General features: G+C 36.8%; 1 protein-coding gene across 1 annotated transcript; it reads left to right on the top strand.

The window, feature by feature from the left end:
- Positions 1-13,548: 13,548 nt before the first annotated feature.
- Positions 13,549-66,021, top strand: NME8 (NME/NM23 family member 8). The gene is made up of 18 exons (XM_003268948.2): positions 13,549-13,680; positions 13,776-14,006; positions 15,256-15,295; positions 15,374-15,431; positions 15,631-15,737; positions 22,410-22,481; positions 27,156-27,272; positions 28,489-28,555; positions 29,442-29,515; positions 30,619-30,711; positions 32,792-32,988; positions 41,885-42,060; positions 49,941-50,085; positions 50,782-50,889; positions 53,901-54,052; positions 60,071-60,215; positions 62,519-62,756; positions 65,862-66,021. The coding sequence occupies exons 3-17, from the start codon at positions 15,263-15,265 to the stop codon at positions 62,739-62,741; spliced, it is 1,767 nt and encodes a 588-aa protein (XP_003268996.1). The 5' UTR covers positions 13,549-13,680; positions 13,776-14,006; positions 15,256-15,262; the 3' UTR covers positions 62,742-62,756; positions 65,862-66,021.
- The last annotated feature ends 6,068 nt before the right edge of the window (positions 66,022-72,089 follow it).

Raw genomic sequence — 72,089 nt, 5'->3', positions numbered from 1 at the left:
CATGAGGACTTCAGGCAGAATATATTCAAATGAAGAGTTGATTTCGATTTCACTGATGAAATTAAATCACAGGATCAAGATGAAATTCTCAGCTATTTTAGCATTTTAGTGTTTTTCTGCTACTGAGTTGTAGGAGTTCCTTGTATGTTTTGGCTTGTCATAAATATGGATGACAAATATTTTTTCTGATTTTATAAGTTTCTTCACTCTGTTGATTATTTCCTTGGTTGTACAGAAACTTTTTAATTTTATGTGGTCCCACTTGTCTATTTTTTACTTTTGTTGCCTGTGCTTTTGGTGTTGTACTCAAGAAATCACTGCCAAGATCATTATCATGAAGCTTTCTCCCTATGATTTCTTCTAGAAGTTTTATAGTTGGGGTATTACATTTATTTATTTATTTAAAAACAAGATATTGTTCTGTCACTCAGCTGCAGTGCAGCGGCACAATCAAAGCTCACTGCAGCCCCAACCTCCTGGACTCAAGTGATCCTCCCATCTCAGCCTCCCAAGTAACTGCAGGTAGCTACAAGTGTGCACTACCACACCAGGCTATTTTTTTATGGAGAAAGGGTTTCTCTGTGTTTCCTGGGCTGATTTTGAACTCTTGAACTCAAGTGATCCTTCCACCTTGCCCTCCTAAAGTGCTGGGATTACAGGTGTGAGACTCCAACCCTGGCCAGGTCTTACATTTAAGTCCTTAATCTATTTTGAGTTGATTGTTGTGTGTGGTGTAATATACACATGTGAATATCTAGTTTTCCTAACATTTGTTGAAGAAACAACTGTGTATTCTTAGCATCTTTGTCAAAGATCAATTAATCATGTGTGTGTGTTTATTTCTGCACTCTATTCTATTCCATTGATTTATGTGTTTATCTTTAAGCCAATACAATATAGTTTTAATTGCAGTAGCTTTGTAATATATTTTGAATTCAAGAACTATGATGCCTCCAGCTTTCTTTTTTTTTTTTCTAGAGATTGTTTTGGTTCTTCTGGATCTTTTATAGTTTAATATGAATCTTAGGATTGTTTTTACTATGTCTGTAAAAAAATGTCATTGGGATTTTGATAGAAATTGCATTTAAACTGCAGATCACTTTGAAAAGTATGATTATTTCAACAATATTAAGTCTTCCAATCCATGAACATGGGATTTTGTGAATATTTTTGTATGGTTTTAGCCTAATAGAATGTTTCTAATGTTTTAATTTTACATACAATGTTAGCTGTAAGTTTCAGACAGAATTATTTCTCAACTCTAAGTTTGTTCAGAGCTTTCTAAAATTATTATTAATGAAAGTTAATCATTTTTGGCATAGACTTGGTTTTTAACTTTGGTTAAGTCCAATTATTACTTTTAAAATTTTATGATGACTCTTTGTGTTCTAAGAAATATTTGATTACCATCCCAAGATTGTAAAAATATTCTATACTTTTGGAAAACCTTTATAGTTGTAAACTTTTATGTGTAAGTCTGTGATCCATCTTGAACTACATTGCATATTTTATGAAGAGGAGGTGAAGGTTCATTATTTTACATCTGGAGTTTAAATTTTTCCAGCATCGTTTATTTGAAAATTTCCTTTCCCTGTTGAACTACCTTGATGTCTTTGGAGAAAATAAATTGACGGTATGTGTGGGACTCTTTCTGAACTCTGTATTTTTTTCATTGATCTATACATGGCATTGCCACACCATTTTAATTGCTGTAGTTTAATAATAAAGTGCACGTTTTCTACCTTTTTTCTTTCTGACTCTTCTGGGTACTTGACATTTCCAAATCAATTTTAGAATCAGATTGTCAAGTACAACAAAAAATGGTTGGGATTTTTATTATTATTGCATTGAATCTATAGAATAATTTCGGTTAAAAGTGACATCTTGGGCCGGGTGCAGTGGCTCGCACCTGTAATCCCAGCACTTTGGGAGGCCAAGGTGGGCAGATCACGAAGTCAAGGGTTCAAGACCAGCCTGGCCAACATAGTGAAACCCCGCCTTTGCTAAAAATACAAAAAAAAAAAAAAAATTAGCCGGGCATGGTGGCAGGTGCCTGTAGTCCCAGTACATGGAAGGCTGAGGCAGGAGATTCGTTTGAACCCGAGAGGTGGAGGTTGCAGTGAGCCAAGATCACATCACGCCACTGCACTGCAGCCTGGGTGACACAGCGAGACTCTGTCTCAAATAAACCAAAAAAAGTGACATCTTAGCAATTAGTCTTCTAATTAATGAATATGATACACTTTTTAAAAATTTGTTTCTTTGATTTTTTTCAGCAATACTTTGTTGTTTTCAGAAATAAGATATATTTCTCTTTTTAAATTTATGACATATTTTATTTCTTTGATGGTATTGTAAATTTTAAAGTTAATTTTATTTTCCAAACCTTCGATGCTAGTTTATGGTATACAATTAATTTTTTATATTTACCTTGTATTTTGCAACTTTGATTAATCATCTATTAGTTCTAGTAGGTCGATTTTTCCCCAAGATTCCTTAGGATACAAAATCGTGCCTTTGCCTATATATATACTTTCTTCAATCTTTACACCTATTATTTATATTCCCCTTGTATTGCACTAGCTAGCACTTCAATATAACATTTAGTAGAAGTGGGGGAAGCAGACATTCTTGACTTGTTAACGGTCTTATGGGAAAGTGTTTAGTAATTGACCATTACATATAATGTTAGCCGAAGGTGTTTTATAGATACACTATATCAGACTGGAGCAGTTTGCTAAGAGATTGTGTGTGTGCGTTTATCATGAATGAATATAAAGCTTATCACATTACTTTCTTTATTTATTTATGTCATGATATAGTTTTTCTCTTGTATTATGCTAATATGGTGAATAAATGCTTCATTTTCAAGCTTGCATTGATGGATAAACCTCATTTGTTCATGACACATGATCTTTTTCATGTATTATTAGAATCGATCTGTTAATATGTTACATATATTTACATCTATGTTCATGAGGTATATTGGTCAATAAGGGTTATGCTGGCCTAGAAGCAGACACATGTCAGGATATATTCCTCTTTCTCTATTTTGTAAAATAGTTCGTATAGTATTAAATTATTTTTCTTATTTGGGCATAAAATTTGCTTTATAAAAATATTTTAATTATATACCCAATTTAAGTAACAGATACATGGTAATTCAGTTTCTTGTGACCCTTTGCTAAATTGTATTTTTCAGGTAAGTTTTATTTCATCTAAGTTTTAAAAGCTTATGGCATATAGTTGTTGTAATATTCCATCACTGATGGAATCCATAACTTCATTGCTATGAGGTCTTTAGTGATATGCCCTCTTTCATTTACAATACTGAAAATTTGTATATAGCCTATTTTTCTTATGTAGTCTAGCTTTGGGTTTGTCTTTTCTTATCTTTATAAAAAAAACCTTGATGTTTGTCAGCTTCCATTTGTTTGTTTTCTATTTAATTAATTTTCTAACTTTTGTTAGTTTCTTCTCTCAATTCACTTTGAAAAATAAGTCATTTATTTCAGCTCATAAGTTGTAACTTACATCCTTATTTTGAACATGTTGTATTCTCTAATATAAGCATTTATAGTTTCCCACTAAGAACTGCATTAGCAACATCCAACAAACTTTGATATGGTATGTTTTAATTATCATTCAATTTAAAATATTTTCTAGGCCAGCCTTGGTGGCTCATCCCTGTAATTCCAGCACTTTAGGAGGCTGAGGCGGTGGATCATTTTGAGCTCAGGAGTTTGAGACCAGCCTGGGCACCATGGCAAAATCGTGTCTCTACAAAAAAATACAAAATTAGTTTGGTCTTAGTGGCTCAAGCCTGTAATTCCAGCTATATGGGAAGCTGAGGCACAAGAATCGCTTGAATCTGGGAGAGAGAGGTTGCAGTGAGCAGAGGGAACACCACTGCAGTCCAACGTAAGCAACAGAATGGGATCCTGTCTCAAAAATCAATCAATCAATCAATCAATCAATCAATAAAATATGTTCTAATTTCCCTTTTGATTTCTTGTTTAACTCATGGATTATTTGGTAGTATATTGTTAACTTTCAGTATTTCAGACTTTACCATTATTGTATTGTTCTTAATTTCTAACTTATTTCTATTGTGATCAGAGACAATATAGTGAAAGATGTAAATATTTGAAGTTTATTGTGATTTTATTATCTGGCTTATGATTCATTAAATATTCAATGTGCATTTCAAAAGAAAGTATATTCTGCAGTTATTCAGTAAGTGTCAATTAGGTCCAGATGATTGACAGGGTTGTTCAGATCTTCAATAATCTTACTGATTTTATATATTTATATCAATTATTGAGATGTAATGAGTTATCTATTTTTTATTTAATTCAGGAAATTTTTGTTTCATATATTTTGAATCTGTTCTTAAATATACACACATTTAAAATACTTATGCCTAATGAACCCTTTTATCATCAGGAAATATTTATTATCTGTGAAAATACTCCTTATACTGAAATCTACTTTGTCTGATATTAACATGGTCATGTCAGCATTCTTACTTTTTACATTATATTTTTTCCATTTTTGACTTTCAACTCATATATATCTTTAATTGAAAAAGCATGTTCTTTTACCAGATGCTATATATCATGGGTATTCTAATTTTGCATTTTGAGTATACAAATGTATGTCAATTGCCTACTAGAATAATAAAATAGAAACGTTTAAAATAACACAACAGAACTCTACATTGTTACAAGGCTGGCTTTATTATCTACAATGTCCAGTTTTATTACTAAAATTTACCAGATATGTAAAAGCATGGAAAAGTATGACCTATGCTCAAAAAAGGGCAGTCAATAGAAATTGACTGAATGGGCCCAAATGTTATAATTAGTAGACACAGATTTCAAAGCAGTTGTTAAAAATATGTTGAATAAATTCAAAAAAGTTCAATAATTAAAATATAATGTTAATTAATAGACTAGACAGAAAATCTCAATAGAGAAATGCAAACTACGCAAAATGTAAATTCTAAAGGTAGAAAGTACAATAACTGAAATAAAAAAGATTCACTAGATGAGCTCAACAAATAATAAATGGCAAAAAAATGTATAAACTTGAAAAGAAATCAACATATGTTATCTGCACCCAAAGAATGAATTAAAAGAATAAAACTAAACAGAGTTACAGAGACCTGTGGGGCAACATCACACTCTCACATACATGTAATTGGAATACGAGATTGAGAATAGAGAAAGAAGGCAAGAAAATGTTAGAAGGAATATGATCAAAAACTTGAAATTCGATGGAAAATATTAACGAAGGAGTCTGACAAACTCACAAAACACATGCAGAATAAATGCAAAGAAAACCACCACTAGGCATATCATAGTCATTTTGTTGAAAGCCAAATTAAGGAGAAAATCTTGATAGGCAAAGAATAACGACATATTGCATACAGCAGAACAATGATAATGTTAAAGACTGATGTCTCATCAGAAACTACGGAAGCCATCATACTTTAGAAAGATACATTCAAAGTGCTGAAGAGAGGGAATAAAAAACATGTCAAGCAAGAACTCTGTATCCACAAAACATTTTTAAAAATGAAGGAAAAATTAATACATTTTCAGATAAACAGAACTGAGAGCATTTGTCACTAGGAGACTTACATTACAAGTAATCCTATGGTGTTCTCCAGACTGAAGAGCAATGAAATGAGATGGCAATTCTGAGGCATTGAAGAAATGAAGACAACCAAAAATGATGTGAAGTATGTGAGTTAGTAAGTTAAGAACTCTTCTCTCTCTCTCTCCCCTCACCACGTATGTGTGTATCTGTATTTTCTAAAAAACATGACATTTTAAAACAAAAATTATCGCACTTTATTGATGAGTTTACAAGATATATAAATATAATGCCTAAGATGATAATAACATTAAGGATGGGGGAGAGATGACTAGAAATATACTATTGCAAGTTTTCTGTATTTTACCTAAAAAAAAATCAATACTAATTCCAAGTAGGTATGGGTAAGTTGTAGGTGTATATTTTACACTCTAAAGCAATGAGTTAAAAATAATTTCAAAACATATAGTTAGAAAACTAAAAAAGGCATTAAAGTGGAATGCTTAAAAATATTCAATTAAAATAAGGCATCTAAGGAACAAAAGACAAAAACAAGACAGACAAATAGAAAAATGGGACACCTCAGAACAACCATATCAGTAATTACATTAAATGTATATGGACTAGATACTCCAATAAAAAGACAGCAATCAAGATTTTTCAAACTGTGTAAAAAAGTAAGAACCATCAATATGCCGTCCACAAAATAATGCACTTTAAAATATAAAAACACAAATAAATTGAAAATAAAAGGATGGAAAACAGTAAACATAATAAAGTGGAGTAACTATACTAATATCAGCCAACATGAAATTTAAGACAAAGATACTTACTAGAGACGGAGGGACATTTTGTAATGATAAAGAGACAGTTCAAAAGAAGACATAACAACTGCAAACATATGAGCCTAATAAATTAACTTCGAAATATATACAGGAAACTGACAGAACTAAAGGAAGTCATGCACAATTCTCACAGTCATAGTTGGAGACTCTATCAGACTTTGTTTTGCCATTTAGATTTTCCAAATGTTCATATTCTTTTTATTTATCAGGTTTTATAAAGGAATAAAACATTACAAATACAGCTGATGTCCCGCCTTTCTATCACATTCTCCTCCCTCTTTCTTTGGGCATTGGTAAGCTAATAATAATTCAGGATGTAAATCTCTGGAGTGTGTGTTCTTGGAGTGCAGCACTATATTTTATTAATTTTGAATTTTTAGCTAATAGCAGTGCCTGACTCTAGAAGAGATAAATAAATATTCAAACAATTAAATAATAAATAAATGAAAGGGATTGTTTTTATAATAATAATAATTTTTATCTTTGCCATAGGTAATAGGGGCTCTGTAAATGTTTGAGGAGTTTGGGAATTAATAAAATAGTTTTGATTTCTTACTGAGAATAATTGCCCCTAGCTCTTTTTTTTTTTATACTTTAAGTTCTAGGGTACATGTGCAGAACGTGCAGGTTTGTTACATAGTTATACATGTGCCAAGTTGGTTTGCTGCACCCATTAACTTGTCATTTACATTAGGTATTTCTCCTAATGCTATCCCTCCCCCACACTCCCACCCCAGGACAGGCTCTAGTGTGTGATGTTCCCCACTTTGTGTCCAAGTGTTCTCATTGTTCAATTCCCACCAGTGAGTGAGAACATGCGATAGTTCTTGTGACAGTTTGCTCAGAATGATGGTTTCCAGCTTCATCCATGTCCCTGCAAAGGACATGAACTCATCATTTTTTATGGATGCATAGTATTCCATGGTGTATATGTGCCACATTTTCTTAAGCCAGTCTGTCATTGATGGACATTTGGGTTGGTTTCAAGTCTTTGCTATTGTGAATAGTGCTGCAATAAACATACGTGTGCATGTGTCTTTATAGCAGCATGATTTACAATCCTTTGGGTATATACCCAGTAATGGGATCGCTGGGTCAAACTGTATTTCTAGTTCTAGATCCTTGACGAATCGCCACACTGTCTTCCACAATGGTTGAACTAGTTTACACTCCCACTAACAGTGTAAAAGTGTACCTATTTCTCCACATCCTCTCCAGCATCTGTTGTTTCCTGACTTTTTAATGATGGCCATTCTAACTGGTGTGAGATGGTATCTCATTGTGGTCTATCAGACTTTTTAAGTAATTGTTGGAACAACTACACCAAAGAAAGGTCCTTAAGAATCTGAATGACAATGTCAGTGGCTTTAACTCAAATGAGATTTGTAGAACACTGCCTCCAACAACTCCATAATACACATTATTTTCTTTTTTTTTCTTTTCTTTTTTTTTCTTTTCTTTTTTTTTTGAGATGGAGTTTCGCTCTGTCACCAGGCTGGAGTGCAGTGGCACAATCTCAGCTCACTGCACCCTCTACCTCCCAGGTTCAAGCAATTCTCCTGCCTCAGCCTCCCAAGTAGCTGGGATTACAGGCACGCACCACCACACCCAGCTAATTTTTGTATTTTTAGTAGAGACGGAGTTTCACCATGTTGGCCAGGATGGTGTGGATCTCTTGACATCGTTATCTGCCCGCCTCAGCCTCCCAAAGTGCTGGGATTACAGGCGTGTGCCACAGCACCCAGCCTATTTTCAAATGCATATGTAAGGCTTAACAGGCTAGACTATAAGCTGGGCCATTAAACAAATCTTAGCAGATTTCAAAAGACTGAAATCTTACAGAATATGTTCTCTGACCACAACAGAATTAAGGAAATCAGCAATGATAAAACACCTAGAAAAGTCCTATCTGGAAATCAGACAACTAATATGTAAATAACCAACCCATAGGTAAAAGAAAAAAAAAGTAAATTGGAAAATATTTATAAATGAATGGTGATTTTAAAAACACAATGTGCCGAAATTTATAGGATGCAATTAATAAGGCAGTTCTTCAAACTTTATACCTTAAACATTTTACATTAGTAAAGAAGAACCCTTTAATTTTGAAGATTATGTTAACTAATTTTTAGTATTTTGTTCATAAGCCTCATGTTGCTTTGTTGTTGTTGCTGTTATTAATGTTTTCATTGAAATATATATCTTCACTCATATAAATATCTGTCATATGCCTGATAACAAGGTGCCAGGTTTTCTTGGTTTTACTCACCTACACATAGTTGTTGATTGAATGCAATTTGAAAACTAGATCTAATGAAATGGCACATTTGGTGCTGCTCTTCTTATCAGAAGTCAGATCGTCTCCTCTTCTCTAATATTCTGAATGCATATACTGTACTTATCCTACATTTCCACTCCTTTTCCAATCTCTGTCCCCGTGTAAGACATCATTTAAAATTATTATCCAGCGGAGCCTTGGAACCACCTTATACTAGTTAATGGAACAAATTGTTAGGTTTCAGGGATTATGTGAGATGAGGGTTAATCACAGCCATTACAAAAAATATATAAAGTAACAAATTATTTATATTTAAAACATAAGTAATAAATTTCTCAAACTCATCACTTCCTTATCACTTTGTCACATTTTACTATTTTCTGTGCTCTTAAAATTACTTATACATATTGTATCTCTAGGTAAAACACCAACCATATAATGAAGTGTTAGTGCATATCTTTTGTGTCCCATGACATCATGCTGGTAACTTGAAACTGAACATGGTGGGAATATTTACACCATGGAAATCTGCAAATGCTACAAATTAGCACTTTATTGATTTGTTGATCATTAATGCAGATTAAAAGTTAAAGTATGTTGCATCTGTAGTTGTTACATTCTAAAAAGCACCCAATATTTGAGAAATAATCTTCCAGTATTTGCAAACTATTACCATATTCCGCAAGAAGTCGTTTATGTCATTGATGAATGGGTGAAATTCTAACTTATAGCTTCATTGTTTCACTTTGTTGAACTCATTAATGTATATTGAAATGTTGACCAACATTCTTACTGGACCTGCACACGTTCATTGATGACATGAATAATTTCTTTGCTGTATCATATAGTAAACAAGCATTTATTCATCTTCTGAACAAATTGCAACCATGAATTAGCTATGGAAACACGAGTTTGGCAAAAATTAAAGAAAAACACTTTTGTAAAAATCAATTGACTATGTGGGATTTGCAATAAAGCGTACTGTATATTTTATAATATATATTAAAAATGTGAAACATCATTTTAACAATTAAATTCATTATACTTTGTTATATACATTTTTTCCAAGAGAACTGGTTATTAACATTTACCAGCATATCACCGATTATGACTCCCAGGATGTCACAAGTTAATTCTTCCATTTTCTCACCCTTGCTTTTCTTATTTAGAAAGAATTGTGATCTTCCATAAACACAGCAAAAAAGGTAGTAAAAGGTAGAAAGTAGTACATAAATTGTATTACGAATCAGTGCCTGGACTGCAGAGGGATGGCTACTGTTTTGGTTTGTTGCAACTCTCTGAGTCTCTGAGACAGAAAGCAGATGGGGAGGTCCAAAGACTCTTTCTGATTAGTTTCAGGCTGGTAGATTTGCTCGGATATAGAAACTGCACAAAATTTTTATCTCAATCCAAACTCATCAATCTTGCAGTTCCCAATAGGTTGCAGTTGTAATAGGTTCACTCATTCTGTTTTATTATTATGAGTTTTTATTATTCTCAGTGCCTTAATTTCATATACAATGGGAAAAGAGAATATCTAATTTAGTATTATTATGCAGGTGACTTTTAAAATTGGAATTCAGAATCTGTGATTTTGATCTAGTGGAGATAGGAGAAATTTTTTAAAAGTTATATAAAGTTCTCCTGGATAGATGACTAGCTTACTTCTATCTCTAGCTGAAGTTATAAAATTAAAGTAAATCCCTATACCATTTATTTTCTTTATAGTCTACTTAATTACCTGGACCAGATTTCTTCTTTTTTTAAGCATTGTGTCTTTATTTTATTAAACTTTAAAAATATTTGAACTTTTATTTTAGAAATGAGGGGTACATGTGCAGATTTATTGCATGGGAATATTGCATGATGCTGAGGTTTGGGGTGCAAATCCCATCACTCAGGTAATGAGCATACTACCTGATAAGTAGCTTTTCAACCCACATCTCCCTCCCTGTCTGCCACTTATAGTAATCTGCAGTGTCTATTGTTCCAATATTTATGTCCATGTGTGCTCAGTGTTTAGCTTCCACTTACAAGGGACAACATGCAGTATTTGGCTTTCTGTTTCCACATTAATTCATTTAGGATTATAACCTCCAATTGCATCCATGTTGCTGCAAAGGACATGATTTCATTCTTTTTAATGGCTGTGTAGTATTCCATGGTGCATATGCTTATATACACATTTTCTTTATCCAGTGTACCATTGATGAGCACCTGGATTGATTCCATGTCTTTGCTATTGTGAATAGCTCAGTGATGAACATATGAATGCATTGTCTTTTTGGTAGAATAATTTACTTTCCTTTGGGTGTATATCCAATAAGATTGCTGGGTCAAATTGTAGCTCTCTCTGTTTTAAGTTCTTTGAGAAATCATCAGACAGATTTCTTGAATTCAAAAATTAAGAATTTTGTTTATCGTCATTAAAGAGTACATAAATGTGTCAAGAATATCTGCTATTTCCAAATGCACTAGCCTGCTATCTAATTTTAAAGTGTTTATGCACAAATGGTGATGCTAGGTGCCAGAGAGGATTTCAAGAGGAAGAGAGCAAAGCGAAGACAATTCTGCAATCCAGTTCTTCTTTTCTGGGTCTTCGTATATATTTAGAAGTCATGAGAACACATAAATGAAATAATTAGGCACTAATAAACTTGTGCCCCAAGGAAAGCAAATTGAGCACTCTACATAGTGCTGTGTGAGGGTAAGAAAAGGCAGGTCAATGTAAGAGAGTACCTTTAATGAATATTGAAAGATAAAGTCAAATATATGCAAGGAGCAAAACAAACTATTAGGTCCCTTCAGAAGTAAAATCTCTCATAGGCTTCTTGGCATTTATAGCTTACACTCTCCCTAATAAAATATACATTGTCTTGTAACCAACATTTTCAGAGAATTTGCCCTTAAAGTCAATTCTGGGCAGACCCAAGTCAAAGGCTTTTCAGGTTTATGTTTTAAAGCCTCAACATTCAAAGTTTTTGCGATTAGTAGTAATGATGTAAAAAAAAAAAAAAAAAAAACCTAATTACACCTTCCTTCCATGTATTGGTCACTGATAAATGTTTGTTCTAATTTGAGAATACGTTGAAACTTCTTGTATCAAAGTGTTATATGAAGAATTTGCCTGAAATATTTGCATGAACATTTCACCATGTGAACTATTGTGTTGAAGCAAAGAAGAATCAAAAGTCAATTTACTAACAATCTGACTCTGGTGAAATAGCAATTATAGGAAATACATAAAACTTATTTGAAAATAGCAGATGGTTTTAGATCCTTGAGGAATCATCACACTGTCTTCCACAACGGTTGAAATACTTACACTCCCACCAACAGTGTAAAAGCGTTCCTATTTCTCCACATCCTCTCCAGCATCTGTTGTTTCCTGACTTCTTGTAATGATTGCCATTCTAACTGGTGTGAGATGGTATCTCATTGTGGTTTCGATTTGCATTTCTCTAATGACCAGTGATGAAAAGCTTTTGTTCATATGTTTGTTGGCCTCACAAATGTCTTCTTTTGAGAAGTGTGTGTTCATATCCTTTGCCCACTTTTTGATGGGGTTGTTTTTTTCTCGTAAATTTGTTTAAGTTCCTTCTAGATTCTGGATATTAGCCCTTTGTCAGAAAGATAGATTGCAAAAATTTTCCCTCATTCTCTAGGTTGCCTGTTCACTCTGATGATAGTTTCTTTTGCTGTGCAGAGGCTCTTTAGTTTAATTAGATCCCATTTGTCAATTTTGGCTTTTGTTACCATTTGACCCAGCAATACCCAAAGGATTACAAATCATTCTATTATAAAGACACATGAACATGTATGTTTATTGCAGCACTATTCACAATAGCAAAGAGTTGGAACCAACCCAAATGTCCATCAGTGATAGACTGGATAAAGAAAATGTGGCACATATACACCATGGAATACTATGCAGCCATAAAAAAACGATAAGTTCATGTTTTTTGCAGGGACGTGGATGAAGCTGGAAACCATCATTCTCAGCAAACTAACACAAGAACAGAAAACCAAACACCGCATGTTCTCACTCATAAGTGGGAGTTGAACAATGAGAACACATGGACACAGGGAGGGGAATATCACACACTGGGGCCTGTCAGGGGGTGGGGGGCTAGGGGAGGGATAGCATTAGGGGAAATACCTAATATAGATGACAGGTTGATGGGTGCAGCAAACCACCATGGCATGTGTATATCTATGTAACAAACCTGCACTTTCTGCACATGTATCACAGAACTTAAAGTATAATAAAAAAAAAAAAGGAAAGAAAATTGCAGATGGTGAAGTGAAGGAGTACTACATGTCGTGTCTTGATAGGATATAATCCTGGTCAAAAATCCTTCTGTAGGTAGCCCTGCTCATCTATTTGGTCCACTCCAGGGATGAGGATCCCTACAAAGGTTCATTTTGTCCCTCTACTCTACAGTTGCTTTCTGTGTCTCGGCCTGCGGATTAATCAGAAACTATTGTTAAAAATTATTTCCAGATGCTGTAAGTGAGAAGGCAGAAGGAAAGTAAAGAGAAAAAAAAGAGAAAAAGAAAGAAAGAGAAAGAAAGAAAAAAGAAGAAGAAGAAAAAAAAATGAACCAGGGTAGATGAAGACAAAGTTAAAAAGAAAGAAAAGGCTGGTGCTGGCAGAGAGCCTTCTGCTCCGATTTGTGGTGTATGCATTTTATGCTGTAAAGCATGGCCAGTCACAGGAGGATTCAAAGCCAAGGGGAGATATGATCAAATCTGCACTTCGGACAGCGCACCTCGGTGCGCATCTGGGGATAGGGGAATGTAGGGATGGGAAGATGGGGGATGGGAGTTTGGGGATGAGGCAGCTGAAGAACAGAGTCTTGTGATGGTGGAACCAGGACTTCGTTGTTCCTTCATTGTGTGGGCAGAAGAGGTGGAGGATTTTAGGCGCCACCTGGTCTTGTCCCCACTGCTCAGGTATAGCTGCTGGCTGGAGCAGGGGCCTCGAGACGCCGCTCAAGTCTCACGGGCAGATGGGTTGGACAAAACGTTGCCCCCCTTCTTCTTCCCAGACAGGCAGGGAATCCCTCTTCTTCCTTTTGCTGAATCAGCTGGAGAAGAAAGCCCAGCAGGAGGCCTGCCAGCCTCAGCCCCAGGCCCTACCAGGGTCCCAGGTACTGGAATGGAACTTCGCCGAGGTCACTGCTCAAACGGCCACAACGAGGGAGCTGATTTAGATCCTCTGGGCCTGTTTCTTCCTTTTCTTTAAACGTCCCAGTCTAGCTTAGAGGAGGACATTTTGTGTAAGGCTTGCCGGAGCAACCAGCACCTTTCCTGGGATACAGCCTTGCTTGTGGCTTTTCCTTTGTTGTACGCTAGTGTCCACTACCGCCCACACGCTGACTGACCCCTGTTCTACACCGCCCCTCATACCACTGAATAGGGAGTTTGGGAAGTTTATCTTGTGCCCCAGAAAACACTAGTGGCCTTGTTCTCAAGATTAAATATCCTTAGAGCAGCCAGATCTGAAGAGGGACCCCAGAAAGATCCACGGGCATGTTCATAGACAGTATGTTTGCAATTGATAATATAGGAAACACTTTCTAATATTTCAGGAAAACAAAACCTTTAAAAAAAACCAGACTACGTGTAACACCTAACATTCTTACCTTGCTTCAGGACTGTTGGGAGGATAAGATAGTGTGGCAGCTATAAGCATTTAGCATAGAGCCTAGCATACAATAGTGCTTCCATGACATTAGCTTCTCTCTCCCCAGCAAAGATGACACTGCATAATCCAATGTACAGTGGGGAAATTTTTCACTAGTACATTAAGATGTTATCTGCAGTTACAAACAATGAATACTATAATCCCAGCACTCTGGGAGGCTGAAGTGGGAGGATCACGGGTCAGGAGGTTGAGACCATCTTGGTTAACACGGTGAAACTCTGTATCTACTAAAAATACAAAAAAAAATTAGCCGGGCGTGGTGGCAGGCGCCTGTAGTCGCAGGTACTCAGGAGGCTGAGGCAGAAGAACCGCTTGAACCCCGGAGACAGAGGTTGCAGTGAGCCCAGATTGTGCCACTGCACTCCAGTCTGGGCAACAGAGTGAGACTATGTCTCAAAACAAAAAAAATTAAAAAAAAAAAGCAATGAATAAAACCTAGTATTTGCTAGCATAAACAGGTGACTGCAGTCAAAAAATCTAAATTGTACATTTTAAAATAACTAAAAGAGTTATTTTTGTAACACAAAGGATAAATTGTTTGTAACAATTTGTTTGTTTTTAACACAAAGGATAAATGCTTGAGGTGGTGGATATCCCATTTACCCTGACGTGATTATAATGCATTGCATGCCTGTATCAAAATATCTCAGATTTAAATACATAAATATTTAAGTACATAAATAGAGAGATACATAAATATATGCACCTATTATGTACCCACAAAAATTAAAAATTGTTTTAAAAGATATTATTTGCATGCACAAAGAAGATATTATTTGAATTTCCTACTTAAAAATTTTTCTTTCTTTTTCCTATGATAGTAGATAAATGGCAAGCAAAAAACAAGAAGTCCAGTTACAGGTGGGTCTGACATATCAACAGTTCTTTATCTGGTGCACTGGTGCTTGAATACCTTTTACAGTGCCTTCCACTTTGCAGACAGTCATCAATAATCAAAGCCTGTGGGATGAGATGTTGCAGAACAAAGGCTTAACAGGTACAAGGACTCCCCGGCTGTCTGGCCACCTGGGGTTTGATCTAGGGTACCTCCTGACACCCTGTCCCTCTAGAGTGCCACTCCCCACTTTGACCAAGAAATCCTGCAGTGCCTTTGCCCTGGCCATGGCTCCAGATTGGGATAACTGCTATCCTAGTTTGGTAGACTTAGTTATTTCATAAATATCATCATCTTCTAGTGATCGATGTTTACCAAGCCTGGTGTGGACCTTGCAAAGCAATGCAACCTTTATTCAGAAAATTGAAAAACGAACTGAACAAAGATGAAATTCTACATTTTGCTGTTGTAAGAATTTTGTTTTCATTAAACCACTGTTTTCACTTCATATTAAGTGTTTAAGTATCCTCTAATACTTTAAGTATTGTCTTAATTTAAACAACCTGTCAGTTCTTCAAAATAGTCTTTACTTGGCAGTTTTACTATATATTTAATTCTACTAGATCTGAGAATGAACATGATTTTTATCCCATTCTTATAATGTCGAGGCTATTTATCATGACTGTGAAAGTTAGAAAAGTGTAATAATGGATACGTCTACTGTTCTGTTTCCTTTCACCTGACCACCTGTTCAGTGTGTGTCCTTTAGAATAAGGGCTGCAAAAGCTGTTTACTGGGTATCATTGAGTAGTGCCCTGGCATTAACCCAGTTACCTTATCTTCCAGTGGCAACGATTTTTTCCTCATTTATTTGCTACCTACTTGCAATAAGGGATTAAAATATTGTAGCCAAACACATTTTACTTAATTGTACTGTTTATTTAATCTATTCACATAAAATGATCAACTAATTAGAATTTTGTTATCCAACATGGTAGCTACTACGCATAAGTGACTATGGAGCTCTTGAAATGTAGCTGGTCCAACTGAGGAACTGAATTTTTAATTTTAATGAATTTAAATCTGAATTTTAAAACTGATACTCAATTGAGTTACTGTAAAACTTTTAAAATCTGGGATAACTTGAGTATGTGAATCTACTATTTAATTGTAAATTTTGTTAAAGCTAATTAAGGATTAATTATTTCTGATTAACATTTAGCATACAAATTAAGATGTACTCTTTTTTATTTTATTTTATTTGATGATTATTATTATACTTTAAGTTTTAGGGTACATGTGCACAACATGCAGGTTTGTTACGTATGTATCCATGTGCCAAGTTGGTGTGCTGCACCCATTAAAGGTGTACTCTTAAGTGTAAGAGACACATTAGATTTTAAAGATTTAATATGGAAGAAGAAAGTGAACTATGCCATCAATAATTTTATACATTGATTACATGTTGAACTGATAATATTTTGGATGTATCAGGTTAAGTAAAATTTATTATCACAGTATTTTCACCTTTTTTGTTTTTAAATGTCCCTACTGGAGAATTTATATGTGCGGCTTATATAATGTATTTATATTATATAGAAAAGCACCCAAACCAACTAGACTTATGATACAGGAGCAGAAAACAGATGATAACAGATCTTTACTCCTTATCTCTGAAATACATAGTTCCTAAGGCAGACATGCAACCACAACCCACTCATGTTCTCCCAGTTACAGGTCTTTCGTGGCCCCTTTCAACCCAAACATTGGAATGGGTTTGCTTGCTGGCCTTGTATTTCACTATCCATCCCCTTCTTTAAATGCATTTTCTATAGGACTAATTTTCCTTAGTTCAAGATGATGAATAAGCAGTTTAAAGCCTAGACACTCACCTCTTATTATTTTTCTATTCAAGAGAGTAAGTGGCTGTCTACAGTACTCAAATCCTGTTGTCCTGGTGAAGGAATTGACATCTTTTTTTGTCTTCTGAAATAAGGACTTTGTAAGGTTTTCATTCCTTTAATTTAAAAAAAAAGTCTTTATATAGATGTTATTTTTAGAGCAGTTTTAGGCTCATAGCAAAATTTACTAGAAAGTAAAGAGTTCTCATATATCCCCTAACCCCACACTCTCACAGCCTTTTCCACCATCAAAATCCCACATCAGAGTGGTATATTGTTACAACGGATGAGCCTACACTGGCACATCATTATTTACCAAAATCCATAGTTCACATTAAAGTTCATTCTCAGAGTTGTACATTTTAGGGACTTTAACAAATGTGTAATGACACGTATTTATTATATTATGGCATTAAATAGTATAGTTGCATTCCCTGCAAAACCCTCTGTAATCTGTTCATCTCTCCCTACCCCGTAACCTCTGGCAACCACCAATCTTTTGACTACCTCCATAGTTTTGCCTTTTCCAGAATGTCATATACTTAGCATCACATAGTGTAGAGCCTTTTCACATTGACTTCTTTTACTTAGTGATATGCCCCATGTCTTTTAATGATTTGACAGCTCATTTCTTTTTAGTGTCAAATAATACTTCATTATCTCGATGTACCATGGTTTATTTATCCATTCACCTGCTGAAGAACATCTTGGTTGCTTCCAACTTTTAGCAGTTAGGAAAAGGCTGCTGTAAATATCCATGCTTAGGTTTTTGTATGAACATACATTTTCAACTCATCTGGGTAAATACCAAGGAGCAACATTGCTGGATCATGTGGTAATGATATGTTTTATTTTGTAAGAAGCCATCAAATCATCTTCCTAAGCAGCTGTACCATTTTGCATTCTTACCAACAATGAATGAGAGTTTCTGTTGCTCCACATCCTCACCAGCATCCGTTGCCTGGATTTTGGTCATCCTAATAGATGTGTAGTGGAATCACATTGTAGTTTTAGTTTGCGTTTCCTGAGATTATGTGATGTGGAGCACCTTTATATATACTTTACTGCCATCTGTATATCTTCTTTGAGGAGGTATCTGCTAAGGATTTTGGCTTATTTTTTAATTGGGTTGTTTGTTCTCTTATTGTTGAGTTTCAAGCATTCTGTTTATTTTGAATAACAGTCCTTTATCAGGTATTACTTTTGCAAATAGTTTATCCCAGTCTGTGGCTTGTTTTTTCATTCTCTTATCATTGTAGTTTTTATAAGACAAGATTCTATAACAACCTGTTTCACTCTGGAGAATCAGAACCACCAGAAAGGAGCTAGGAAATTATTCTAGACTTGATTCTTCACAGGGAAGAAAAATCAAGTTAGAAGAGCAGAGAATAGGGCCTAAAGGAGATTGCCACATGCAGTTGGAAAGGGGTTGATGGAAGTTAAAAGACAGTATCACAAGTGTCTAACAGCTAACAGATGGATCACAGGGAGTTGAGGATCAGGAAATTCTTGTGAATCCTGGCAGTTGGCATTAGGAAAGTTTGTTCAAAAGACATAGACTAGGGGTTCTGGATTCTGGTGACGTGCCCATAAAGGTGAAAGAAAATTATATCTCCAAACCTCCATTGTGAGCAGCAGTGGAGGGATGCCCTCTGCCGGACATATTGTTTTCTGCTGTTAATCAAGGAAGAGAGACACTCTGAACTTGAACATGTAGGTCCAAAATTAAAATGTATGAGGTTATTACCTATTAAAATCACCCTGAGCTGAATGGTCAGTATACAATTTTTTTCTGCTGTGTGCCTTTTTAAAAGAGGAACATTAAATATTTCATATATATATATAGACATATAAAAATTTAGTAAATGTTGTTTATTACAGTTACTATTATATTATTATTACATTATTTAATACTTAATAATTTATGTATTATAATATAAACATTGTAATTATAATACCTGAATTACTTCTAAATAGAATTGACCCTTAGCAATGCTGGAGTTAGGAGTGCTAACCCCCCTATGCAGTAAAAAATTCATGTATGACTTTTGACTCCACCAAAACTTAACTACTAATAACTTATTGTTGACTGGAAACCTTATGGGTAACATAAACAGTTGATTAGCACATATTCTATATGTTATGTGTATTATATACTATATTATTGCAATAAAATAAGCTAGAGAAGAGAAAACAGTATTAAGAAAATTATAAAGAAAACAAAATATATTTACTATGCATTAAGTGCAAGGGGATTACCATAAAATTCTTCATCCTCATCATCTTAACATTGAGTAGGTTGAGGAGGAGAAGAAGGAAGAGGAGTTGGTATTGATATCTCAGGGGTGGCAGAAGCAAAAGAGGTGGAGGAAGTGAAGGGGAGGCAGGAGAAGCAGGCATAGTGGATGTAATTTTATGGAAATACATGGTAATTTCTGTCTGACGTTTTTGCTTTTTCATTTCTCTAAAAATGTTTCTATGTGGTACCAATCCTTCTTCCACCATTTGCTTTGGTTTCAATGCCCATATCATAGAAGGGTCCATGTCATAAATGAAGTCAAAATCAGTCTTCAATAACTGGAATTCTTCTGCCAGATGTTCTAATGTCAATTTGTTTTCTGGCACTGGCTCTTCTACATCTTCTCCCTCATCGTCTGGCACTGCTTTAGAGGCACTCATCTCTATCAATTTGTCTTCTGTTAATTCCTCTGGTGTGGTGTCTCTCAGCTCTTGGATTTCTCCAACATCCATATCTTGAAACCTTTCACCCCCCACCTTTTTGCCTTATACACAATCTCTTTTATGACTTCCTTAATTGGCTCTGTCATAAATCCCATGAAGTCATGCACAACATCTGGACACAATTTTCTCCAGCAGGAATTTATTAATTTGTGCTTGATAGCTTTTGCAGCTTTTTCTATAACAATGATGGCATCTTCAATGGTGCAATTCTTCCAGACTTTAATGATGTTCTATCAGGGTTCTCTTCCATAGCACTGACATTTTCTCCATAGAGTACCAGGTGTAATGAGCCTTCCAAATCCTTATGACCCCCGATCTAGAGGCTGAATTATAGATGTTGTGTTTGGGGACAAGTAGATCATTTTGACACCTTTGGTGTTGACCTCATGGGATTCTCGGTGAACAGGGGCATTGTCCAATATCAAAGAACTTTAAAAATGGTCTCTCACTGGCAAGGTACTTCCTGACAGCAGGGACAAAGTATTGATGGAACCAATCCAGAATAAAAGGTTCTCATTGTCCAGGATTTCTTGTTGTATAACTAAAAGACTGGCAGCTGGTGTTATCTTTTCCCTTCAAGAATTGGGGGTTAGCAGTTTTATTGAGAAAGACAGCCCTGATTATAAACCCGACTGTAATGCATAAAAGGGTTGAGTTAGCCTATCTCTTCTTCCTTAAGTCTTGGTGCTCACTTCTCTCCCTTACTAAATAACGACCTTTGTGGCATTCCTCTCCTCCCAGCAATAACCCAAGTTTAGGGCACTTTCATCTGCATTAAAAACCTGTTCAGGTAGACATCTTTTCTCCTTAATTATTTCCTTAAAGGCATCTGGAAACTTTTCTGCTGTCTCTTGGTCAGTAGCAGCTGCTTCTCCTGATATGTTAATATTTTTTAACCTTTTCAAAAATTATCAAACCATCCTTTGCAGGTATTAAATTCTCCAGCTTTAGATCCTTCACTTCCTTTTGCTTTAAGTTGTCATATGATGACTTTGCTTTTTTGGAATCATATTAGAGTCCTATAGGCATGCCTTTCTTATAGTAATCCTGCACCCGCATAAAAGCTGCATTTTCAATGTGAGATAAAAAGGTATTTCAAAAAAAAATGCAAGATTTATATGTCTGCTGGCACAGCTGCAGCAATGGCTTCATGAACTTCCTTTAAAAAAAAAACCCCAATTACTCTTAGACTGGATTCTTTTATCTTGAAATGGTGGGCAACTACAGCTGCAGACTTCAATCTAGGGTACCTATCAGGCAAGTCAGCTCTTTCTTGTAATGGCATGATTTTTCTCAGCTTTTTAGGAACCCTTCCAACATCCCTAGTAGCACTTTGTCTGGATCCCAAGGTGTTAGTCAAGGTTTATGGTATTGCACTAAACACAATGAAAATCCCACTTTGAAAAGCATTGCCTTATGTTACAAAAACCAACTGCTATAAACTGAATGTTTGCCATCAAATTTCATACATTAAAATCCTAATCCCCAATGTGATGACATTTGGAGATGGAGACTTTAGAAGGTAATTAGAATAAAATCAAAGCCTTTAAATAAAGGAAGAGACATGTGATTTCTTCCAAGTGAGGATATTAATGGAGAAGAGGGCCTTCACTTCTGGCACCCAGACTGTGCTGGCACCCTAATCTGAGACTTCCAGCCTCCAGAACTATGATAAATAAATGTTTGTTGTTCAGCCACCCAGTCAATAGCAATTTGCTATTGCAGCCCAAACTGACTAAGACACCAACTCTTACAGAAGGGCCTACCAAACGATCTCATTCTGGCAACTGGACCAATGGATACTATGTTAATATGGAAGAAGACACTATTATTGAATGTATAGTTGTTCATAATTGATTTGGAACAACTTGAAATTTATGAGAAAATATTAAGAAAATTACAGACATAAAATTCAAAATCTTTAAAAGTTGACTACTAATTTATTCAAGGAGTGTTTAGTAAGGCTCTTTTAATGTATGGCCCTATGACTGACAGAGGGAGATGAGATACAAATGTGGATAGGAAACATACTCTCTCTGTGCACACAACTCTCCTTCTAACAGAGCAGGTGCCACAGGCCCACACATGCCTGTAGTAGAATATTGAAAGGGACATAGGTGCCTTGGGAGAGGGGCAGTAACGTGCTGTGCAGAACAAGAGATGATTTACAGCAAAAGGAAGTGAGACAGAATTGGAAGAAGGATAGTTGAACAGGGACAGTAAAAGAAGGGCAGGACCAGGGAGGAAAACATGAGTAAATAAGTTTGGCTAAAGGTTGGTTAATGTAAAAGGAAACGGTGTGGAAAGTTTAAGGCCAAATGATGTAGGGCTTGACTCGCCAGTATGTGCAGTTTGAGCCATAAAAGCACTAAGGCATACCGAATGTTGCAGTAAACCTAAAAATTATATATATATATCTGCATTGTTTCAACATAGTGTATCACATTACTTGAATATAGTTTTATTTATTATTATATGAAATATTTACTTTTTCCAGGCAGAAGCTGACAACATTGTGACTTTGCAGCCATTTAGAGATAAATGTGAACCTGTTTTTCTCTTTAGTGTTGTAAGTATATTTACTTTCTCAATTGCATTATCAGATTTCAGTTTGCAGTTAAGAACAAGTAACATTGTAAAATTACCATGAAATTGTTTGCCAATGACAGTAATTATACAATGTTTGCCCTATCTTTTCTTGACTATTTATAAATTTTATAATTTGGCTGCTAGGAGCTTATTATGGATTGAAGGGATTAGATGATGACACACTGGGTTGATCAGGGAAAGGAAAAGTAAGATGGTGTTTACCTTTACTAAGGAAACGATCGGAGATTTGTACAATAGATTATTTATAGGAGTAAAACCTTGGAAATTTCTTAGATACCTAGCAAGAGAGAATTGGTTATAAACATTCATGCATATCCATACAAGAAAGCATCTGTATGATCAGTCTTTTGTAATACATATTACTCTTATCTCTATATTTATAAAGAAGAAAGCAAGTGGATTCACCAAAATGTTATAGTAGTTTTCTATGTGTGAGGAACAGGTGACTAATTTAAGTTTTATTGTTCATACTATTCTATATTTTCTACATATTCTCTGAGGAACACACAACTTTAAGAATCAGACAGAGGCCAGGCATAGTGGCTAACGCCTGTAATCTCAGCACTTTGGGAGGCTGAGGTGGGAGGATTGCTTGAGGCCAGGAATTCAAGATCAACCTGGCCAACATAGGGAGACCACATCTCTATTTTCAAAAATAAGTAATAATAAAATAAGTATAAAATATAAATGGATAATTAGAAAGACATAAAAAATGCTATTTTCTAAAAGCAGAGTGTACAGTTAGTGCCAAATTGTGTGACACAGGGTATAGCTGCTACAGAGTTCGAGAATTGAGACAAAAGAAAGAAAGCCTTCACGGAGGAGATAGACAGGACTTGGACTGTTCCTCCTCTGTGGCATATTTATTTTTGATATTAGAAATACTCATTAAAAACACATCTTGGATATAACTTTTTTCTGCTATTAAACAATACTCTTGCAACCCTTTCAAAGAGTTGAATTGCTGGGTTAGTGATAAAAAAATGCATTGAATGGTAAAAAATGCATTGTAGATCTCCTCTAAGTTGGATGTTTACAATTCAATGACTTAGGTGAGGGGTCAGCCAACGTTGTTTTTGTTGTTGTTGTTGTTTTTGTTTTGTTTTTTTGTAAAGGGCCAGGAAGTGAATATTTTCAGCATGATTAAAATAGTCTCTGGACTGGGTTGAGGTTTGCTGACTCCTAAACTAGATGTCATTACACTCATGAGGGGACCAGAATGAATAACAACGCAGAGGCAGAATGGGTTTGGGGGGCTCATGGAACAATGAGGAGGCTTTAGCTGCACGTAGTGGGTAGGAGCATGGGACTGAGGAGAAAAGATTAGGCAAGTGGGTCACGTTGTAGAGTCTGGAGCTCTGGGATAGTCGATAATATAGTTTGGATATTTGTTTCCTCCAAATCTCATGATGCAGAAATGTGGTCTCCAGTGTTGGAGGTGGGGCCTAGTGGGAAGTGTTTGGGTCATTGGGGCGGATGCCTCATAAATGGCTTGGTGCCCTCCCTACAGTAATGAGTGAGTTCTCCCTCTATTAGTTCATGCAGGAGCTAGTTATTTAAAGAGATTGGCACCGTCTCACCTTTCTCTCGCTCCTTCTCTCTCCACGTGACATGCCGTCTCCTTTTCCCTTCCTCCATGAGAACAAGCTTCCTGAGGCCTCACCAGAAGCAGATGCTGGTGCCATGTTTGTACAGTCTGCAAAAGTTTGTGCCAAATAAACTTTTCTTTACAAAGTTCCCAGCTTCATGTACTCCTTGATAACAACACAAAACAGACTAATCGGGCCATCACCCCAACAGCTAGTTCAGTCTGACCAGTAGACCCAGCCCCACTCTCCTTAAGTGGACCATCCAATCCATGTTCTCTAATCATCAGTGCCCAGAGTTTAAGTCCACCCTTCCTTGTAGCCATGTTTCATCCATCCTTCTGTTGCTTATTCTTTGTCACACTCAGTTCTCCAACTCTTCCCTTATCTCTCAAACCTTTCCACTCTATGACATCTGGAATTAAAATGACTTCCTAAGATTTTTGACCATGGCTCTGAGCTTTTGTCTCACTTCCTTGGCTTGCCTTAGTTCTACCTTCTTCCTTTGGACACTCTCTCCACAGCCCAGAAGTGATAACTGTTTATTTCAGGATGTGGAATAGAGTTGGTGTTTCTCTTACTTCTTAGTTCTTCAATAACTTTGTTTTCTTTGCTATTACTAGTGGTCTGTTTCACGTGGCTAAATCTCCTGTTCCTCCATCTCACTCCTGTCATTTACTGACCTTCAAATCAGGTCTATTGATGACTGAAGCCTTTGGTGTGTGCTTCAAAGTCTTACTCTCGAGCCTGAGTGCTGCCATCACCTTGAGGACTTTAGTTTCCACATTGACAACCCACCCAATATCCTGGCTTTTCAATTCTTGACCTCCTGGCTGCTAATAAACTTTTCTTCCAATAAACTTCATCCAATCACTCCTGCAATCATGTCTCGGACTGCTCATTGCTCCACATCCATAATCATTAATTTAAGAATAGAATTCTGTGATCACAAAAACACCATCAAGCCCAATGCTCATTTTATTCAGATATTCCTTCAATGTCCCTTTGTATGGTTCAGCATTTTTAGCTGACAACAGATTCATTCCAGCTAGTCTCAGCAGAAGCCTTCCTCAAGAGATACTAGATAGTTCACAGAATTGTTGAAAGATACTTTTTAGTTGGAAATGGTAACTAGAGTTTCAGGTTTCATTTAAACCTTACTCAACTGGATCCTTCTCATTGGCTTTTGAATATGATTAAGTCTTTTCAATTTAAAAAATATATAATACTTCTTTCTGATAGCATATCCCTCTCTAGCCACCATCCATTTCTTGTCTTCACCTCATAGCTAAATTGGTCAGAAGACTTTATATATTTAATTTTACTTCTTTTCTTTCCATTTCATTAACTCCTCAATCCATGCTACCTGAGTTCTGATTATTCCGCCAAAATTGCTGTTGCTAATGTATCCAAGTACCAGCCTGTGCTAAGTATAATGGATATAGTTAGGTATTCGTCATTTGTACCTCTTAAATGGATTGAATACGGTGACCATGACCTCCTTTTTAAAACATTTGCTTCTTGTGGCTTATGTGACTTGGTTTTCCTTTCACCTTCCTGGATGCCACTTCCCTCTGTCCCTTTGGCAAATTCATCCTTCTTTATTCCATGATTAAATATTGACTTTATCAGGCTATACACTCTCCTTAGAAAATTTCCTCAACGCACAGTTTCAATCATCACCAACTGTATATCAATAAATCACATTTACATCTTCAGCTGAATGCTATGCTTTCCACTCACATTTCCAGTTGGTGTCTTGGCATCTGCTATTGGCTTTCTCAAAAAGCATCTCACAGCAAATTCATTCGATACCAGATCTTCCTCCCCACAAAACACAGTCCTCTTCTATTGTCTCTGAATTTGGCATATAACATGATAATTTATAATTTATCCAGTTTTCAAGTGAGAAACAGAAGAGTCGCCTTAGTGAAATCTCTTTACACAACATTCTATCCAAGTCATACCTTGGACCTGTCAATTTTACTGCCCAAGTCTCTGTCACACTCATCTACCTCTTTCCATCCTTTCCATCTCCACCACCATCATCTCTCCACCTCCACCTCTAGCGTGGCTCCTAACTTGTCTGCAAATATTTTTTTTTGCTTCCCCCAGCATTTTTTCCACACAGTAGGTGAAATAATTTTTACAGACAATTTTAATCGTGGTCATGGCCTCTGCTTAAACATTCTGACCGCACTTAGGATGAAGACTGAATCCCTGGCCCACCAGGCTGTGCATAGTGTAGCTTCCCCTGGGTGCCGGGCTTCAACTCACACCAGGCTCCCCATCACTTTGTCACCTGGTCTTGTCACTTGCCATCTTCCCTTCCAGCTTTAGAATCCTTACATCTGTTATTCCTTTTGCTCTTCCTTCTCCTTTTTGCCCAGTTAGCTCTTACCCATCTTTCGTATTTTAAACCAAGAATCACTTCCTGACATTGAGAAGTACCTTCCCTGATCTCTTTGACCAAAACTCATTATTACAGGTGCTCCAGTGGTTTTGCACCACTCTTGGTGGCACCTACTAAGGTTGCTGTTTCACATGTTTGTGTTTATGTAGGGCTTTTTTTTTTTTAATCTAATTAGGTCAGGTACCAGATCTATTATTTTATACCATTATGCCTGGTACGGCACCAGTAAACAGATGCTTAGTACACAGGTGTTGAAAGATGAGTGAAAGGGGCATGGTGTCAGAAATAACTAGTGAGGATGTCATTGGGAGGCCTATCCAGAATTGTTCAACTTCAAAGCAAGGATGCCTCAGGAGAGATTGCATCAGGTGAGAGCTCCTGCAGGGGGATGACTTGCTGCAAGGTGCTGGAGGACATGCAAATTGGAGGTAGAACTCAAAGAGTGGAGTTTACCAAGTCAAGAACATTCACGGTATTAAGATTTACTGTAAAATGGTTAATTACCATAGCTAAAGGAGGATTCATGAGGATGAGAGTAGGGTAGAAGGGAGGGATGACTTAGTCCAGTTTAAGTGTTAATTCTTCATGTGTTCTGTAAATGAAACTTCCCTTCCTGTTTTCATTTCCCTTATAGAATGGCAAAATTATCGCAAAGATTCAGGGTGCAAATGCACCGCTTGTTAATAAAAAAGTTATTAATTTGATCGATGAGGAGAGAAAAATTGCAGCAGGTGAAATGGCTCGACCTCAGGTAATACTTTGGATTAACAACAGTTTGAAGACAAGCTTATCATTTAGAGTGAGATAGAACAAAATGCACTACTGGTGCTAGGTACCTCTAAAGGTTTTAAGTACTTCATGTCTTTTAATTTTTAAAAAGTACGTTACCTTTTATTTGATGTTTTCTTATTTATTTTTATTATACTTTAAGTTTTAGGGTACATGTGCACAACATGCAGGTTCGTTACATATGTATAGATGTGCCATGTTATTTAACCTAATTTTGTAACTATCCAGGTGTGTAAATGGTGCAACCTTTCTGGGAAGCATTTTGGCAATGCATGTGTATATATATTTATATACATAAAAATGAAACCTTTCGGATAGTTCACAGAATCACAGAAGCATATCCATGGCTTCCCTGGAAGTTAGGAACCTTTGTCCTTCTGGTATTTTGCTCTTTAATAGGATATTGATTATTGGTTTGAGAAAGATTTTTTTTTAATTAACGAAATATCCTTTTGTTCCAAATTTGCTGATACTAGTGGTCAAGAATAGATCTTCACACTTATCAAATTCCCTTTTGATCATTAATATGATAATCATGTGTTTACAGTTTTCTTATTTATTAATTTCTGCTTTGTTCTTATTTTATCTCCCACGCTCTTATTAAATTTTAAGGTTTGGCTGGGTGCAGTAGCTCACGCCTGTAATCCCAGCACTTTGATAGGCCAAGGGGGGCAGATCACTTGAGGTCAGGAGATCGAGACCAGCCTGGCCAACATGGTGATACCCCCGTCTCTACTAAAAATACAAAAATTAGCCAGGCATGGTGGCGGGTGCCTGTAATTAATCCCAGCTATTCGGGAGGCTGAGGCAGGAGAATCGCTTGAAGCCAGGAGGCGGAGATTGCAGTGAGCCAAAATAGCACCACTGCACTCCAGCCTGGGCGACAGAGCAAGACTCCTACTCAAAAAATAAATAAATAAATAAATAAAATTAAGGTTTGCTACCCGTTTCATACTGCATATATGCATTATTCCTGCCCCTTCCATTTTAAAAGATCCCTTATTTTATTTCAGTGGAAAGCTGGAGACAATAATGTTAGATAAGTTCAGGAACTCTTCCACTTTACTTTCTATTTCTTAGACTATAAATATTTACTAGACACAAAATTTCTAAAAACCCACTCACTATCATGCTAAAACATAACTGTGTTCCCTTTGCATTGCATTTTTTTTTCATAGCATCCTGAAATTCCATTAGTAGACTCAGATTCAGAAGTTAGTGAGGAATCACCATATGAAAGTGTTCGTAAGTACATTTACTTCAAAGTAATCCAAGGGTTTTCTGTACATGGGTGGTCATCACAGCATCACTTGTTTCAGCAAAACACTGGTAACAAAATCCATGTTTATTAATGAGGAATTGTTCAGATAAATGATGCTTTGTGCCTTGCAAGACTCAGCTATTAAAAAGCACCTTCTTTTCCTCGCTCGCCTTACCTTTGGTTCTGGGCCTGGAGCCTTTCAGAGGTTACCCAGTACAATGGATTCCTGTCTCCTGTGACTAATCTGGAAAGCAGCTTCCTATTTCATCCTTCATCATCTTCCAAATATTTGTGATGATAATTTCTTCCTTGATGACCCATACTCTTGGTTTACTTTGCAGTTAACAATTTCATGCCTTCACTAGATTATCTGCGTTGGGGTAGTGGGGTGTATGTTTTCATACTCTGGAGGGAGCAGAGGCAAACAGCCACAACCAAATGAGTTATCTTGCACTAAAAGTTCGTTATAAGAATGTCGATACATTCATGGATGAATCTGTTGGTGATGTTTACTTGCATGATTCACAGTTAAAACTTCACTTACTGGTGGTACTGTGCTGGATGGATCCTGTGTGTGATTCTTACGCATGGGAATTGCATTCAAGCCACTAGGGCCTACCTACTCAATTTTTGTTTCCTCTTGATTACAAACTCTTGTGAATGCTTCCCCTGCATGCAAATATAGGAACTGCCATTTGATTCTAAGTAGGAAACCTCTGGTAGTTGAAATGCCATAGTAAGATACACAGCTATCAATGGGCAACAATTCACTGATAGTTAGAAATTTACATTGCTAATTGCCAGATCCTTCATTATCCAGACTTTGTGCCCAGAAAATGAAATTCTATCTTTTTCTAAATTTTTTTCTAGAGGAATTATACAGTATTGCTATTATCAAACCAGATGCTGTGATCAGTAGAAAAGGTCTAGAAATTAAAAGAAAAGTAAGTAATATTTTCCAACCATGATTAAATTAATTGCAAAATAACAACCTCTTAATCGTCAGTTTGAAGACAAGCTTACCATTTAGAGTGAAATAGAACAAAATGCACTACTGGTGCTAGGTACCTCTAGAGGCTTTGGGTACTTTATGTCTTTACAAGGCTCGATCTATCCATGCATCCTTCTGTAAATGATCCTACCCTACCAGCGTCCTATGTAAATTTTAAAAAATTATAGTTCTTATACTAGATTGTATATTAGTCTGTCTTCATGCTGCTGATAAAGACATATCAGAGACTGGGCAATTTACAAAAGAAAGAGGTTTATTGGACTTACAGTTCCACATGGCTGGGGAGGCATCACAATCATGGCGGAAGGCAAGGAGGAGCAAGTCACATCTTACATGGATGGCAGCAGGCAAAGAGAACTTGTGCAAGAAATCTTCCATTTTTAAAACCATCAGATCTCATAAGACTCATTCACTATCATGAGAACAGTGCAGGAAAGACTCACCCCCATAATTCAATCACCTCCCACTGGATTCCTCCCACAACACATGGGAATTGTGGGAGTTTAAAATTCAAGATGAGATTTCGGTAGGGGCAGAACCAAACCATATCATTCTGCTCCTGGCCCCTACCAAATGTCATGTTCTTACGTTTCAAAAACCAATCATGTTTTCTCAATAGTCCCCCAAAGCCTTAACTCATTTCAGCATTAACTCAAAAGTTCACCATTCAACATGTCATCTGAGACAAGGCAAGTCCCTTCTGCCTATGAGCCAGTTAGATCAAAAGCAAGTTAGCTATTTCCTAGATACGATAGGGGTGCAGGTATTGGGTAAATACAGCCATTCCAAGTGGGAGAAATTGGCCAAAATGAAGGGGCTACAGGCCCCGGGCAAGTCTGAAATCCAGCAGAGCAGTCAAATCTTAAAGTTTGTATATTTTTGAGCCACTTCAAACCAAGTGTCCTATAGATTTTGCTGAGGTTCTTATAGAAAATGCATTGAAAGCTGGTGGTTTGTTAAGCCCCCAAAACAAACTTAACTTGTTTTACATGTGATCCCACAACGTCTGGATTTGACCTTACTCTCTAATTGAAGATCACCAAAGCTGGATTTATTATAGAAGCAGAGCATAAGACAGTGCTCACTGAAGAACAAGTTGTCAACTTCTATAGTCGAATAGGAGACCAGGTATGAAAGTTAAAAAGAAAAAATCCACTATGTGTTTAAATACATTGGCCTCTATAAGTTTTAAATCTTTATTACAGAAAAGCAAATTGGTAAGTCTGAACAACTAAAATAAGCTCCTGGTGTCCCTGTTGGTGTCCATATCATGGAGATGCCAATGATAGTGGCTCTGAAAAAATCTTTGGTAGAAATAGTGGCTGCCAAGCAAAACTGGATGATCTGATTGTGTTTTGTTGACATGAAGACCTCTTTATGTCATGCCCTCCAAGAGCGCCTGCATCCACCCTCTGGAAGTGAATATCCAGTCCTTTCCTATTGATTTTTATTCTGGGTTGAAGGCTCTGTCATCAGCTTCACAAGAATGCTTTAATCTTTTCTTTACCTAAGGGCCTTTCTCTCAGGCTGCCCCCACCCCAACTGCCCCACTCCTGCCACCTCCCTGCCCCACCAACTCTTTTTTGTCTGGGGATATAATATAATAAAGGCAGTGCTGTATATCAGAAAGTGTATTGGCTTGGGAGTCAGGAGACCTCACTTCTAGAAATGAACTGTCCAATATGGTAGCTACTAGATACATGTGATCTTTTGAATTTAAATTCATTAAGATTAAATTACATTAAAAATGTGAAGTCTCAGTTGCACTAGCCACATTTCAAGTGTTCAAATCCACATGTGGCTACTGTGTTGGAAAGGGCAGAAGAGCATGTACATCATTACAGACCATTCTACTGGACATCAATTTGTGGAACTGACTGCACCACTGATGTCATCTCTGTTGGCCCCAGCTTCCACATGTGTAGAAAGAAAGGGTTACGCCAACTGTATTTGCATTAACTGTAAACTTCTGAGAAAATCCAATTCCTGGGCCCCACCTCAGACTTACTAAATCAGAAACTGTAGGATTGGGCTCCAGAAATATGTGTTTTAACAAGCCCCCTAGATGACTTGGAAACATCCTAAATTTGGGGATACTGTTAGGTTATCTTTAAGATAAATTCCTAATAGCTTTGAACTTGGCTACCACTTAAAAATGTAGGAGACTAGTGACTGGGAAGGGATAGGGAGAGATTTGTTAAAGGTGTGAACCAAAAGTATCTGAGACACGTTGCAATCAATTTAGAAAGTTTATTTTGCCAAGGTTAAGGACACACACATGACACAGCCCCAGGAGGCCCTGATGACCTGTTTCCAAGGTGGTCAGGGCACAGCTTGATTTTATATATTTTAGGGAGACATGAGACATCAATCAATATGTGTAATATGTACATTGGTTCTTCCTGGAGAGGTGGAACAACTTGAAGCAGGGTTGCTTCCAGGTCGTAGGTAGATAAGAGACAAACAATAGCATTCTTCTGAGTCTCTGATGAGCCTTTCACTGAATACACGATTTACATGTGAGATGCCATAAAGGAATAGTCACTTATGCCTTAGTCTTGCTTAGTGAATCTGTGTTTTTACATAAACCACTGAGCAGAGGAAGCCATCAGATGTGCATTTGTCTCAGGTGAGCAGCAGGATGACTTTTAGCTCTGTCTGTCCTCTGTCCCCCACCTGTGAAGATAAGCTATCAATTATCAATTTACATTGCCAGGGTGAAATCTAACAGAACTGTTTTAGAGTAAAGATCTTGAGGCCCACAAGGAATTTCCTTGTGGACAAATTATGAGGGAGGTATGTAGCTTTTTTTTTTTTTAAATCTTTGAAGCAATCTTATTTAGGAATAAAATGAGAGGCACGTTTGCCTGACGGAGTTCCCGGCTGGACTTTTCTTTAGTGATTTTGGGGTCCAAGAGATTTATTTTTCTAAGGATACAAAATTACCCTGCACTGGTTATTATACATTTTCTTTACTGAAACATCACTATGTCTCCCATGAATATATACAATTATTTTTCAATAAAAAACAAAAACAAAAACCCCCAAACAATAAAAATGTATTGTTAACAGGAGATTTATAAGAGTAACATTCCCTTGCCCAGGGGCAATGGAGGGGGAAGATTGCATTTGACTTGGGTAGTGACCACCATTTTAGTCCATCCATTTTAGGAGCCTGAAGGAAAGAGTTTATCATTTTATTTTGCAGGCTGACTTCGAAGAGTTTGTCTCTTTTATGACAAGTGGCTTAAGCTACATTCTAGTTGTATCTCAAGGAAGTAAACCCAATCCTCCCTCTGAAGAAACTGAACCACAGCCTGACACTGAACCTAACGAACCATCTGAGGATCAACCTGAGGTCAATGCCCAGGTTACACCTGGAATGATGAAGAACAAACGAGACAGGTATAGCTCAAGACCAGGAATTGTGTTACTTGCAATGTGTTATTGGGTAATGAAGCATAGTGCAGGCACCTCAATACCTAAGGGCAAATGTTTTTGTGTTAAAGGCATAAGTATTTCTTCCAGTCAACCTAACATACTGTATATTCAGAAGAGCTGTGTGCCGGGTGAAGTGTCAGATACCTGGCATCGGAAAAAGTAGTTGGCTTGTGGGTTGTAGGGTAGTAAGAATTTACAGATGACAGTGTAGGTTTGAAAGGAAAGTTTTGTTAGATAGAAAGAGCACTGCAGAAGAGTGCAGCGGGGCTCCTCAGTGAGAGAGGACTGAGCTCGCCATGGTGGATTTTTCTTTAGGGATATTTATGGACCTTAAAGCTGGAGCTTAAGGGTAATTTGGACCTTATTAGCCACACAGGTCATGATAAATAATTGCAGTTGTAGACATGTTGGTGCCTTGATGTCAGCAAGGGTTGCACAATGAGTTTGAACATGCATGCATTCCGGAGATATATAGAAACTCTAGTTACTGATAATTTTTTTTTTAAAGTCTGGTACCAGGTGCCAGCTTTAAATAATAGGTAAGTCTAGTTACTTCTAAATTCCTCAGATAAGGAGTTTTGCCTCTGGATAGTCAGCTTGGTGGTCCTCAGGTGATCTTTGCTTCCCTCACTGTGACTTCCCTGAAAGTTTATGTCAAGACCACTAGAAAGGGAGGCCCTTTCCCTTCTTGTCTTCCTAAAGCTGGGCATACCTGTCTGGCCACAAGGGCCGGGGCTTGAAGGGTGTATTGGAACCATGTATAATCCATCCCAACTCAGTCTCCTCTCCCGTCTCCCCACCTTCCCCTTCCACCTTCCCGATGCCCTAAAAACATGAAACATGCACTTTTACTTTAGATGGTTTGTGGTTACAAATTACTGAGAACAAAACGGTTGTATATTTTTTGTTGATGGATTTTAAAATATTAGAAAATTGATATAAATAATTCGTGGAGTGTTGGTTTTATGTGCTGCTGTTTGTGCCTGCATTCCTCTGAAGTCTCAGAGAATGGAGAGTGTAACACAGCAGTTGTCAGGCTGCACCGGAAAGAAAGTCAGGTGAGCAAGAACATACTTAGAGTATCTGAGCCTTGAGGCTTCCTGGGGTGTGTCTCCCCGTGTTTGGCAGCCCATCTCCATTGCATTTTCTGGCTGAGAATACCCAGAATGTTCCTTGTTGTTCCTTCTTGACTTATTAATGAATCATAGTGGCTTTTCTTGGGTGCCTACCTCTGTTGGCTCCTACTGATGCCATATTTTTAGGAAGTGGGAGATCCTAATATCATTAGTTCCAAGTTGTATGCAGGATAAAGGAACTCATAAGGTAAATCCTGCTGGCAAGGAGCTGAGGGAAGGTTTGTTGGGTAGGGTGTGTTAAGTTTAAAAAGATACCAGATTTTATCCTAGAATTTTTGAGCCATTCAAAAAACAAAAAGCATTCTACGAAGCACTCATTAATGTAACAAGTGAAGTCATCATTCCATGGGGCTATTGTTTAGGTAGTAAACCTCCATTACATCCAACTTTGAGAAGCTCCAATTGTCCAATACTCACATGACACCATGGACAATTTAGGCATGTTAATTGGCATGTCAGAAGGAAGTGCCAGCAGCTCTCCCTCCAGAACAAGGGCAAGCACTGTAGGGGCCAAGATCAGAGTGAAATGAAATGTATACACCTTGCTCTGGCACAGTCTACAGTATTTCCTTTCTAAACTTAGAGTCCCCATGTGCCTTTGGCCCATGTTTATCCCAGGCTGGCCACAGCAGACAGCATGGGACAGTGTGGAGCATGCTTGTTTGGTGTGCTGGGGCTAAGAAACGATACCCAAAATATGGCGCTTTGACATGCTGAACTGAAAAGGCCTCACGATCTCTCTGACTTGTCCCAGCACTCCCGGCCAGCAGTCTCTCTCAAAGCACAGAATGAAGCTGAAGTTCTTTTATCTGCCTAAGATCCTCAGATCCGACAAGAACAATTGTTTTTCTTCCCCTCCCTATAAGACCAAGAATGTAACCACATCTGAACGGAGATAGTGTACAAGTTAATTTCTGCGCATTGGTCCATTCATTCTCCCTAGTCATCCTTTATTGTCCTTCAACAGAATTCTTCTCCCCGCTCCCATTACCTGTTTTGCCAGATGGTCTATAACAGGGGTGTCCAATCTTTTGGCTTCCCTGGGCCACACTGGAAGAAGAATTGTCTTGGGCCACACATAAAATACACTAACACTAACCATAGCTGATTAACTTAAAAAAAAAGAAACTCACAAAAAATATATATCATAATGTTTTTAAAAGTTTACCAATTTGAGTCAGGTGCAGTGGCTCATGCTTGTAATCCCAGCACTTTGGAGGGCCGAGGCAGGCAGATCATGAGGTCAGGAGATCGAGACCAGCCTGACCAGCATGGTGAAACCCAGTCTGTACTAAAAATACAAAAATTAGCTGGGCGTGGTGGTGCATGCCTGTAGTTGCAGCTACTTGGGAGACTGAGACAGGAGACTCGCTTGAACCTGGGAGGCAGAGGTTGCAGTGAGTCAAGATCAAGCCACTGCACTCCAGCCTGGGCGACAGAGTGAGACTCCATCTCAAAAAAAAAAAAAAGTTTACCAATTTGTGTTGGGCCGCATTCAAAGCCTTCCTGGGCCTCATGCAGCCAGTGGGCTGCAGGTTGGACAAGCTTGGTCTATAGGCTTCTGAACCTCATTGCAGGGTGGGTACTCACTCTGTGGTTCTCTCTGTGTACATGTTAATCAAATTTGTCTGCTTTTTCTCCAACTAATCTACTTTTTGTCTGTTGATGCCCGTTGGTTTTTCAGTAAAACTTGAGAGGACAGAGGGGGAGCTTTCCCCTGGCCCCTATAATATTTGTCTTTATTTTCACAGCTCTTTCTCTGGAGGGAGGGCCTGAAAGGCACTGTCACTTCCATGTGACATCTTTCAAGTAGGTCCAGAATCTAAAGGAATAAGGACAAAAAACTCTCATGCATAATTTATTAAGTTGTTCACTTTCACTCTTTATTGCCCCCTCTCCCCTATATCCCAGCCTGCTCACTCTCCTCTCTGGGTGGTGGGGATGGAAAGGGTGAGACATGAGAAAAGTTAAAAGCAGAGCAATTGAACTGGGAGTGATTGGTGACCCCTCTGTGTATAGAGCAGCGGAGCCCCAGGGCTTTGTTGGCTGGTTATTCCTATGGAGACAAACACTCACAGCTTATGAATTCACATGGTGTAGGGAAACTCTCTCCATGCCATCGATGGTCTGCCTGCTCCAGTGGCTGCAGAAGGATGGGGGAAGAGCCAGGGAAACAGGGCAGAGGTACCCATGTTTGTTGTTCACATTCCAGCTTCCTTCATGATGGCTTTTTATTACATTATTTACATGTTTGTCTCCGTAATCAGCCTGTTTTAAGAAATCAAAGGATAGTGTCATTTCTCTTTGCTTTCCAGTCTTTCTACAGATCAGGAAGGTGTGGTTCCATTAGCTACATTGCTCAGAGTCACACAGGTAGTAACTGGCAGAGTCTTCTCATTCATTCACTTATTCTGTTATGCGTTGATTCATTCATCTAGTATTTATTGAAGACCTACTATATGCCAAATCGTAGAGATACAAAGATGGGGAAGAATTAGATGATGACCTCTGAGGTCACTTTCAGTTTTAAGTCTTTATGACAGAGTGAAGGTGACATTTCCAACCACCTCTACTATATTGTATTCCTCTGTCCATAGAAAATATCTATTCTCTTCTTGGTAGCCTCTCTATTTGTCCCTATACATGTCATAGCTATAGGGAGCTTTATTTTTTCCTTTATGATATTCTCATTTAAATTAAACATAATAGATACAATTCCTAAAATAATCCTTAAAAGTGTTTCTTGGATCAGGAAAGTCTGAATTCTATACCCTGACTCTACTCCCATCTGCAAAGCTTTCTTTCCTCTCCATAGTCAAAGGGAAGCTTAACTGATACGCAGCTGGCTGTCAGTGAGGTCTGGAGCTCTGTTCAGGTCCCCAGGGCAGGAGAAGATGAGGGTGGTGTGGTGTTTTCTCCACTGAGAGTTTGGGGAGCTCCTGAACTCCCCAGAAAAAAAGGACCTGCAGACAACTACAGACCCTGAGAATAACAGACTTGTGGACTTCACTGAGACTTCGTGACTCCTAAAGGGCCAGGATGGAACTGAGTAGAATTATTGAATTCCTTGCCCTAGCTAGGTCTCTGGGGGCTTTTCCTGACTGCCCCTGCAGAAGAATAATGACCTACTGTCTTCTACAGCACAAGCTTGTAGCCTAGAGGTCATCTTGCCTTCCAACTACAGGATTTCCAACACATATCAAAAATCAGACCTAAGCCCCAGTGAGCCATCAAGGAAAAATGACTACCTGCCTAAGGGAGACTGGCAGCCAGAGAAAGGAAGGCCTGTACAAAAATCACAACACAAGTCTAGTGAAAAACAACCGCTTAGAGACAGAAAAATCCTTAAATAAAATAACAATAAAAAAAGGACTTGAGATTCAGTTGCTAGGTATACATTTAAAAAGCCTTTCAAATTTGAATTATACAAATTGTGATTTGAATTATAAGTTCAGTGGAGAATTGGTATGATCATCGTTTGAGACTCAAATTAATGACACGGAAAGTCAGATGCAAGAAATAGCTGAAAGCACACACAAAAAATTAGACAGACATGATGAGAGCAGAAGTCTGAAATCTGGATAATATACTGAGGGGATCAATTGCTAATGAGAAACTCTGCACAGAGAAAGAACAGATGGACAAACTATAATTCAACAAATAATGGGGGAATTTTTTTCCCAGAATAAATGCATTTATCTGCCAATTGCAAGGGCTTACAATAGTCCACCCTCAACTGATGCCACCCCACTCCCACCCCACACACAAATACAGGAACATCCTGGGAAGAAACACTGCACACTGTTTCCAGACAGACAGAGCAAGAGCAAACATACTTCATATGTTTGAAACCCAGAGCAGATCATCTTCCTAACAGCCTCTTCCTCTGTATGATGAAATTATTTTTAAGTGCTAGTTACTGAATGAGGCAAACAATTATGCTAGAATAAAAATACAGACAGTGAAAATAGTCTTTCATGGGCCAGATGCCATGGCTCGTGCCTATAATCCCAGCATTTGAGGTCAGGAGCTCAAGACCAGCCTGGCCAACATGGTGAAACCCCGTCTCTACTAAAAATACAAAAATTGGCCAGGCGTGGTGGCCCATGCCTGTAGTCCCAGCTACTCGGGAGGCTGAGGCAGGAGAATTGTTTGAACCCAGGAGGCGGAGATTACAGTGAGCCAAAATCACGCCACTGCACTCCGGCCGGGACGAATGAGTGACACTCTGTCTCAAAAAAAAAAAAAGAAAAAAAAGAAGAAAAAGAAAGAAAAAGAAAAGAAAAGAAAAGAAAATAGTCTTTTATGGACTTTTGAATGTATAAATATATGAGTATAAAATAAAAATAAATGTTACAATGTCCCAAAGGAAAGAAGTGATAGATGGATTAATTTTTTTATCAATAAAACACATGTATGTCTGTGTATATTAATCTATCACAGAAAATGAAGTACAGTTTTTGCTTTTTGAAAGCCTTAATTTTTGAAGATTTGTCCATGATGTTCTCAAAATTGATCTCCACTCTATGTTTAATAGAAAAAGGTAGGTGAAATTCCCATTTTACAGTACATTGCAGAAATTGCAATACTGCCAATAGCTTTGTTGTTTTGGGATTGATTCTATGTAGAGCATCATGTACAGTACACTACTTATGAAAGGATAAGTAACGAATATGTGCGAACTCCAAGAGTACATAGGTGCATTATCACTAATGTTGTTTAGGAGTGCTGGTACATGGTGCTGATAAAAAGCAACCAGACTTTTAATTGGTTTTATTACTGATTTAAAATTGCACTCGCACTTTAGGTGGATCCCTTCCACCAACTGCATACTTGGCAGCAATTGAGAATAAGTTACTTACAACGGAAAAATGCCTGACTGCCATAGGGCTCATTTTAGGACTACTGGAAGAAAAAGACTGCAACCCCTGCATTCGTACAAAGCTAAGATATTTACCTGGTAGAGCAAATGAAGATCTTCGAGGACATACTTAGCAATATATCACCTATATACTCCTTCTGTGGAAAATATGTGAGGATATACTCAATCAAATCAAAAATATGGGAGGAAAAAAAAGAAAAACAGTTCTTATTAGTGAACCTTGGAATCGCTGAACACACACACAGACACATACAGTCCATAATTCTGGGTTTTATAATATAACAGCTGATGAAGTACTCTAGAAATAGAAGAAAATTCTTCTAGATTCTAAATTATCTCAACAAAACCTGGAAATTTCTGGGTGTATATGGCAAAATGGTTCAAAGATCAAGAAGGCAGTATTTTGACAGTTGTATTTTGAGGTTCTTATTTGCAGAAAGGGCATAAGTGGAGTATTAAAGTTGGGAGATGGTGTGTCAGAATGCAAGAAATATTTGGGACATACGCATCTGACAACAGGGGCAGGAAAAAGAGAGTAAACATTAATGCAGTGGATAAGTATAGTAAAACTTCCACCTTAACAAGGGAAAAACATGGAATGAAGAGCAGCTTGCTCAGACCAGCAAAATAAGGGGAAAAAAGAAGAAACCTCAATTTAAAATAAATAGTCTAGATAAAGTAAGATGAAAAAAATAAAGTCAAGAATATGGCTATTAGGCTAACTATGAAAAGGTTAATTTTCCCATTACATACAGACATTACTAGGTAAAGGTAAAAAAAACCCTAAATTAAAAACCATCATATTAATGATGCACACAAGAATCATCATTGGGTTTAAAAATATTGTGTGAAAAATATACACACAGTTTCATGGAATGTCCTCAGAGATGACTTATTAATTTTAAGGGGAAAATTGTAGCTTTTCAGTAGATAAAATGGGGGGGATATCAACTATATTAATATCACCAATAATGGGAAAAACTGACATCATACACCTCCTATGTGATGGAGCAAGTAATGGACCAAGAAGGACACAGGCTCTTGAAGATAGTTTTCCTGCCAAAGGTTCATAACCAGAATGTAATAGGAAACTACCGGACCATCCAATAGTTTGAAACTATCCAAAATGAAGGGAAGTCTACAAACAACTGTCCTGGACTCTTCACCGTATCAATATCATGAAAGACAAAAGGGGTTGAGTCACTGTTGGAGATAAAAGCAAACTAAGGAGACGGGACAACTACATGCAATATATAATCCTGGATTAATATAAAAAATTACTATAGATAAGACGGTATTAGAAAATTGGTGAAAATTGAATATGGACTGTTTATGAGGTAATAGTTTTGTATCAATGTAATATTTCCTGAAGTATTTAGAGATGAATGGTTAAAATATCTGCAGCTCACTCTCAAATGGATCTGCCAAGACACACATACACACACCCACACAGCCCCCCATACCCCCCATACCCATTGGGGGATGAAAGCCGAAGATGGAGAGAACAAATATGGGACAGTGTTAACAGTTGGTGAACCTAGATGAAGGGTATAAATGGGAGTTCTTTGTCCTAGTCTTGCAAATTTTCTATTAATTTTTTTCAAAATAAAAAATTTAAACAACTTTACTCATCTATATTCTGTTTAGAAAAAAAAGATGAAAATAAAGGGATGGCCAAAAAATAGCCAGGAAAAATAAAATATTAACATTGATCATTAAAATTGCTAAATTTGATAAAGACATGATGTAGAAGGCAACATTTATGATAATACAGCAACCAAAAAAAGAAAAAATTGTGTCCCCACCAACATAACTGCTAAGTACATAAGGAGGGAATTATTGGAAAAATAAGGAGAACTGGAAAAAATACCAGCTAGCAGACAAGAATAAGTAAGGATGTAGAGGAATTTAAAAATACATATTCCATAAATAATATATAATAAATTGGCCAGGCACGGTGGCTCACGCCTGTAATCCCAGCACTTTGGGAGGCTGAGATGGGCTGATCACAAGGTTAGGAGATTGAGACCATCCTGGGCAATGTGGTGAAACTCCATCTTTATGAAAATACAAAAAAAAATTAGCTGGGCTGGTGGTGAGCACCTGTAGTCCCAGCTACTCGAGAGGCTGAGGCAGGAGAATCGCTTAAACTTCGGAGGCAGAGGTAGCAGTGAGACAAGATCGCACCACTGCACTCCAGTCTGGTGACAGAGCGAGACTCCGTCTCAAAATATATATATATATATATAGATAGATAGTTAGATAGATAATAAATTATCTATAATATATGAAACATAAACATAGATACAACCTTACATGTTACAAATAATTTTTTCTTTTACACAAAGAATACCTCAACAAATTTTTAATCAAAATTTTACCACACATATTTTTCTGATTATAATCCAATAAAATTGGAAATAAACAATAAAAAGGTAACTGAAAATGTTCATTTGAAAATATGAAATGCACTTTTAGTTAAGCGTTAGTTCAAAGACAAGATTAAAAAGAAAATTAAAAACTATCTGGAAAGTTCTACATAGGGAAAAGAAAAATTTTTCCTTAAAAACACAAAATTTAATTTTGATCTTTGTTTATTCTCTCATAAACTCAAACATAGATGATATCATGTAAGTAATTTTTGTAGTGGGCTCAATAAAAAGTTGAATTAAGTATCATATTCTTGGATATAATAGGAAATGCAATTTATCTTTACATGAAATTTAATTTTTGTTTTATTAAACTTCTAGTAATTTCTTAACATATTATCACTTTTAATTTGTTGGCATGGTTATAAACTTCAGTTTATAATTATCTTAAATTATATTTTGGATTTTGACAGTTTACAAGAATATCTGGAAAGACAACATGTAGCTCAGTTTTGTGACCTTGAAGAGGATGCAACTTATGTTGCTAAGTTCATGGATATTTTCTTCCCTGATTTTAAAAAAATGAAAAGCATGAAATTAGAAAAGACATTGGCATTACTTCGACCAAATCTGTTTCATGAAAGGAAAGGTAGGGAATCAAGCATAAATTGTTTAAGTATTTTATAGATGAGATTTGAATAAACCCTAGTATAATTACATTTAAAGACATTGTCTGAAAATTTAACATTGAAGAAAATGTACCTTAAGAAATTAATGTATTAACTTACTAATAATTTAATAATAGTGAATGAAACATATTTGTAGCTGAAGAGTTAACAAGGTATTTTCTAACCTGTGAAATTGTTAGAGTAGATTTTAACATTGCAGGAATTATTATATAATAAATATTGAAAGCTTTTATGTCTGAAATGCCTCAATTCAAAGCTTGGATCTACCATAACTGATAGTGTGACTTGAACAACATATTTTACCAAGTTTATTTCTTCACATGTAAAATTCAGAACATTAAAATGAGAAAACACAAATAAAGTACCTGGCACATAAAGAGTTAGTTCTTTTTAATCTCGCCCCATATTCTTACAGCAGAGTGAATATGGCAGAACAAGAACACAAGTCATAAATTAACACTATTCATTCTTTTTTTATACCTAATATATGGAAACATAATTACCAGTAATATTTATATGTTGGCCTTTTATTCTCTGACTTGTCCAACTACCTAGGAGCTTTCTAGGAGCTTTGACATAGTTTCCTCAGCATTTCTATGTAGACCAGGATTTCTCAACCTCAGACCAGCTTACATTTTGGGCCAGATAATTCTTTGTCCAGGCTGGAGGATTGACTGTGTTATGTGCATTGTAAAATGTGTAGCAACATCCTTGGCCTCTACTAACTGAAAGTCAGTATCATACCCCCCCTTCCCCCCAACCCCACCTCTCAAATTGCGACAACCAAAAATGTCTCTGGAGGTTGTCAAATGCCCCTTTTAGGGCAAAATCTCTCCAGCTAAAAATCATTGATATACACAGTAATAGGGTTTGCAAAGTGAGATACTTGTTCCTCTTCGTTTCCATCTGTATGCCTTTTATTTCTTTTTCTTTCCTCATTGAGTGAGCTAGCACGTCCTGTATGATGCTGAATTGGAGTGATGAGAGGAGACATCCTTGCCGTGTACCTGATCTTATAGCAAAAGCATTTGGTCTTTTACCATGAAGTATGCTAGCTGTGTATGTCCTTTATCAGATTAAGAAAATTACCACCTCTTCCTAGTTTGGAGAGAATTTTTATCAGGAAAGGATGTTGTGTTTTTCTCAATGTTTTTCTATCTATTGATGTGATTGTGTTTTTTCCTTCATTTTGATAATATGGTGGATTATTTTGATTATTGATGTTGAAACAGCCTTGCATTCTCCAGAAAAATCCCACTTGGCTGTCATGTATTATCCTTTTTACACACTGCTGGATTTGATTTGCTAATATTTTGTTGAGAATTTTTGTGTCTCTATTCAGGAGGGATATGTGTTGATTTATTTTCTTGTAATGGTTTTATCTGGTTTTGATGTCAGAGTAATGCAGGTTCATAAAGTGAGATGAGAAGCAGTCACTCCTATTTTACGGACGAGATAGTGTAGAACTGGAGTTATGTCTTAAATGTTTACTGGAATTTATGAGTAAAATGATTCAGACATGGGGTTCTCTTTTTTGGAAGATTTTGTCTTATTTTTGTCTTTTTGCGGTTTTGAATGTCTTTTAATATTTAAAAAAGATAATATTTTCAAATACATGTTATTTTTAAATAAATAGACTTTACAGAACAGTTTTAGATTTACAGAAAAATCAAGCCAAAAAAAATCATCGTAGACTTTGAGAAAAATTAAGAAAAATACTACAGAGTTCCCATATACCTACTCTCCCACCTTCTCCTATCAACATCTTGTATTACTGTGATACACTTTTACGGTTAATGAACCAATATTGTTACGATGTCATTAGCTAAAGTCCATAGTTTACATTAAGTTTCACTCTTTATTTTGTTCATCCTATGGATTGTGACAAATGCATAATGTCCGATATTCCCATTACAGTATCATACAGAATAGAATTGCCACCCTAAAAATTCCCTGTGTTCTACCTACTAATCCCTTTCTCTCTCCTAACCCCTGGCAACCACTGATCCTTTTGTTATTTGATATGTTACGGAATGTCTTAGAGTTGAAATCATACAATATATAGCCTTTTCATTTTATATGTGTGTGTATATATATATGTGTGTGTGTGTATATATATATATATATATATATATATATATATATATATTTGGTTTTATTTATTTTTTATTTTTTGAGATGGAGTCTCGCTGTGTCACCCAGGCTGGAGTGCAGTGGCGTGACCTCCGATCACTGCAACCTCCGCCTCCCAGGTTCAAGAGATTCTCCTGCTTCAGTCTCCCAAGTAGATGGGATTACAGGTGTGCCACCATGCCTGGCTAATTTTTGTATTTTTAGTAGAGCGGGGGTTTCCCCATGTTGGCCAGGGTAGTCTAGAACTCCTAACCTCAAGTGATCCACCCACCTCGCCTCCCAAATGCTGGGATTACAGGCCTGAGCCACCGCACCGGGCCAGTAGATAGCCTTTTCAGATTGACTTCTTTCGTTTAGCAATGTGCATTTTGTGTTCCTCCATGTCTTTTGGTGTCTTGATTGTTCATTTCTTTTTATCACTGGATAATACTCCATTGTATGTATGCAACTAAGTTTATTTATGTAGTTACCTATAGAAGGGCGTCTTGGTTGCTTCCAGTTTTCAGCCATTATGAAGAAAATTGCTGTAGGTGTTCATATGCAGGTTTTTGTGTGGATGTAAGTTTTCAATTTAATTGGGTAAATATCTAGGAGCAAGAGTATAGGATCATGCCGTAAAAGTATGTGTAGTTTGTAAGAAACTGCCAAAATGTCTTCCAAAACATCTGTATCACTTTCCATTTTTATTAGAAATGAATCAGAGTTCCTGTTGCTCTACAACCTTGCCAGGATTTGGTATTGTCAGTTTTTGGGAGTTTAGTTACATTAATAGGCAAATAATATTACCTTAGTGTTGTCCTTGTTTACAATTCCCTAATGACATATTATGCAGAGCTTCTTTTCATATGCTTACTAATCATCTCTATATCTTCTTTGATGATGTGTTGTCTCTTTATATTTTTTGCCCATTTCTTAATTGAGTTGTTTGTTTTTCTCATTGTTGAGTAGAAAGTTTTTTTGCTTATTTTGAATGCAAGTCTTTTATCATGTATGTGGTTTGCAAATATTTTCTCCAAGTTTTTGGTTCTGTGGTTTCTTAAAAGTGTCTTTCACAGAAAAGTTTTTATTTTTAATTTAGTCCAGCTTATTAGTTATTTCTTTTTGGATTGTGGTTTTAGTGTTGTATCTAAAAACTCATTGCTAACCACAAGGTCACCTAGATTTTCTTCTGTGTTATTCTCTAGAAAGTTTATAGTCTTGTGTTTTACGTTTAGGTGTATCATCCATTTTGAGTTATTTTTATGAATAGTATAAGGTCTGTGTCTAGATTTATTGTTTTGAGAGGGTATTTCTAATTATTTCAGCACTATTTGTTGACAAAACTGTCCTTCCTCCATTGTATTGCCTTTGCAACTTTATCACAAACAAATTGACTATATTTGTGTGGGTCTTTTTCTGGACTTTATACTCTGTTCCATTAATCAATGTGGCTAAGTAAGGTAGTATCAGTTCTCTAACTTTGTTCTTCTCCTTCAACACTGTGTCACATCTTTGGCCTTTTCGTATAAACTTGAGAATCAGTTTGTCAATTTCCATATCCACAAAATAACTTGCTGGGCTTTTGGGTGGGATTGTGTTTAATCTACACATCAAGTTGGGAAAAACTGACATCTTAATATTAAGTCTTGTTATCTATGAATATGGAATATCTCTCCATTTATTTAGATCTTTGATTATTTTTTCACCAGAGTTTTGTACTTTTCTTCATTTAGATTCTTTATGTATTCTGATAGATTTTTACCCATGTATTTTCTTTTTTAGTGCTAATGTAAATTATTTTGTTTTAAATTTCAAATTCCAATTGCTCATTTCTGGTATATAGAAAAAAATTGACTTTTGTATATTAATTATAACCTGAACCTTTGCTATAATATTCCCTTATCAGTGCCCGAAGTTTTGTGGTGTTGTTGTTGTTGTCGTTGTTGACAGTGATGATGATGATTCTTTGGGATTTCTACATAGACAGTCATGTCCTCTGTGAAGAACAACAATAGTTTCATTTCCTCATTCTGAATCAGTATACCTTTTATTCCTTTTCTTGTGTTATTTCTTTAGCTAAGATTTCCAGTATGAATTTGAAGAGGAGTAGTGAGAGGGAGTAGCTTTGCTTTTTTTTCCGATCCTAGAGGCAAAGCATCTAGTTTCTCTCCGTTAAGGACAGTGTTCACTGTAGGATTTTTGAAAATGTTCTCTAGTAAGTTGAGAAAGTTTCCCTTTATTCCTCCTCTGGTAAGAATTTTTATCATGAATTGGTATTAAATTTGTCATATGATTTTTCTGCATCTACTGATACAATCATATGACTTTTCTTCTTTAGCCGATTAGTGGAGATTATGTTAATTGATTTTCAAATGTTGAACCACCCTGGCATACTTGGAATAAATCCAGCTTGGTCATGGTTTGTAACTTTTTTATACATTGTTAAATTTGAATGGTTAATATTTTGTTAAGAATTTTTGCTCCTATGTTCATGAGAGCTATTGGTCTGTAGTCTTTCTTGTAATATCTTTTTGAATATTATGGTAAGGCTGGCCTCATGGAATGAGATAGAAAGTGTTCCCTCTGCTTCTATTTTCTGAAAAAAATTAATTGTTTCCAGGGAATTGGTGTCATTTATTCCTTAAACATTTTGTAGAATTCACTAGCGAAATAATCTAGTCCTGGTGATGTATTTTTCAGAATGTTATTAAGGATTAATTCAATTTATCTAATAGATATAGGGCTAATCATATTACCTAGCTTTCATTGTGTGAGTTTTGGTATTTAATATTTAGTGTATTTCAAGGAATGGGTCAATTTATCTGAATTATCAAATTTGTGAGCACAAAGTTGTATTGCAGAGAAAAAGTCTGCTGTCAGCTTGGTTTTTGTTCCTTTGTAGATAATTCAGTTTTTGCTGGTGGTGGTTGTGGCTTGATTTATTTAGATACTTGCAAAATATTTTGCCTTTATTTTTGCTCAGTTGTTTTTCAAGATTGTATAGATATCTAAGAATGAACGGATCTTTACACATTTATTTAACTATTAAGCACCTTACTTAGAAATTTGCCTGTTATTGATGACAAGTAAGGTATCAAGGTGTGGGCCAGGTGCTGTGGTTCACGCCTGTAGTACCAGCACTTTGGGAGGCCAGGCAGCCGGATCGCTTGAGCCCAGGAGATCAAGACCAGCCTGCGCAACGTGGTGAAACCTCATCTCTACCAAAAATAGAAAACGTAGCTGGGCGTGGTGGCCCATGCCTGTGGTCCCAGCTGCTGGGGAGGCTGAGGCAGGAGAATCACTTGAACCTGGGAGGTGGAGGTTGCGGTGAGCTAAGATGGTGCTACTGCACTCCAGCCTGGGTGACAGAGTGAGACCCTGTCAAAAAAAAAAAAAAAAAAAGAAAAGAAATGAAGGAAGGAAGGAAGGAGGGAAAGAAGAAAGAAGAAAGAAAGAAAGAAAGAAAGGGAGGAAGGAAGGACGCAAGGAAGGAAGGAAGGAAGAAAAAAAGAAAGGAGAAAGAAAGAAAGAAAGAGAAAAAGAAAGAAAGAAAGAAAGAAAGAAGAAAGGAAGGAAGGAAGGAAGGAAAGGAAGGAAGAAAGAAAGGAAGGAAGAAAGAAAGAAGGAAAGAAATAAAAAGAAAGAAAGAAAAGAAAGAAAGAAAAAGAAAGAAAGAAAGAAAAAAGAAAGAAAGAAAGAGAAAGAAGAAAGAAAGGTGGAAAGAAAGAAAGATCAACAAGGTGTTCAGGGCTTTGAAGTATGAGTTTTTATGCATCAGGTTATTCCATGAAACTTCCATGCAACTGCTAGACGCCTTTATCTAGAACCAGGAATTCTGTGTGTCTTCATATCTGTCACCAAATACGGCATCAGATAGTGTCACTGGAATACTTGAAAGGATGTTTGAAAATTCTCATGGACATAGTGCAAGCAAAATAAAATATTTATTATTATATTCATCATGGAATTTAGAGTGAAACAATCCTCTAGTGGTGAGTTCAAAGAAACTCAATGCCATCTTGCAAATAAGGCATATTGGTTCTACTCACCAATATGCCTTATTTTGGTTCTACCCACCAACATGCCTTATTTTGGTTCTACTCACCAATATGCCTTATTTTGGTTCCACTCACCAATATGCCTTATTTTGGTTCCACTCACCAATATGCCTTATTTTGGTTCCACTCACCAATATGCCTTATTTTGGTTCTACTCACCAATATGCCTTATTTTGGTTCTACTCACCAATATGCTTTATTTTGGTTCCACTCACCAATATGCCTTATTTTGGTTCCACTCACCAATATGCCTTATTTTGGTTCTACTCACCAATATGACTTATTTTGGTTCTACTCACCAATATGACTTATTTTGGTTCTACTCACCAATATTTTTTCAATTTAACAGTTGGACGGTGAGGACCTTCTCTACACCTGGTTTATAATTCCTTTGTGATCACCTAACTGAGAGAGTGCAAATTAGGGAAGGCAGTCTCCAGGATTCTCAAGGATCGACAATCGACCTACTCTCCCATTAAATCTATTTTCTTTAGCTTTATGCAGATTTACCTTCCCTGAATATTTTTCCTGAGCTTTTGTCATGAGTCATTTCAAGAAGCTATTAATATTTTATGGCAATTGCTTGGGGATTGGTTGTCACTTTTTAAACTGTGGTCATCAGGTACCCTCATTTGAGAAATCTTTTTACAAAATTAGTAATGAAAAGAAACTTCAGTGTCTTCCAAGAATTAATATGATTCCACTTTTTCAAATTTCAAAAGCTATATATCCTGTGTTTTCCTTTTTTCTCTGTGAGGTAGTTCTGAAGCAAATTATTGCTTAAACTGTATTAACATGCATGATACTTTGTTTTATTCTTTCCCTACAATTGTTTGCTTAGTTCTACTTTATTCACTTTATTTCCTGTTTTTTGGCCTTGATAAGGTGCTTAAGGGTGTTCAAGATCTTAGTCAATATTTGTGCTTTTGACTTATCCTTCTTTGTCACAAGATGACCTGCACAGCTCCAAAGATCATGTCCCTCAAACATTCAAAAGCAGGAAGCAGAAGGTGGTGTAGGACAGAGGTTCTCCCTGAGTGCCTCTCTCAGAAGAGTCCCCAGTGTATTTCCTATAAATATCATTGACCATAGCTGGATCACACTGCCACACTATCTGTAAGGAAGGATGGAGGTGTGAGTATTGGATTTTCTAGGCTTCTGTAGTGGGAAGTTGGCAAGAGATAAAAAGGTTGAGAAATACCTTCAGGTATTCAATCACCTTGTTTCTCCCCAAATGGGACAAATCAAATCGTGGTTACTGAACATAAAAATTATTTATAATGACTTCCATAATTGTGTTGGTTGATTATTTAGGTTACTATCTACACACACACACACACATACACACACACAATCACTCACATTCACATGCATACACCCAAGAAAAAGATTTAATGAGATACCTACGTGTGTGTGTGTGTGTGTTGTATATGTGTATGTGTGTGCATGCATGATTCCTATACAATGAAAAATTGGAAATAGCATCATAATGAGATGTTAAGAGATACTGTTCACCTCAAATTAAAACCTAAGAATGTATTTCTGCAAACTTTCAAAATTTCATATGAGAATAAAGTGCATCGTATGCCCTCATGATTGTATATTATGCATTGTGTACATAACCAGTAATCTACCAGTTTAAAACTTATTATGTGACTGTTTTTATTTAGATGATGTTTTGCATATTATTAAAGATGAAGACTTCAAAATACTGGAGCAAAGACAAGTAGTATTATCGGAAAAAGAAGCACAAGCACTGTGCAAGGAATATGAAAATGAAGACTATTTTAATAAACTTATAGAAAACATGACCAGGTAGAATTCAGGTTGAGAAAATTCAGTCTGATTTATTTTTGAATCATGTAAACTTTCTCTTAAGTCTGGTTTCTATTTAAGCTGCCAAACTCCTCAAGTCTGTAAACATGTTCTGAATTTACTTCTCTACCAGTCCTGCTCCCATCCCAATCCTCTGCTCACCTGCCTGTCTTCTCTAGTCGTCCTGGAATGTTACTGGAATAGTAGGAAGGTCTCAGAGGAAGTTACTGGAGTCCCGTTGAGTTGAACACCAGAAGTCCAGGGTGTACAATACTATCAGGTTTAAGCAGAGAACTGACTGACTCTCAAGAGCTTTTGTAATCTTATAGTTAACTAGTTCTAGGAAAGAATGAGTTGCTAGAAATGTGCTGGGTTTCTTTCTAGAAGAATAACTGAAATAGCAATTGAGGCCGAAATCCTGCAAGGGCATATAAACCAGCAGGACCATGGGAACAATGAAAGAAACATCTACAAGAATCATGACCCTCCCCTTCCCTTCCTTTCTCTGCTTCTATTCTTTTATAGATATGCTCTTGAAAACATATCAATGGAAAAAAATTTCAGACCTCTGTTAAAAGATTATTTTACATGTTACATGTTTTTGATCTATTTAACAATATGCATTGTATTGCCTATACATAATTAGCTACTGAGCTACACTTCTTATTACCTCTTCTTTGTTTTCTTTTCTAATAGTGGTCCATCTCTAGCCCTTGTTTTATTGAGAGACAATGGCTTGCAATACTGGAAACAATTACTGGGACCAAGAACTGTTGAAGAAGCCATTGAATATTTTCCAGAGAGGTAGGATTCATACCATGGGTCCCTATCTGTTTTCATGTGGTCCATTTTAAACACATTTTAGATGCAGAGTATTGGAACCACAGCTCTAGTCCAAGGGAGCTTCTCAGGAAAGCTGCCTTTCCTGGGGCAGGAGTGGACCGCTTATGACTGGAGGTCCAGCCCAGTGCCAGCCTGAGGATGGCCAAGGATTTGCAAGAGACCATTGTGAGATGCTAGGCTTGGGGCTGGGAGCTAAGAGGTGTATATTTCAGTCAACAGGTCATCTCTTGGGAGAAATATCCACCCCACCTGCTATTTAGGAGAAATTCCTTTGAGAAGGTTGTGGTGGCAGCTGTAGCTTCTTTAACTGATCATGAGTTTTAAGACGGTGATGACTAATTGAGTATGTACTCTACAATTTAGTGGGAACATTTATTGACTTAGCTTAATGATTAATCTTAGAAATCGGCTAAACTTTGTAATCAACTTGACCCCTGGCATATTACCTGGCACGTAAGGGGAACTCTTTCAATATTTTCTGAGCTTACCTGCTAGGCTTAATATCATCTGCAGGATAGAAATAGTATCTCATGCATCTCCGTATTTGGCAGGAAGCTGATGGAAACAAATTGAATTTCAATTCCCTTGAATTCTTCGTGCCGATTTTAGGGTAGGATTCAATTCAAAGGAAGAGAGGACACCCCTCATACCCCCTTCAAGTGTGCAAGAATATAGATGCTCTTTAAGGCACTGCAAACCTGACATACATGTTGACACAATAAATAACAATAGTTATGAAGCCTCACTTACATGAAAGCTGAAGTGCTTTCTTTTGGGTAGGATATACTTAAATCTGACTTGTGTTGCATTAACATGTATTGCCCCTTAGTTAGCCCTACTCAATTATGTCTTTGCTTATGTGCTAATGACTGTGAAGGATAATAAGCATAGAACCTCTGCAAGTGGTGTGAGCAGAGTGCCATGGAATCATTTAATAAAATGTGGCGTAGAGTGCAATGCATGCCACCAGACAGAGGGATTGCTGTCAACACAAGGCCTGTGCCTGTAGGCACACTGGTCTAGACACTGGGGCACCAAGTGTGGAGGCTCTCAGTTACTGCCCCATCTCCACCCCACTATCATACTGAAAATTGCCACGCGTTCGCAATTAATCTTGATCTTTATTTCTAATTGATCCCCACTTTTCCACTTTCCTTGGCTCCACCCAGCACTTACAGTTGCTTTAGGAATAACTCTTTAAATGGAACTTCACCCCTTTCCTGTGCCTGAATATCAGATTCTATGCTGGCATTGTTTTACCCAAAATATGATAATTTGCATAGAAGAGAAGCACAGCAACCCCTCATTGTTACCTGTTACTCCCTCTATCCCACTATTCCTCCCCCGACATTTTCCAATAATCATGTTTAACAGCATAACAGGGGTTGGGAGAATGCTCTGCATTGAGTAGGGTAAGTGCTCAGGATGGCTCAGGCTGTTTCATTCAATCATTGTGCAAATCCCTCATCCCTGGCAATCACAGAGTCCAAGGGACTAGGGCTAAAAGTATCTCCAGATTAGAGGTGTGGGAACAGCCAAGGGCAGAATGGAAAGGTCGAGGTGATAAGGCAAAAAAACAAAAACAAACAAACAAAACCCTGAATGAGTCACTGAGACCAGAGAGGAAAGAATAGGATCTGGAAGCTGGGGACAGAAAATCAAGTTTCCAGTGATGTGAAGAATCCACATCAGTGTTAGCAGGAAGGAACATTATTCACCATAGCTGGAATTTGTTGGGTTGACTGCCCTGGACGTTTAAAGGGAAAAAAGTGAAATGGGCAGTGAGCATTCTTTGCTACTGAAATATGCATAGATAGAAAGACAGATAAAAAGGACAACTGAAAAAAATACCAAAGAGCAACAACTGATTCAAGGGATACATACTTATTTATAGGAAAGAAAGCATAACAATAAACTGTCTAATCTAATGTGGATGGTCTGGTATTATCAGCATCACTCCTGCCTCTTCCCACAAAGTTGTCCTGTCTACTTCTCTTTTATTGCTGTTGTTGCTCACCTGGAGGGTTCCCTTACAGTATCTTCTGGATTTAATGTTTATAATTTTGTATCTTTGGTCTAGAGTCAAATGCCATGTAATGCTTGTTAATGTGAAGCATTAACACATGGTGAAAGCCACAGAAGAAAATTTATTTAGAGTTCAATACACGCACCATATATTTCAAAGGCATCATCTGATTGCATCTGCAAAATCACCTTCTGAAACAGGTTTTATTGTCATATTTATATTTGAGACAACTAAAGCACAGAGAAGTTAAGCTGCTCCCTAATATCACACAGCTAGCAAGTAGTGCAAGGATTCTACCTCTGAGCTTTTTCACTGCACAGGACATCTATATCAGTCCGTTCTCATGCTGCTATGAAGAAATACCCGAGACTGGGTCATTTATAAAGAAAAGAGGTTTAATTGATACACAGTTCCGCATGGCTGGGGAAGCCTCAGGAAAGTTATAATCGTGGCAGAAGGCACCTCTTCACAGGGTGGCAGGAGAGAGAATGAGTGCCAGCAGGGCTTGTAATACCAGGTGCTTGTAAAACCGTCAGATCTTCTGAGAATTCACTCAGAACAGCATGAGGGCAACTGCCCCCATGATTCATTTAGCTCCCACTAGGTCCTGCCCATGACATGTGGGGATTTTGGGGATTACAATTCAATGTGAGAATTGGGTGGGAACACAGCCAAACCATATCGGCATTCATTCCTCTTTCATGGTTATCTGTCAATATTCATTGTCATGATGATTTAAATGATCACATCCTTTCTTCCTAATGACCGTTACCTCCTTGAAAAGAAGTAGCATGCCCTAAGCCGCCATGTACTTACTTCCTTTTGCACAGTGTCAAGATCTGGAATGATTTGCTGTTATTTGATAACTTTTGAACAACTTATGTAAATTGTGTTATATTATTCTGTTCTGTTCTAATAGCTTTTAAACCTGACTTCTTTTTCAAAGTTTGTGTGCAAAATTTGCGATGGACAGTTTGCCGGTCAACCAGTTGTATGGCAGCGATTCATCAGAAACCGCTGAAAGGGAAATACAGCATTTCTTTCCTCTTCAAAGCACTTTAGGCTTGATTAAACCTCATGCAACAAGTGAACAAAGAGGTAAATATTTGAGAATAAAAGTCAGTGTATACATTTTCTCCAAATTTTGTGAACATTTAAAAAATTAACAAGCAGAAAAGCAAAACAGGAAACAGAAAATTCAAAAAAAGAAAGATTGCGATGAGTACTCCTATCCTTCATTTAGATTCAATGATTAACTTTGTCATATTTTCTCTTGCTGTCTCTCTCAGGTCTCCCTCCCTCATCCTTGTCTTTGTCTTTCTCTTAATCAGAAATGATATTGAATTTTGCTGAAGTCCTTTTCAGAATTTATGAAAATGATGAGTTATTTTTTCCATGGATATATTAGTACGGAATATCATGTTAATGATATTTCAAATATTGAACTATGTCCTTCCATTCCTATATAGATGTTGCTTAGTTACGATGCATTTTTAGATATGCTATTGGATACTATTTGCTTATATTTTACTTTTTTTTGTATTGAGACATAAAAGTGAGATTGATCTCTGCTTTCCATTTTTTTGGTTTGATATCTATCAGGTTTAGAAATCAATGGAATACTTCATAAGGAATGTGAACATCTTTTTCAGTGCTCCAAAAGAGTGTAAGCAGCACTGAGATTGGTATTTGGAGGTTTGGTAAAATTTTCCTGTGAAAATATCTGGGCCTGTTGTTTTTTTGTGGGATAATTATTTGATTGCTTTCTCTGTTTCTTTTATGGAAATTGCTCTGTTTAAGCTTTCTATCACCCTTTGAGTAAATACAGTTAAATTATACCTTCCTAGGAAGTTATCTATTCCAGCTACATAATTTGTAAAGTAATTTTTTATCATTACTATATTTCCTCCATTTCAGTGATTATTTCTACTTTACCATTTCTTATTTTGTTATCTTTCAAACAATAAAAATTTAATTTATTCATGAGTTCTATGTTTTTCTCTTTTCTAACTACTATTTTTGGTTTTATCTTCATGATTTTCTTCCTTCTATTTTCTAGTAGTTTTTTCTTATGTTCTTCTTCTAGCTTTTTGAGTTGAATATTAAATTTATTTATTTTCAACTTTTAATTTTTATTGATAAGAAATTTTAAGGTTATACATTTTTCTTTGGTTACTGCTTTAATTATAGCCCACAGGTTCTAATGCATAGAGTTTTCATTATCATTGATTATTGATAATTAGTTATTGAAATTTTGTAATTTTAGTTTGTATTTTCCCTTGGGCCTTAGAATTATTCAACAAATAAATTATTTTTAAAGATATTTTTTAAAATTCTGGTAGAAGAAAAAGCTTGCATTTTTTTGAAATTATCATGGTATTGCCGAACTACCATATGGCAAACTTTTGTGAAGATTCTACGTGTCTGAGGAGAAAAAATATTATCACTAGTATCATGGTGAAAAGTTTGAATATAAGATAAAACCAGCCTTACAGTTTGATTCATCTTGATTTATTTTTTCCCGACTTGATCTGTCTTGAATTTTGGGGATCCTCAGAAACTAAAGGTGTGAGTCACCTGTTTTCAGTATATTGTTGGCTATATTTCCTGTATTTTCTGATTCATAATGGTGGTGGCCATGTTATTTGATACATAGATATTTAAAACTATTCATGGTAAATTTAGTTTTTAGCATTACACGAGGTTCTTATTTGTCTCATTAAATGCCTTGGGGCCTGAATTCTGTATTGTTTGCTATCAAGACCACACACCCTGCTTTCTTATTATTTGCATTTGCCTTGTATATTTTTGCCTATTTATTTTTAGCCTTTTTGAATCACTTTTTTTAGGCTTGTCTCACACATAAAATCCATAAAGGCAGATTTATATTCCTGACTTTCTCTTAAAATATATGTTAAACAGCCAAATTCACTGTAATAAAACAGTACACAACTGATGTATTTTTAATTTTTTAAATTGAAACATCATTGTCCATATTCATGGGGTACATTATGATGTTTTGATAGATGTACACATTATGTAATAATCAAATCAGGGTATATAGCATACCCATTACCTCATAACTTTATCATTTCTTTGTGGTGAGAACATTCAAAGTCTCCTCTTCTACCTATTTTGAAATATACAATGTAATATTATTAACTATAGTTACCCTACTATGCAGTAGAACACCAGAACTTATACCCAAAGACTTATCTCTCCCTATTTCTCCCTCCCCCATACCCTCCCCGCCTCTAGTAAGCACCATTCTGCTCTCTACTTCTAGGCGATCAACTTCTTTAGGTTCCACATACGAGTGAGATCATGCAGTATTTGTCTTTTCTGTGCCTGGCTTATTTCACTTAAGATAATGACCTCTAGGTTCTTCTATGTTGTCACAAATGACAGGATTTCATTACTTTTTATAGCTGAATAATATTCCATTATGTATATACATCACACTTTCGTTATCCATTCATCCATCAATTTTTATTGATAATAAATAGGTTGATTTTATTTATGTTGATTCCAAATCTTGGCTATTGTGGATAATGCTGCAATAAACATATGAGTACAGATATTTCTTCAATGTACTGATTTTATTTCCTTTGGATATATATCCATAGTAGGATTGCTGGATCATATATGGTAGTTCTATTTTTAATTTTTTAAGAGATGTTGAGCATTTTTTCGTATATCTGTTGGTCATTATATGTTCAACAGATGTCTTTTGAGAAATGCCTATTCAGGTTTTTACCGATTTTTAAACCAGAATCCTTTTTTGGGGGTTTTTGTTTGTTTGCTATTGAGTTGAGTTCCTTATGTATGCTCTATATTAACCCTTTTTCAGATGCATAGTTTGAAAATATTTTCTTGAATTCTGTAGGTTGTCTCTTCACTCTGTTGATTTTTTTCTTCACTATGTAGAATTTAGTTTGATATAATCCCGTTTGTCTAGTTTTGCTTTTGTTGCCTGTGCTTTTGAGGTCTTATCAAAAAAATCACTGCCGAGACCAATGCTATGAAGCATTTCACCTATATTTTCTTCTAGTAGTTTTATTGTTTTAGGTCTTACAGGAAAAAAATTTAGTAGATGAGATAAAGTCACATAATATGTTTATTTTATGTTAATGATATGTTTAGTTTCAAACATCTTATTATTTTAAGTTATATTTACTTTACATGTTATTTTTCATTTACTGTTGTTCTTCTCTGTGTGGTCTTTTACATTTTCTTTTGTGTTTGAGAAATTTATTTGTTCTGGAAGCTATTTTTATTGCAACATCTATCAGGGTTGTCCAAGGGAAAGAATATAGTCATGGGTTCTTAGTTTCTGTTTCTGATTGGTCCAGTAAAGCCCCTTCCTCATCCTTCTTTTCTGGTTATCACTAGAGACAGAAACTAAAAACCATGGCTTTGGGCTGCTAAAAGCCTAAAACAAAACACAACAACAACAACAACAAAAGGTGGGACGGATAAGCTTGAAAGTTCTCTTTTCTTGACTGAGTGCCTATTATTTGTTTTCTCTGCTTTAAATGATATCCTATTACCTTTCCGACAATTAGGTATTTAATCTACTTTCTCATTTCTTGAGCTATTCTCCTATTTTTTGAACTTGTGTTAAATGTTAAATGTACTTTGTTAGAAAATATATTATTAACATATATGCTGGATAAAAATAATCCTAGGCTCACATTTTTTTTCTTGGAGTTTCTTGACGGGGTATCTCTATTCTTGTTTCCTGCATTTCTTTCAAGAAACCTGGTGCCATACTGATTTTTGTTTCATTGTAATATGGTGTTTTGCCAGAAGACAGGGTTAATTTTTGTTTGTTTCTTAAGTCTAGTAGCTTTACTAACATATGTCTGAGATTTGACCACTCTTGGTTTCTTTTTCCAGATACATGTTAGTCTTTTTCACTGTCTAGATTCTTATCTTCTCTTATTTCAAGACGGTTTTCCTGCCTCATAGTTTTAAATATTAGTTCTGTTCCATTGTTCTTTTTTTTCTTTAGGGATTTCACCAACTGGAACTAACAGGGGATTCTTTTGAAGTTTCTGAGTGTTTAGATTGACTTACTCAATTTTTAGTTAAAAATATTCTCTTTTGGTATGATGAAGTCAAATTTCTTAAATAAATATAGTAATATATATTATTTAATTATATATATACACAGATATGTACACACACATACCTACATACACACACGTGTAGACATGCTTATCTTTGCCTAACTTCTGTAACTATCACTTTCCCTATTGACTTCTCTTTCTTTATTTTGCTTCCCTTTACTTGGCTATTTTTACTTCTGTTCTCCATGTCCTTCTCTGTATTTTAAGTTACATTAGACATCTAGTTTATTTCTGTTATTTTATCTTTGTCTTTCGTGGGTGCAGCTTTTATTTCACATCTACTTATTGCTTGGCCATTTCTAGTTTTGAGTTTGAAGTTCTGATTTATGATTTATGATTTTTTTAATGTTCAAACTGCTTAATTCACATTAGGGTGTTGTGTTACAGTTTGGGAGGTACTTGTCATCCTTCTGCTGGCTTTCTTTCTTCCTCCCTCCCTTCCTCTTTCTCTTTCTTTTATTTATTTCTTTAAAAGGGGAATAAATTTTTTAATTAGCATAGTAATTTTAATTTTATCTTTTATAATGGTTCAGTAAAGATTAATAAGTGTTTGGGTTAGCTCATTTCATTTCTCAGCTCAGATTTTCCCTTGGTTTTGTATTAATATAATTAGGTAGTTTCTTAATAGGTAGGGCCTTTGCAGGGGGTGAATCTATCTCACTACCTACAGTACTCTCTGTTTATCTTGAACGTTAACCTGAGCCACTTGCTGTCTTTATCTAAGAACTGTAAGAGACTTTTCTTTTCCAAGGTGCCTCCTTTTACCACAAAGTATTGATTTCCAAAAACTGCATTAGTCTTCAAATACCTTGCTTGCAATGCCACAATCACCCACTCCTACCCTAATTCATTCTTCACGGTGCAAAGGAAATTATCGTTTTAGAGCACAGATCTGAATATGTTCTTGCTTAGAATGCTTTAAATGTTCCTTGCTGTTTTTAGAGGAAAGTCCAGATTTCTTCACAGGGCATAGCTCTTGATAATCCTTCTTCTACTTACTTGGCCAACTTCATCTCCAGTATATTTTCACCCAGTCACTTCTTTCTGCCCTCTGCACTTGGCATACATTACTCACTCTGCCTGCAATGTCCTTTCGCTACTTGTCCACTTGGTGATCACACCTTATTTTTTCCATGCTTAACACAAAGGTCGATGTCTCTGTGAAGTCATCCCTGACCTCTTCAGAGAAAGTTAATTGTTTTCTCACCTGTGGTTCTGGGGACCTTATATATTACTCTATAATAATGATTACTTTCTCATGATATCTTTATAGGCCTTGCTCTCTGTTGAGACAGTTAGTCTCTGAGGAAAGGTTTATATTTTCTTCCCTTTCATTTCTGCAGTGCCTGTCTTAGGGCAGAGCCTGGCCACCTCCCTTCCAGCAGGAGAGGTCCAGCCTTCTCCAGGCTGTCTGTTGGTTATAATCATATTGCCTTTAGCTCCCAGACCATTCTATGTGCTTTTGATCTGGAGCAAAGAACAGGCCGTTTTCCCAGAAAGCGCCCAGTTTCTCAGTTGGTTCATCTTTGTCTCTAGAATGTAGCCCTCAAAACTTGGGCTGTTGGTGAGATTTTGACAACATTTGCTTTAATTCCCTGATTCTTCAGGGAGAAGAGTTCAGATTGGCTTTATCCTTCAATCCATATCTAGCAAGAAATTCCTTGGAATTTGTAGTATGAAGGTGAAAATATATCTTTATTCTTAGCTTGAGAGCAGGTCCCTTCGCCTTCTACTCTTGTGGTCTACTAGGTGTTTCAGGTGGTTTCTGGAAAGGTGAACCTCAGAGACTGAAAATCTACATTAACATACTAAAATTCTGAATGTCAATTTGGTGCTTTGGAATTTTAATTCAGTTTGGCAGTTTTGTCATGTTAAACCACAATATGCAAGTTAAACTGTCATTTTCCTTAGTTATTTCAGTCTACTTGAGTATGGAGGAAAAGTGAAGCAATCTGCAATATTATCAAATATCTGTTTTTCTTAGAGCAGATCCTGAAGATGATTAAGGAGGCTGGGTTTGATCTGACACAGGTGAAGAAAATGTTCCTAACTCCTGAGCAAATAGAGAAAATTTATCCAAAAATAACAGGAAAAGACTTTTATAAAGATTTATTGGAAATGTTATCTGAGTAAGTTTCTGATACATAATTATTTGCATTATAAAAGTGGTAAATGTTCATTATAGAAACTTTGAAAAATGCAAAAGTTAATTAAAACATTTAATCTAATCTCATTCATGAAAAGACATTCTGCTACCATTCATGGTTCATCTTTTTTCTGTTTCCTTACCTCCCCACATCTTCTTTTCTCTCTCTCCTTCTGTCTCTCCTCGCTCCCTTCCTTTCATTCTCTCTTCCTTCCTACTTTCCTTTCTCCCTTTCCTTCCCTTCCCTTCCCTTCCCTTCCCTTCCCTTCCCTTCCCTTCCCTTCCCTTCCCTTCCCTTCCCTTCCCTTCTCGTTTCTCTAGGTCTTCGCATTAGACATAGAGGCTGCCTCAGTTCAAATCCCTGCTTTGCCAGCATACTTAGTTGTTGCCTGAGTTTCCTTATCTGTTGAATGGGAGTAATAATAGTATCTATCTAATAGGCTTGTTGGGAGGGCTACATAATTGATGTGTTGAAAGTACCTAGAACAGTGCATGACAGATATTAAACACTTGATAAATGTTAGCTATGATTATTCACATCTTTTTTTACATGCGTTGATACCTTGTAAAACTATGTATACATAATAACATAAATATTACTATAAGAAATACACTCTTTTAAAACTTCTTTCTACATGATACATCTGTTCCTGACAACACATACTTTTATAACCACCGCATAGAAATTAAAGGCTAACATTTATTGTTTCCTTAATTCCAGGCCTTGTGATGAGCTGTACACACTTTATTTCATTTGATTCTTATAATAATAACTCTATGAAGTAGTTTTACTAGAATTTCCACTTTGATTTTGAGAGAACATAGGTCCCGGGCTAGAAGTTGTCCACAGTCACAAAACTAGTGTTTCGCTGGGTCCTGAACCCAGGGAGTCTCTGCTTTTAACTGCTGCTTTCCAAAGCTCTCTTTCACACAGAGTTCATAATCATGTGAACATCATTATCGATTTACTATGAGTTAAATGTCTTTTCTATTTTATATATATTAAACATCAAATATTTTCTATACCGTCATGCTTTGCAGTATAATATTTCAGTCATAATGAATTACATGTACAGCAGTAGTGCCATAAGATTATAATGGAGCTGAAAAATTCCTATTGCTTTAGTGACATCATGATCATTGTAATGCAATGCATTACCATTTCTGTTCATATATGTTTAGATACACAAATAACACTGTGTTACAGTTGTCTACAGTATTCAGTATGGTAACATGCTATACAGGTTTATAGCCCAGGAGCCCGCCTAGGTGTGTAAGAGGCCATTCTATCTAGGTTTCTCTAAGTATATTCTATGATGTTTGCACTACAATGAAATAGCGTAATGTCACATTTCTCAGAATGTATCTGCATTATTAAGAGGTACATGACTGTGCATACACACACACATGCACACACACACACACGCACACACACACACACGTGTGTATAAAATACATATAAGAAACCTCTTTAATTGCACATCTTCCCTTTTTTCAGTTCCTGACCATTTGTCAATGAGTTTAGGAAGGCAGAATTTATAAAGTTAACCAAATTTAATGGAATATATGTGCTATTTAGATATAAATAATAAGCAGAAGCCTAGGACTGCACCATGACAGCTTAGAAAACTTTCATACTTACTGCAGGTTGCATTTTCTGGGAAGCTGGAAGAGTTTCTTGTTCAGGCTATTGAGTAAGGATGCCACAAGGAAGAGAGGGCAAAGAAGCAGGATGGGGAAGACGGCAAGTCAAGATAATAGTGCAGACCAGACAACAGCCTCTGCTAACCACAGCTAGATGGGTCTATCAGAGTTGTCCAGTATTGGCTGAGATGACCAGGCTGTTGTATGCTCACATCACTCAGTTACTTGAAGTAGGCCATCCTGGCAATGAGGGTGGCCTGAACAAGGTGGCTATCTTAACTTGAGGCAATCCCTGAAGGGGTTAGAGGTTGCTAGCCAACCATAAAGCAACAAGTCCTGAATCCATGACAATGTCTCTATTTACAAACCTCAAAGTAGCAAAATAATAAGACTTCATTGACAAATATTCTATAGAATTAAATTATAGCACTCACCTAGCATATAAACCTATTAGAAGAGGGAGAAATGAAAAAAAGAGAGTACATGATTGCACTGATAAGGACAAAGAATGAAAAGGAGCTCCCTGGCCCAGGCTGCAGTGTTCTGTCTTTAGCCTTATTTGCAGTGTTCTGTCTTTAGCCTTGTTTGCAGTGTCAAGAGTTCTCAGTAGGCTGAGTCTTCTGAAAGCACTGTTCTTTGCAGGGGTCCATCTATGGTCATGATTCTGACCAAGTGGAATGCTGTTGCAGAATGGAGACGATTGATGGGCCCAACAGACCCAGAAGAAGCAAAAGTACTTTCCCCTGACTCTATCCGAGCCCGGTTTGGAATAAGTAAGCTGAAAAACATTGTCCATGGAGCATCTAACGTCTATGAAGCAAAAGAGGTTGTTAATAGACTCTTTGAGAATCCTGAGGAAAACTAAAGTATATACTGTGAAGTACGTACCTGTTTAATTATTATTTTATTTTATTTGCTTGTTGCAGTGACTGAGGCTAGGACAAACCTGTCCTAAAAAGAGAAGAACTTTTCCTAAATTCCTGAATCAAACTTTATTTCCTGTGAGACACACTGTTCTGCTGCATAGTAACCACACAGCCTCAAAGCTGAGCCTTGTAGATGCTGATGACCTTGGGGATTCTGGTTGCTTGTAACCAGGCTGAGGATGCTGCATCCAGGCTGGAGGGATAGAGACAACAGGGCAAGCACCACACCCACTGGTTCACACACCTTGGTCTTGAGTTGTGGTGTCATCTACCATAATATAAAAAGCCTCATGCAGTCCCTCTACTCAGCTCCTTTCCACTTCTCCACTTTGAATGGCCAAAGTTTCTTTCTTTTTATCTTTATTTGTTCTAAAGAAAAAAGCCAAAAACAAAACAAAACAAAGCAAAAAACAGGATACATGTGCAGAACGTGCAGGTTTGTTACATAGGTATATGTGTGCCATGGTGGTTTGCTGCACCTATTGACCTGTCCTTTAAGATCCTTCCCCTCACCCCCCACCCCCCAACAGGCCCTGGTGTGCGTTGTTCCCTTCTCTGTGTCCGTGTGTTCCCAATGTTCGACTCCCACTTATGAGTGAGAACATGTAGTGTTTGGTTTTCTGTTCCGGTGTTAGTTTGCTGAGGATGGTGACTTCCAGTTTCATCCATGTCCCTGCAAAGGACATAATCTTTTTGATGGCTGCATAGTATTCCATGTACCACATTTTCTTTATCCAGTCTATCGCTGATGTGCATTTGGGTTGGTGCCATGTCTTTGCTGTTGTAAATATTGCTGCAATAAACATATGTGTGCACGTGTCTTTATAGTAGAATGATTTATATCCCTTTGGGTAGGTATATACCCGGTAATGAAATTACTGGGTCAAATGGTATCTCTGGTTCTAGATCCTTGAGGAATCACCATACTGTCTTCCACAATGATTGAACTAATTTACATTCCCACCAACAGTGTAAAAGTGTTACTATTTCTCCACAGCCTCACCAGCATCTATTATTCCTGACTTTTTAGTAATTGCCTGAATGGCCAAAGTACAATGATTGTACAGTGTACAGTGATTGAAAAACCCACAGTCACCTTGGGCTGGTGGGAATATAAAATGGTGCATCTTCTGGATAATCGTTTGGCAGTTTCTTAAAAGGTTAAACATAGAATCATTATTTAACCCATCAATTCTATTCCTAGGTGTATTCCCAAGAGAACTGAAAACAGGGACTCAAACATATACTTGTACAGTAATGTTTATAGCAAAATGATTCACAATAGCCAAAAGGAAGAAACCAGCCAAGTGTCCATAAAGTGTGGTATAAAGATACAACGGAATATTATTTAGCCATTCAAAGGAATAAAGTATTGATGCATACTGCAACGTGGATGAATCTCAAAAAAATTTTGCTAAATGAAATGTTAGACAAAGAAGAACACATATTGAATGTTACCGCTTATATGAGGTACCTAGAACAAGCAATTATAGAGAGAAAAAGTAAATTATAGCTTGGGGCTGAAGGAAGAGTGAAATTGTAAGTTATTGCTTAATGGATGCAGAGTTTTTTTTTAAGTTGACAAAATATTTTGGAAATTGTGGTGATGTTTGCAAACCATGTAAATGTCATTAAGACCATTGATTCGTACACTCAAATGGTTGCAATGGCAAATTTAATACACACACCCCCTGACATATTGCCAGGATAAAAAAAAAAGTAACAAAAATAGTGAAATAAGGAAGAATGATTTCTCAGACAAGCACAAAAAGCTCTTGCAAGAGAACTCTTCAAAACCCCTTCCAAAATGATACAAAACTGTTAGTGTTACATTTTTAAAAGAAAATGCATATACTCCTAACCTCGAAACCCTTAATTAAAAGTAAGCCTTTATGGTAGGAGTGTAAATTAGTTCAACCATTGTGGAGGACAGTGTGCTGGTTCCTCGAAAACCTGGAACCAGAAATACCATTTGACCCAGCAATCCCATTACTGGATATATACCCAAAGGAATATAAATCCTTCTATAAAGATACATGCACGGATATATTTATGGCAGAACTATTTACAATAGCGAAGATATGGAATCAGTCTAAATGCCCATCGATGATAGACTGGATAAAGAAAATGTGGTACATACGTGGCATGGACTACTATGCAGCCATAAAAGGGAATGAGATCATGTCCTTTGCAGGGACATGGACAGAGTTGGAAGCCATTATCCTCAGCAAACTAATGCAGGAACAGAAAACCAAACACTGCATGTTCTCACTTATAAGTGGGAGCTGAATGATGAGAACACATGGACACATGGGGGGAACAACACACACTAGAGCCTGCCAGTGGGGGCTGGGGGAGGGAGAGCATCAGGAAGAATAGCTAATGGATGCTGGGCTTAATACCTAGGTGATGGGATGATCTGTGCAGCAAACTACCATGGCACACATTTACCTCTGCAACAAACCTGCACATCCTGTACACATACCCCTGAACTTAAAATAAAGTTGAAGAAGAAAATAAGCCTTTAATAAAGTTCTTAAGCAGATAGTAAATAAAGGAAATTTTGTTTCAAACAAAATACAACAATACCAACAAACTCCTTAAACTCTTTCTTGGACATCTCTGACCTGAGAGTCCTGCTGAACCCCCAGCTGCTCCCCCAGGCCACCCCACAGCCCCGCCTCTACACTCCAGCCTGTCCATCATGTTCAGAAGGAGCTGCACAATCTGTCCTGGTATTTTTCTCACCCCCTTCCTATTGTCTTCCTAACCTTTGGCTTAACCAGCAGTTTTGAATCCTTGAACGGGTTGGGTAGAAAGCTTACTCACAAGTTAATATTTTTAACTCTGTCACAAATGTTTGTTCATTAACTCATTGCTCTGTAAATGTTTGATGACTGCTTACTTGCTCAGTCAGGCTGTCTATAGGTAAAGGTTAAGGCCCATCTCCCCGCTCTGTGATTTGTGTGCAAAACTTCAATATGGAAACTGATAACTGCTTAAAGATTAGCGTATAGCACTGTCATTTATTTTATTAAGTGCATTCTTTCTTTTCCTAGAACTTTGAGAAGATAATACATACGTTCACATCAATATACAACCATTTGGCACAGCTTCCTGGGAATAAAAAGAAAAACATGCTTTGGAGGAAAACTCACCTCAAGTTACAAAAATGAATGGCTATGCATAACAACAATAAAAATGTATTCCCCAAACAAATCTTAATGTTTATTTGTACCCGATCTTCCAGAAAAGATTTAAGGTATATAAATGCACACAATATACAACAAGATAATTGAGGGAGGAACATGAAATGTGGGGAAGAAGAGAGTAGGTGAGATCAAATAAAGCCAGGAGTGGAGTTAAATACAAATGCATACTGCCTAATGTATATTTAAAATTGGTCAAAGTTTTGACTCTAAATTTTCTTGCAGAAAATGAGGAAAAGGATGACATGTAGATTTATATAGTTTGCAAACTATAGTGCTGTCCAACAGTCCAGGCAGTGTACCTAACTCCCTCATGGTAAGATAATGCAAGAAGGTAATAAGCCAAATTTGTTTTTCTTTTTGTTTCTTTTCCTCTCTCACGATGTACTCTGAATGATGTTTTCTGCAGTGGTATGCTCTTAAGCCCATAGCCAGAGTAATGTGTGGTTCCCAGCATGTTAGCCCTGACACCCTCCTTTTCATTCCACTCAGGAGAAATATTAGATTGCACATGAGTGAGAATAATGCTGCTGAATGATTAACTTTTCAATCTAATTTCTTAACTCTAGTATTAGTAAAAGTAAGATGCTCACAAGCTTTGATCCTTCCACATTAGTAACAGATTACTCACTGCAATACTTTCATATTCCAACATAACGTTTGAGAAGCATGCCTGTGAACAGTGTTAAATTATACAAAATCTAATTACTTACATAGGAGTTATCAGTAAGGATATTTCTCAATCTTTCTCCAGAATACATTAAAAAATAAGGTAAATCAATTATTGGCTTCCTTTAGATTGTGCAGAGAAATAAGTACAGTCAATAGCTTCACTTTCCTCACTTCACCTTCCCTGCTGCCTCAGGTTGAATATTATTATCTGATACTTTCCATAGCCTGATAGTATTTGGATATTCATAATATGATTGTGCTGAGTGGCACACTGCTATTGCCTCAAGAATGATCCAGACCTTCGAATGCACTGGGGGAAAAGAAAAGAAAAAAAAAAAAAACTCTCTTAAAAGTGATACCGTATTTCACCAGCAGATGGCAAGCTACACTCAGTTGTGTGTATATGTGACTAAAGCTGTACAAAGATTTCATACACAAGACATAGAGAAAGGCCATTTCTTTCTAATTGAAGTAGCTAGAAATCTAATAATCAATGTCTAAAGAGATCTATCCAATTAAGCTTTAAGTCGAGTTCGTCTTGGTCTCGAGGGGATTGTATTTAGTGGGTGGAACACAGCAGCAAGAGGTAGGCATGTAAGGACTGGGATTAGCAGTACTTGGAAATATCTTCTTGCTTCTGAGGGAGAAAGATTTTAAAAGGCTAGAAAGTCACCAGGGCTTCTGCTAAATGGCCTGGTCTTGAATTTCGGCTGGACTTTAGGTAGTAAAAGCATGGCCTGGACCACTGTGGCTGAGGCAAGTAAGGCCTGAAAAATCAGCAGGAAAAGTTAGAACTTGAGGCTGAGAACTGTCAGCTGATGAGATACCCAGGAGGGTGGGGATGTGGGTCTGAATTCAGGGACGGGCTCAGTAAGTAGGCAATGAGACACCTGTGCAGAAAGTGCCTCTATCCCATCAGCCAAATACACGAGGATGACTTCACTGGGATGAGGTCAGTGTCTACATGAATTCCCCCAGACAGAACAGTCCCCATTCTCTAGTACTGGCTCAGTCATGCACCTTGACCCTAAAGCCAGAGTCTCTCTGATGGCTACACCCAGTCCATCCAGACCAGTTCCGTGACAGGACACCCAAAGCATTCTCGATTTGAACCTAATGCTCTCCAGTACCTTCCTTGGATGCCCTGTGGAAGATGGACAGATTTTGTAAAATATGCTGTCCTCTATTTGTGGCCCTCTAGCTGGACTGTCTTGGTGCCCTTTCTGGACACTGAAAGGGATTCCTGACACTGATGCCTATCTGAACTGTGTCTGAACCTGCTCAACCATTGGAAGCTACTTTGGATGACCTCCAAAGCCAAACATTTTATGCATTCCAAAAAGGGAGAAAGATGACTCAGCAATTGTCTGCCTAATTTTCAGCTGCTGAACTATTTCAATGACATAATAAATATTTTAAATTATTAGAATTATTATTAAAATGTTAGCGAATTTTAAAAGTCCATCAGTTTGAATCAACAACATTATTTTAGATTTATTTTGCTACCATGGTGAAATTTTATTCATAATACCATTTTTTTGCTTAACTTCAGTTATTTGCGCCTTGTTATATTATTCAAGTTCTTACAATTTTATGAGATTTAGGAATAGTCCTCTGATTATATGCCCTCCCTGTTAGCTGAATATAATTGTTAATGAACAATTTAATTGTTTTCCCTTTTCATAATATGTCATTTAAGTGAGTCATACTGGCCATTAGAAAATTGTTCTCATTGAGATACTGCAGCTGCATATTTTAGTTATAAAATTGTTCTCATACAAATATCACAACTAAATATATTAGACTTAGGCTGTAAAGGCAAAAATTACACACCATGGCTTTGTTCTTGCCATTAATTACCTCTTTACAAATATTTTCTTACATTCCACTAGAGAGAAATTTCTCTCAGGTAGCAAAGCAAATAAATACTGTAAGTTCTGTAGTGGCGATCAACATATTCTTTCTTCAATAAATTCGAAAAGAAAAAGACATGAAAAAGCATGAAGACAAAAGTCCAGGGCTTAGGGATTAAAGAGTGTATGGCTGCCAGTTACAGAAATTGACAGAGACATTCTGTTGCTTGACACTACTTTATAGTTTGTGCTGGAAAAGTGTGGTGGTCAAACTTTAATATTTTTATGATTGTCATAGTGTGATGAGTATGAGAATGTGAATCACAACTTCCAATTGCAGGGGCCATATTGACAAGGGTTCTAACTCTGCACCCTGAAATTCACTGCCACCTTTGCAGCAAGACTGCACTACCTATGGGTTGCTCCCAGTCAGTGACTGAGCACAACAGGATACTTAGAGTTATCCCTGGGAGAAGAGGGACTCGTTTGACAGATGACTGGCTCAAGACTCCCAAATAACGTTGCCAAACTTTCCTTAGACTTTACAGCAGTGTGGAATGCTTCTACCCAACTTTTCTTCTCTCTTCGCTCTCTCTTTCACTTAAGGTGGACATCCATTGTGTTCTGACAGCTCTCCCAGCCCTACCCAGATCCCTCCCCATTCTCTCTCACAGGCGTTTTGCACATTTGATTCTGTTTTCGCATTTGCTTCTCTGAGGACCCAGATAAAAACGCATATGATCAAGGCAATAATTTTCAAATTAGCATGTCGAAATGTCTTTAAACCCAATTACATTCTATATATATCCCCCTCTGATAATATTTTTGTAGTATCTGATAGTTATAAAAGTAACACATGTTCATTAGACAAAATATGGAAAACCTTTATGGCTTGCAGTCTTTTCTTTTGTCTTTTTTTTTTTTTTGAGACAGAGTCTCGCTCTGTCACCCAGGCTGGAGTACAATGACATGATCTTGGCTCACTGCAATCTCCGCCTCCCCGGCTCAAGAGATTCTCTTGCCTCAGCCTCCCAAGTAGCTGGGACTAATTATTTGTATTTTTGGTAGAGACAGGGTTTCACCATGTTAGCCAGGATGGTCTCGATCTCTTGACCTTGTGATCCACCCGCCTCAGGCTCCCAAAGTGCTGGGATTACAGGTGTGAGCCACCACACCCAGCCTATGCCTTGCACTCTCTTATGGCAACATTTTTTATGGTCTTTAGTATTCAATAATGAAGGAAAGTTATTTGTGTCACAAACACCTATCCTACCCTGGCATGGCTAGGGAACCACAAGTCCACTTTCACAAATTATTGGTAAAATAAACTCTGATACATCCAAGCTATGCAACTGTCCAATATAAACCTACTGTTGCATTCTTTACGTGGAGCAATTTTCATGCTGCCTTATTAAGTTCATACACCAAAACAGAAGGAAAACCCAGAAGGATTCACACCAAAATGCTAGTTTTAACATTTTGAGTAGCTACTTTGATATTTTGGGTCTTTTTGTTTTATTTCATGTTTTTGCTTATCTCTGTTGTTTGAATAATAAGGGAGGATATTCTATTGCTATCCTAGCATTCAGCGACTTCTTTGGGGTACTTTAAATTAAAACAGATACTCTATCTTGGGTACTTCATTCATCTGGAGAACATGGCATGCTTCCTTATCAGTTAAATCACAGAGTTGACAACTGATATTGTGGCTAATAATATCAGTTAATTACTGATATATTGTTGGTTGCCATGCCTCTCACTATGATGTAATACGTCTTTCAGTGTAAACTGCTTTTCAAAAGTATTTTCCAACAGGAAATATGGTCAGTATTAGCATAAATCAGACTATAACAAGAAGCAGAAATTTGTTATCCTGTTGCTCTTTCTATGGTGATAAATAAATAGTCTCTCTAGCAGCCCAGATTTATGTTACCAAAAAATCAGTGGACTTTGGATGGGTAAATCAAAATTCAGGAAATTTGAAGGCCCAGATCTCTCTCTAGCTATGTGCAAGAAATCAGACAAACTTACACAATCTTTCTCCAACAAGGGAGGTTATGACTTCTGAGGTCTTATTCAACCTTTTCATTCCATGATTCCAAATAACCATTTTTGCTTTTTGAATTGGTAATAATAGCAGGTACATCCTTGCAGTAAAAATGTGCCCTTCTTTTTCACTCAGGGACTGGTTACCCCAACCAGAAACACCCTCAAGCTAGTAAGGGGTTTTGTTGTAAGAATGCGATAGACCATCTTGTAGGTATCCAAGGAGAGAAACCAAAAGTGTGATCAGACTGCATTGGTTTAGAGCTAAAAAGTAAGAACTAAGGCTATTAATGTAAGTTCTCATGTATCTTAAAAGGAGGCTAGCCAGAGAGCATCTATTGGCAGCTCTGCTATACTCTAATTCTTCAGTTCCTGTAGTTAACCAGTTATATTATTAAGTTCAATTCGTTAAAAAATAGAGGAGGCTGCATAGGCTTTTCCGGCAGTTAAGAAATCTATCTCTGTCTGTCTATCTATCATCTATCTATCTATCTATCTATCTATCTATCTATCTATCTATCATCTATCTATCTATCTATCCATCCATCCATCCATCCATCCATCTTTCTATCCATCTATCTATCAATCCATCTATTTATCTCTATACTTTGAGGGGCTAAAATCACTATTTCCCAGCTGCCAGGAGTGTAGGAAGTGCTAAGAATGTTGTCAGCTGATGGTTCACAGATGAAGAGAGGAGGTTTGCCCAAGGTGGCCACCAGTTCCAACTTTAAATTTATAATAAATATGGGGAAGGAGAAACAATCTTAGTGAGGGTTTCCATATATCATACACTTAGTGAGCATTTCCATACACTGATGGTCCAAGCATTCTGGGGCATAACTGACAAGATCAAGAACTTTCCTTGCTGAGCATACTCCTTGGCCCGAAAATGCTATTTAAACAAACGTATCCCAAGGTACTAATGAAGGATATGCACAGATGTTTGACTATTGAGATGTTTATTCAGTATTGTCAGTGAAGAAACCACCTAAGTATCCAATAGTACAACAGTTTGTTGAGTAATGCATACTATGGAATACAACACAGCTGTTAGAAATGAGGTGATATCTGCTTTCTTGACATGAAAACTTATCTCAATAAAGGGTCAAGCAAAGGAGGCAGGTTATGAAACACATGTATAGCAGGTTCCTAGTTTTACTTGTTCAAATCGTTTTATAAGTGCATAAGAAACACCTGGAGAATAATATGCCAAAATACTAATAGTGATTACTTCTGTGTAGTGGAGAGTAGGATTAGATAGGATTTTATCTCCTTTGGACGTTGTGCATTTATTGAATGCCTTATAGAGAATACATGCTTACTGTGTTAGCAAAAGGCCAATAAAATTGTTTTTTTAAATAAATGCCTCCAATTGTCCACAATTATGAAATTCGTTGGTAAAATACTGCAAGATAAGTTCTTTTTTTTCTGATTAAAGTATCCCAACTGTCAAGTAATTCTCATTTCAGAGATGGAACCTCAGCTTTCCTCTCTGTACATTTAT

Source organism: Nomascus leucogenys, chromosome 17, assembly GCF_006542625.1.
Source record: "Nomascus leucogenys isolate Asia chromosome 17, Asia_NLE_v1, whole genome shotgun sequence".
Classification (NCBI taxonomy): domain Eukaryota; kingdom Metazoa; phylum Chordata; class Mammalia; order Primates; family Hylobatidae; genus Nomascus; species Nomascus leucogenys.
Note: the sequence above shows the minus strand (reverse complement) of the source record. Positions and strands in the feature narration are given on the sequence as shown.

Excerpts from the sequence above, each read along its gene's own strand:
- NME8 (XM_003268948.2), top strand. The coding sequence starts at position 15,263 with ATGGCAAGCAAAAAACAAGAAGTCCAGTTACAG. Across the intron at positions 15,432-15,630 it reads GCAGAACAAAGGCTTAACAG|TGATCGATGTTTACCAAGCC; the intron begins GTACAAGGACTC and ends ATCATCTTCTAG. Across the intron at positions 32,989-41,884 it reads ATGAAGAACAAACGAGACAG|TTTACAAGAATATCTGGAAA; the intron begins GTATAGCTCAAG and ends GGATTTTGACAG.